Genomic DNA, 72,089 nt, shown 5'->3' with positions numbered 1-72,089 from the left:
CATATGGCCTTGGAGGAGCTCGCCACAGACAATCATGATGGACGACTGGAGCTGATCCTGAAATTCCAGGAGCGGGCTGAGCGACAAGCCCAAGCTGACCGAGAGGCTGCTGAGCGACAAGCCCAAGCTGACCGAGAGGCTGCTGAGCGACAGGCCCAAGCTGACCGACAACACCAGCTGGAGCTAGCCCGGATTCAGAAGGAGTCGCCCTCTACGCAGACCCGTGAGTCCAACAGTGCCAGCTGCTTTAAACCTCGTCCTGAGCACTTCCCTGTGATGGAAAAGGATGGGGACTTGGACACATTTCTGCGAGGCTTTGAAAAGGCCTGCAGGCAGTATCAGCTGCCCATCGACCAATGGGCAAGATATTTGACTCCAGGGCTCAGAGGAAAAGCTTTGGAGGTGTTTGCTTCCCTCCCTCGAGAGCAGGATGGAGACTATGAGGCCGTCAAGCAGGCCCTGATAAAAAAGTACCAGCTGACTCCGGAGGTTTACCGGAAAAAATTCAGAACCCTCCAACGTGGACCACAGGACACCTACCGTGATGTGGTAGACGGGCTCAGAACCAACTTTGAGCAGTGGATCAAAGGACTGTCAGCGACCACCTTTGAGCAGCTAAAGGACCTGATGGTGAAAGACCAGTTCCTGCATCTGTGTCCGACTGAGGTACGGCAGTTCGTGATGGATCGGGAGCCACCTGATGCCAATAAAGCAGCGCAGATCGCAGACACCTACGAGGCCAACCGGAGACCAGAGGTGCGGAAGCCGGTCGTCGCCAGCTGGAAAGGGGGTAAGCCATCAACCACCATCCCTGCCCCTGCCAGCCGACCTTCCGGAGGCCTTTTTCCCGTTGCCAAGGCCCTGCCTGCATCCGATGCCCGCAGGTGTTATTCCTGCAACCAGACTGGTCATCTCAGCGCCACTTGCCCAGAGAAGCAGAGGAAGAACCCCCCATCCAAGGCCCCAGGGCCTAATGCCTCAGTTCTTTTGGTGGGTGGGCCGGTTGGGAGGGCCTGTGAAAACTTTCAGTCTGTCAGGGTGGGGGACACTCTCACTGTAGGCCTCAAGGACACTGGGGCCGAACGAACCCTCATCCGACCCGAACTGGTGTCCCCTGAAGCGCTTATTCCAGGAAAGACCCTGACTGTCACTGGGATTGGGGGCGTCCGATGCCCCTTGCCCATGGCCCGGGTTTTTATTGATTGGGGTGCGGGGAGTGGGGTGAAGGAAGTGGGAGTATCCAAAAACCTACCTGCAAATGTTTTGTTGGGAACTGATTTGGGGAGGATGTTTGCTTATTATGTCCCTGACACCCCTCCCCGATCTGATATGGTTGGTAAGGTTAATGCTGATAATGTGAATGTCAATGCTTTACATGATGATGATGATGATGATGATGATGATGATGATGATGATGATGATGATAATGTTGTAGTATTGGAAGGTGCAGGAGAACTCAGCCATGTCACTCTGCGGGGTGATGTTGCTGAGGATCCCCTAGCAGGAGCAAATGTCAGTGCCAAGGGTAATGGGGAGAGGCACGAGGACCATGAAGCAGGTGGTGCTGTGCCAGTGACCAGTGTCACAACAGAAGGTGACCTGGCTGATGGTAGCTGCCGCATACGTAGCACTGTGCCTGAGGTAATGGAGGATGATGGAGAAGTAGTTCTCATGGCCTCTCAGGCTAATGAGACGGTGTTATTCCCCGGGGAGACGGCCTATATAGCCGCTGTTACCCGCAGTCAGAGTGCCCAGAATGCAAGTAACGCCCTGCCTTCTGGACCCTCCTCGGACAGAGGAATAACAGGATCAGGTATGGACCCAGAGCCGGTCCCAGAGGGTCCTAGTGAGGACGTGGCCTTAACCTCACTTCTGGCTTCCTCCAGCCAGGAGTTTCAGGCAGCTCTGCACTCAGATGCTAGCCTGGAGACGTTAAGGAGCCTCGCTGAGAAGCCCACCTCCGAGTCTGATAAGGAGAGGGTATTCTGGGACCAAGGGAGGTTGTACCGGGAGACAGTTCCCTGTACACCCCAACAGGAGTGGCTGAGGGAAAGACAGCTGGTCGTCCCCTACCAATTCAGGGACGAGTTGTTGCGGATCGCCCATGAAATTCCACTCGCTGGACACTTGGGGGTTAGCAAAACCAAGGCCCGGCTGTCTCATCACTTTTATTGGCCCAAAATGAGGACAGATGTGGTGAACTACTGTCGCTCCTGTACCACGTGTCAAAGAGTGGGAAAGTCAGGGCCGGCCCCCAAAGCCCCCCTGATCTCTTTGCCAGTGATAGAGGAGCCTTTCCAGAGGATTGCTGTGGACATTGTGGGACCACTGGCCACACCCAGCAGTTCTGGAAAACGTTTCATCCTTACCGTGGTAGACTATGCTACCCGGTATCCGGAGGCAGTAGCCCTGTCCTCAATTAGGGCGGATAAGGTGGCGGACGCCCTCTTGGCCATCTTTTCGCGAGTAGGATTTCCCAGGGAGATGCTTACCGACCAGGGGACTCAGTTCATGTCACGCTTAATGGAGGCCCTATGTAAGAAAATGCAGGTGCAGCATCTGGTATCGAGTGCGTATCACCCACAGACCAATGGTTTGTGTGAGCGATTCAACGGTACCCTCAAACAGATGTTAAAAATGCTGGTTGAGACCCAGGGTCGCGACTGGGAGCGTTACCTCCCACACCTGCTATTTGCTTACAGAGAGGTTCCACAGGCCTCGACGGGGTTCTCCCCCTTTGAGCTCCTGTATGGCAGGCGTGTCCGAGGACCCCTTGGGTTGATAAGGGAATTCTGGGAAGAAGAGCCGAGCTCCCCAGGAGTGTCCATCGTGGAGTATGTCATGCGCTTCCGTGACAAGATGCAGACCTTGACGCAGTTGGTGCATGACAACATGGCGCAAGCCCAGGCTGACCAGAAGCATTGGTACGACCAGAACGCCCGAGAACGGACCTACCAGGTGGGTCAGAAGGTGTGGGTGCTGGTCCCCGTACCAAAGGACAAGCTTCAGGCGGCCTGGGAAGGCCCGTACGTCATTCACCAACAGCTCAACCCGGTCACCTACGTGATCACACTTGACCACGAGCGGGGTAGGCGGAAGGCGTTTCACGTTAATATGATGAAGGCTCATCAAGAACGTGGAACCTGCGTCCTACCGGTCTGCAACCTGCCCGAGGATGGGGAGGATGACTCTCTCTTGGACATGCTCGCCCAAGCGAAGGCCAGCGGGTCCCTAGAGGATGTAGAGCTAAGCGACTTGCTATCCGCAGACCAGAGGTCTCAGATGCAAGCAGTGCTGAAACCCTTCCAAGCAGTGTTCACCAACCTGCCTGGCAGGACTGAAGTGGCGGTCCATGAAGTGGACACCGGGAATCATGCCCCACTCCGGCGGACAGCCTATCGAATCTCCGACGAGGTGCAGCATGTCATGCGCCAGGAGGTCGAGGAGATGCTGCAGTTGGGGGTGATTAAGCGGTCCAAGAGCGCGTGGGCCTCACCTGTAGTCCTGGTGCCTAAGAAGGACCGGACCACCCGGTTCTGTGTGGACTACAGGGGGCTCAACGCTATCACCGCCTCTGACGCACAACCCATGCCACGCATTGAGGAGCTGCTGGAGCGGTTAGCCAGCGCGAGCTTTCTCTCCATTATGGATTTGAGTCGGGGATATTGGCAGATTCCCTTGAGCCCCGGGGCCCAGGAGAAGTCCGCCTTTATCACCCCCTTCGGATTGTATGAATCCACGGTCATGCCCTTCGGCATGAAAAATGCCCCTGCCACGTTCCAGCGAATGGTCAACCACCTGCTCCAGGGACTGGAGAGGTACGCAGTGGCGTACCTGGATGACATTGCCATCTTCAGTCCCACCTGGGAGGATCACCTCGAGCATCTGCAGCAGGTGCTCGGGCGCATTCACCAGGCGGGCTTGACCATCAAGCCGGGAAAGTGCCAGATGGGCATGAACGAGGTCCACTACCTGGGGCACCGGGTAGGTGGGGGTACTCTGAAGCCAGAGCCTGGGAAGGTGGACGCTATCGTGTCCTGGCCCACCCCCAGGACCAAGAATCAGGTGCAGTCCTTCTTGGGCACCGCAGGGTACTATAGACGCTTTGTGCAGGACTATAGTAGCCTTGCGAAGCCCTTGACAGATCTCACCAGGAAGAGCCTACCCCATTCTGTCAAATGGACGGATGAATGCGAGGTGGCCTTTAGGGCTTTGAAGACTGCCCTGAGCAGCTCTCCTGTACTAAAGGCGGTCGACGGCACACGGCCACTCTTAGTACAGACCGACGCCAGTGAGTTTGGCCTCGGTGCTGTACTCAGCCAGGTCGACTCGGGGAACCAAGAACACCCCGTGTTGTACCTAAGCCGGAAACTGCTGCCGAGGGAAGTGGCCTATTCCACCATAGAGAAGGAGTGCCTGGCCATTGTATGGGCCCTCAACCGCTTACAGCCTTACTTGTACGGGCGCCCCTTCACTGTCGTGACTGACCACAACCCCCTGAGTTGGCTGCACACCATGTCAGGTGCCAACGGAAGGTTGTTACGCTGGAGCCTCACACTCCAGCAGTACGACTTTACCGTTCAACACCGCAAGGGCAGCGAGCATGGCAATGCCGATGGGTTGTCCCGGCGAGGGGAGCCTCCCGACATACGCTTGGAGGAGTACCAGAAGGTCCTACCTCCATAGCGCAGTCAAAAAGGGGGAGGTGTCAGGCAAAAGGTATTTCTGCCCGAGTTTTTAAAAATGAGAGATGTTTTAAAAAAGAAAAAAAAAAAACCCCACCCCCTATCTGTTTGTAAGTGAAGACATAGAATTCACTTTTGCTTTCCCCCAAACCAGGAATTTTTATGACCCGCCATAAAACCTCAGTCCAGGGCAAGCGCTGGTACAAACCAGAATATCCCTCCAAAAATCCCATTGTTTAATTGTACAAACGTTTTATGCCAATTTTAATCACGCACAGGTCTGACAGAAACATCGGAACCACGTTTTTTGAATGCTCACCTTTTTCCCATTACAATAGTATAACTTGCATAACTGAGGAAGGACCGGGAACTGAGATAATGGATTCTGAGATTCTGAGCGTCATAGAGGTTTCATATTTAATATCTATCTTCATGAATATTGCTGACGGTCAAGATGATGTCTCCCTCTTGGATGTGGGACCCCCCCACACCAAGATATGGAATCTGAAGGATTTTTGGTCTTCTGCAGCTGGGTGGGCTCGCAAAGCCGAGTCCCCCTTGTAAGGTAAATAAGGGGTGTTCCCCAGAGTTTTGGCTGCTTACTAAAAAGCAAATCGGCCATTTTCAGGTCATTCCAACCAGGGACGCCGACGCATGCACTACACGCTGCGTGAAGGAATCAAGTCTAATTTCTGGGGAGCCGTCCCCCCCACAGAATCTGAGACCATCACCTTGTGAAGCAGGTTTTGCTATTACTTATCCCTTTTATTTTAATAACTGTTTATGCATACATGTACATTGTCTCCTTTATAATATCTTGTATATATTTTGTAAACACTGCCCCCCTTTTGGGAGTAAATCATTAATTATTTACCAGTTTTGTTCTTCTTGTCCTATGTCGAGCAAACACGTTCCTCACCCGCTAATTCACGTTACCTACCAGGTACCCGATCCACCTGTTAAGCGATCGGTGGTGGCAGTATACCAGTATTTATGTGATATTGTGGTTTGAGGGTGGCTGGTCGGAGGTATATATACGTTCCTGGAAGGAACTGGTGGTATATATACGTCCTGTCACATCACGTGCCACAATAGTCGACATAAAATAGAGCAGCTGCACCCGTGCTTATCCTCTGTCAATACCGTGTTTGACCAGCAGGATAAGGGGGCGCCCGAGAGCTGCAAGGTCTGACCCAAGAGTGGGTGTTCTTTTCGTGACAATGTGTATCGTCCCACCAAGTTTCAGTGATTCCAATGACATCATATTTCTTTTCCTGAATTAGTAGTTCCAATTCTCCTTGTTTGTTGCCCATGCTTTGTGCATTTGTATAAAAACATTTTAGTTTGTGATTGGTTTCTCTTCCTCCCATATTTTTATTATTTAAATTGTTTTGTTTTTGTTCTTCCTTTCCACTTCCAGTAGCAGAGATCTCAATAGTATTTGTCAGCTGTATGGCTTTTTCTGGCCTTTTGCTTCCCTTCCCACATTGTTCTAGTTTAAAGCTCTTCTGATGAGTGTAGCAAGGCGACTTCCAAATACATGTTTTCCAGTCTTCGTAATGTGCACCCCATCTCTAGCAAGTAGTCCATCGTATAGGTAATTCATTCCGTGATCCAGAAATCCAAATCCTTGTTGACGGCACCATCGACGTAGCCAGTTGTTCACCTGTAGAATCTTATTCCACCTCATTGTTCCATGGCCATCCACTGGGAGGATGGATGAGAAGACCACCTGCGCTCCCAATTCTTTCACTTTCTTGCCTAAGTCTTCAAAGTCACTGCTGATGGTTTCCAGGTCCTTTCTTGCGGTGTCATTTGTCCCCACATGTATTAGCAGGAATGGGTAGTGATCTGTAGGTCTGAAGAGTCTTGATATCCTGTCAGACACATCTTTAATTTTTGCTCCTGGAAGACAGCACATTTCTCTTGAGGTTATGTCTGGTCTGCAGATAGCGGCCTCTGTTCCTCTTAACAGGGAATCCCCCATGACCACCACTCTCCGTTTTTTCTTCACAACATTCTTCTTTTTCCATCCAGGAGGATTCTGAGGGCTTACAAGGTTATTCATTGCTGGCAAAGTCTTATTTTGCTGTATTTCTTCATGGTTCTCCTGCGTGAGAGCCTGGTACTGGTTCCTGAGCAGTATGGGTGCTGACTGCCTCTCGATCATCCTGCTTCTGTGGGTCACATGCTTCCATTCCTCTGTTTCATCAGGTGCAGTTTGAATTTCTTCTCTTTCTGAATCATGAAGAGATAATTCTGCTCTGTCTAAGAACTCTTCACCTTCCTTAATGATTTTCAAGGTAGTTAACCTCTCTTCTAGATTTCGCAACTTTTCCTCCAACAGGGACACAAGCTTGCATTTCTGGCATGTGAAGTTTGGCTTTTCCACTGGCAAGTCTGTGAACATGTAGCAGGATATGCAGCTCACCAAATGGCTCCTGGACTCTTCCATGTTCTTACTGTTAATGTTCTGAAAACAGTGAAAAAAGCTTAAAAATGCGCGCGCCTACTGGCGCGCGGTTTACCGATGTCCTCTTTTCAGCTCCAACAGCCAAAATCCAGTGTTCTTTGAGCTCGCGGAGACTCTTCACTTACCCCAAAATGCAGTGGGAATATGCAAATTATCTCCTCAGGACTCCTCCCCTGGTTTACCGATGTCCTCTTTTCAGCTCCAACAGCCAAAATCCAGTGTTCTTTGAGCTCGCGGAGACTCTTCACTTACCCCAAAATGCAGTGGGAATATGCAAATTATCTCCTCAGGACACCTCCCCTGGTTTACCGATGTCCTCTTTTCAGCTCCAACAGCCAAAATCCAGTGTTCTTTGAGCTCGCGGAGACTCTTCACTTACCCCAAAATGCAGTGGGAATATGCAAATTATCTCCTCAGGACTCCTCCCCTGGTTTACCGATGTCCTCTTTTCAGCTCCAACAGCCAAAATCCAGTGTTCTTTGAGCTCGCGGAGACTCTTCACTTACCCCAAAATGCAGTGGGAATATGCAAATTATCTCCTCAGGACTCCTCCCCTGGTTTCCTCTTGTTTGCCATGTGTATCGAGCCTCTAGAGGCAGCAATAAGAGTTAATCCTGACATATCGGGGGTGGAGGTAAGGGGTAAAGTATTTAAAATTTCCCTATTTGCAGACGATGTGCTACTGACCCTTACGAATCTGCATATCACCCTCCCTAATCTTAAAGTGATATTTCGGGAATATGGCATGATCTCAGGATATAAGATTAATTCTAAAAAAACAGAGGCACTTCCACTAAACCTTCCCCATTGTAGCATCGGCATCTCTGCCCCCCTGCCAGGCAGAGACGCCATCCCACTCACCTCCTCGCACCCCGCTCTGCGTTCACCAGCGCTCCTCTTCCTGCTGCTGGCGCGCGCAGCTCCCCGGGCACTGTGCTTAGGACACACGCGCTCCCTCCCTCTTAAAAGGGCCGCGCACGCCGTCCTAAGGAGTCCCCGGCCAATAGCCGTGGGTCCTCCCATATATAAAGCACCTCCTCCAAAAAGGAGGTGCCCGAGCAAAAGTTGTTGCACAGTGTTTCTGACCTCTGCTTCAGCCCTCAGGTCCCGCTGCTAGCCTGACTACCAGTCTTGCCCGCCAGCCTGTTACCTGCCTGTTACCTGTCGTGCCTGCCAGCCCGCTCACCTGGGAGCACTTGCCTGTTACTTGCCTGTTACTTGCCGTGTCTGCCAGCCCGCTCACCTGGGAGCACTTTCCTGTTACCTGCCTGTTACCTGCCGTGCCTGCCAGTCTGCTCACCTGGGAGCACTTGACTGTTGCCTGCCTGTTACCTGCCGTGCCTGCCAGCCCGCTCACCTGGGAGCACTTGCCGTGACCACCTAGAGACTCCTGCAGTCACTTGCCGTGACCACATCGAGACTCCTGCCGTCACTTGCCGTGACCACCTGCCAGCCCACCTAGAGACTCCTGCCGTTATTTGCCGTGTTTTCCTGATAGCCTACCTGGAGGCTTCCGCTCGCCAGCCTGCCTGCTGTTCCGGTCAGTCCCTGCCATCTGTACCGTGGGAGTCACCTGCTCCCTTACAAGGTGGTCCCCAGAGTAGCACCTGGTCCCTCGGCTCGGTCCCTCCCTGGTCACGGAGTTAGCCGCCGTACGACCAGGGTCGGTCCAGCAGGTTGATACTTAGTTACGCCCCTCTGGGTCCCTCCTTGCACCGCAGCACAGAGGTTCCACCCCCCGGACCCGTAACACGCATGAAGAATTAGATCATCTTAAGCTGAATTAAAAATTCCGGTGGAAGTCAGAGAGTATCAAATATCTGGGGATTAACATAACGTCAGACTATGGGACCCTGTTTGCTCATAATTTTCTGCCCCTTTTTAAAGAATTGAAGGGTCTTATGGTCAAGTGGGCCAATCTTCATATCTCATTTTTGGGGTGGATATCGGCGGTGAAAATGTCCCTTATTCCTAAACTCAACTACTATTTTGAAACTCTACCAGTTGGGGTTCCTATGGGGGAGTTGAGGGCTCTCCAATCCTGCATAATGAAGTTTATATGGAATAATGGGAGGCATAGAATCTCCAAGCAGGTACTGATCTCGGGGAGGGAGCAGGGGGGGTTATCGGTCCCGGATGTGGTAAAATACTATTGAGCGGCTCACTTGAGAAGGATTCCTTCGTGGTCATCCCTTTGGGCATATAATTAGTGGACAGAAATTGAAAAATTATGGATAGCCCCAGTTCATCCGAATTCACTGCTGTGGTCTGAGAAATCTGTTAAACTCCAAACCACTTTACTGGGCCCTATGCAATTCACTAGAGACATATGGGACACCTGTAGGAGGAGATTTCCTCTTTCTTCTAAACACTACCCGATGATATCGTTTGTCTTTCAGCCTTTGCTCCCTCAGAGCCTAGAATCATCGATGGTTCACCCCTGGATCAATGCGGGATTATTTAGATTTGCGGATATAGTGGACAGAAACACCTTAGTAATAATCAGTTTGATTATTTAAAAGAAAGTTTTAACATCACTAATCGGGAATTCTATAAGTACATACAGATTCAGTATTTTGCAAGATCCCTGTTTGGCTAATATAAAGTGTCCATCCCCACGGAGTTTGAGAGGCTGTGCAGGAGAGGTCCCTCTACCAAGGGGTTGATCTCGGATATATATAAAACAATCAATTCACCGGTGGGTGGACCCATCTTCCAGCACCCCTATATGTCTAAGTGGGAGGGATTCTTGGGAAGGAGGCTTTCCCCTCAGACATGGCAGACAATATGGTCTAAAGCAGCTAAGACATCAATTTGCACCCTATACAAGGAGAACCAATATAAAATTTTAATGCACTGGAACCATACGCCGGATATCCTGAATAAAATAAACCCGCAGGTCCCGAGTATATGCTGGAGATGTGGATCATCTGTCGGCACTCTGACACATGTTTTCTGGACCTGCAGCAAAATAGTTCCTTTTTGGGAAACAATAAGAAAACTGGTTCAGGAGGTGCTATTTACAGAGATTTCTCTGGAGCCCTCTGTTTTCCTTCTCAATGTGACCCCTAGGGGAATGGGTAAACATTCTTCCAAATTGCACCTCCACTTGTTGACAGCAGCGAGATGCATGATTGCTCTATGCTGGAAAAGGGACTCACCACCCTCTAGACAAGAGTACTACGCTAGGGTCTGTGATGTGAGGTGGATGGAGTCTTTGAACACAAGTCTTAATGCAAAGATGGACCTGTTCAAGACAGTATGGGCCCCATGGAACTACTATTGGGCGCAGCGTAGTGAATGACCAACTGTTTCATGATCTTTGTCTATATCATTCTTCCTTTCCCTTCTTTCTCTCAGTGTTGTCTTAGTTTTTTTTTTTTTTTTTTTTTTTCTGTGTTTCATGGACTGTTATTTAAAATGGATTTCATATCAGATATTTGAATTTGAAAGCTTTAAAGTGATCTCTAATGGGTCGTCCTGTTGGAGGCCTAAGTGTTTTCTCTGATATGAAAATGTGAATGACTTCTCTGTGTTCTATGTTTCCTAAAAATATGTGAAAAATTTTAATAAAAATTACAGTTATAAAAAAAAGACATCCCAAATGATGACCTGAACGTGGCACACAAAGAGTTTGTGAACAAACTGAAGGATATGGAGAAAAAATTCAAAGACTTCCAAAACCCTCTGAACACACCAATTACATTGGCAGAAATAACAGAAAGGATCACACTGATGAAAGGTAAAAAAAAAAGCCAGCGGCCCAGATTGGATACTCCCAGAAATGATAAAATACAGCCCGCCAGACATCCAGGGTGCGATAGCAAAACTATTCAATATTGTACTGCAGACTGGCTACTTTCCCAAAAACTGAAACTGAGGACTCATAACCCCGATACATAAAAATGGGGATAAGTACGACCCAGCAAACTACAGGGGAATATGTGTCAGCAGCAACCTGGGGAAACTCTTAAACTGCATCCTGAACAAGAGGATCATCATCTTCCTCAACCAATACAATGTCTTCAGCAAAAGCCAAGGAGGTTTTATGCCAAATCTCTGCACCACCGACCACATCTACACCCTGCACAGCCTCATCAAGAACCATTTCCACAATACAAAGCATGAGAGGGTCCATGACTGCTTTATAGACTTCAATTAGGCCTTCAAATCAGTGTGTTACCCAGGGCTAGTCCTAAAACTGCTGGGGAGCAGAATATGATGCAGAACATATGATGTCATCCAAAGCTCCTACACTGAGAACAGCTGCAGCATGAGGGTAAATGCAAGGAGGATGGCCTGTTTCCAACAGAACTGAGGAGTAAGACAGGGCTTCAGCCTCAGTCCAACGCTCTTCAATATTTACATCAACAAGCTGGTGGTGGCTCTGGAGTCCTTCTCAGCACCAGGACTCACCCTGACACAGAGGTGAAATTTCTGCTCTATGCTGATGACCTTGTGCTGTTATCACCAACTAAGAGAGGCCTCCAAGTTAATCTGAAATTCCTAGAGACCTTCAGCACCACAGGGGCACTGCCAATCAACCGGAAGAAAACTAATACCATGGTGTTCCAAAAAAGAAAGCAGATAGCAGCAGGCCGCACCCCCTTCATAATAGACAGCTGTCTACTTACGGAAACCAACAAGTACACCTACCTGGGCCTTGAACTCGGCCAATCAGGGAGCTTTAAGCAAGCCATACAGTTGCTGAAAAACAAGGCATGCAAAGCCTTCTATACCATCAGAAGACATCTTTACCATCTTAAGGCGCCTGTAACCATCTGGCTAAAAATCTTTGATACCATCATTGCCCCAATCCTTCTGAATGGCAGAGAAGTCTGGGGTCCAGTCTCATACCCGAACTGATCCAAGTGGGAACGTTGGACCAACAGAAATATTCCACCTAGAGATCTACAAACTGCTCCTCCAAGTCCATCGGAGCACATCAAACAGCGCCGGCCAAGCAGAGCTGGTCATATTCCCATTACACCTTGTGACCCAGAAGAAGGCAATATCATTCTCATCTATAAAGTAGTAGTCCCAGCTACTACCATCAACAAAGCCTCGCTACATCAGGAAGCCCCAGGAGAACGAACCCCCCAACACAAATCATCCCAAACCAGCCTGACCAAGCCACCAACCTGCATGGCCTGACAAAAGGTTAAATCCGGAAGATGGTACACAACGGCAAAGAGGAATATATCAGTGTCTGGAGGAACGACATAAACAAATCACAGAAACTGATGATATACCAGAACCTACAGAAGGGATACAAACTGGCCCCATAGCTAAAGAAACTAGCAAACTCCAAAGAGCGACAGATTCTGAGCCAGTACAGACTGAGCGCCCACAGTCTATTCATCGAATCCGGGAGGCACTGACAGAACTACATGCGGGAAGAGCGCAGACTCTGCCAGCAGTGCCCCCAGGAGGTCTTGGAGAATGAGGTCCACTTCTTGCTGAGGTGCCCCAAATACTCAGCAGTGAGGGACACTCACTTCAGGACACTGTCTGATCTCCTCCCAGACTTCACCTCCATTGAAGAGGAAGAGGAAAGTGCAGCGGCCACAGCAGTGCAATATGTCAGTGCCTGCCACAAACTTGGGAACCCCCTATAGTTCCAGTGACAGATGACTAACCTGACTGGAGGTTGGCTTTGAGCAGGATAAGTTAGGGTTTTTATTGGTAACATTTTGGGGTACATAACATTTTTGATTGCTTTCAGTATAAGTTCTACGCTGAGCACTTAAGTTGGGGTTTCCGTGTAAATCCCGCAAAAATGCGATATAAACTAAATCCCCCACGGAACCACTCACTGTAATGAGGCAGATGGAGATACTTTGGACTCTGTTTGCTATCTGTTCCATGGTATCCGTCTTCAGACGTGCACAGAACTGTGGTCGACCACACGTGTGCGCTAAAAAGACACTTAAAATGATAAAACGTTGCCGGAACAGAGACCAGACTGAGTCTAAAGTGACTCCATCTGCCTTATCTGAATCACATTTTTTGGGGGGATTTGTGTGTCACCCCAGGCCTGGATGCCACAAATATTAAAGGCTGTGTCTGAGAGCAGGAGGGAGGTTACCTGGTCAGGGACAATTAGCATACAGCACCTGCTGTCCCAGGCCAGTAGGGGGAGCTGGCTGCCCCTATAAAAACTGGAACTGAGGGCAGGGTTAGGGAGAACTGGATGACCTAGCTCAGGACTGAGACTAGTCCGAGAGAAGTAGGGACAGTTCAGCTGTAGCCGAGGAGTCCGTGATACAGAGGAGAAGCTGCGAGCCAGGGACAGAGGGGACGAGAGCCGGTCCAGGCTGAGAGAACTACACTACCGGACATTGGGGTCCGAGGCTGTCAGGGTTGCAAGCCCAGCAGCAGAGAACCAACCCGCGAGGGATTTCAGGTCCCTTGGCCTAAGAAGCCTGGAGGCTCCGCCACACAGAGGGACCAGTACAGCACGGAGAAGCAAAAGGTGCCTAAGGCCCGAGTCGCAAGCCATACAGGCGAAGTACACGGCCAGCTCAGGGACGTGGGCTATTACAACACGAAAAGGGGGATAGTCAGCAAGGGCAGAGAGAGAACGGTAGGCCTTCACACTCACCCTGACCAGTGGGTCTCGCCCGAATGCTCTCAGACACCCAGGCCCATTCCTACCCGGTACTCCTGTTGGGTCATTAGTAATACCTACAATAAAGACCCTGGACTGTTTGAAGCGGATTCTGAACTCTTATTATTGCGGCCTGCACTATCACCTCCAGCATTCACATACGCTGCCCTGAGGCTACACTCTTCCCGTGGGGAGTTATCCTATCCCTGTGCAGCACACCAACATCAGCCTCAGCGGTCTGCCTTGCAGCGGCTGTCATCCCTGACCGCAATCCACGGGTGGCGTAGTCGGACATTCATAACTCTACAAATAGACTGCCACAGCATTTGGTCTGACCACCCTGAGCCACGGGATCGGGTTGCCACTACTACCCCCATCATCGCACTGAAGCCCGGTTCCGGGTGCCCCACGGCCCAGGGGGCGAGTCAGCTTTTGGCGTAGTCGGCAGGATTGTGACCAACCCGCCACAAACGGGTATTGCGTGCCTGAAAAGACTGCAGAGATTTCCTGCCATCCGGAGCCGTTTCCCGCCATCGGACGCCATCTTCAGGACGCCGCGCGGGAAGAAGAGGGGCATGGACGTCAAAAATGCGTGAGACTTGAAGCTCCGCCCTATGCTGAGACGCTGCGCAAGGTCCTGGAAGGGGAGAGAGCGACGCTGACGTTATCACCCCGCGACGCAAGGTCCTCATCCAGAGCATCGCGAGCGGAGCCGCGGCCTACAGAAGAGGATCGTCGGAAGGTAGGCCACGGTTAACTAGGGGGGAGGAAGATTCGGACACGGAGGGACCCTCTACCACCAGCGTAGCCGCTGCAGCTGTGATGTCGTTTTCCATGCCCTATATCCTGGCTACCACAGTATGCTGGCGAGTCGCATACCTTGGGCGACTTTAAAGAAAGACTGTATGGCTTATTCAAGGTTTATCCCCTGACAGAAGAACAGAAAGTAAGCATACTAATAGGGCAGTTAACTGGTGCGGCCCAACGTGAGGTAAACTCTTGGAAAGCTGAGGAGAAAAGGACTGTAAAGGGGGTTCTGACCCGTCTGCGGGACACCTTTGACACCCGTACCTCAGCAGAAATCAAAGTGCGGTTCTATGGCTGTAAGCAGCGAGCCCAAGATAGTATCAGAGACTATGCCTTGAACCTGCAAGAAGCTCTGGGAACAATCAAGCAAGCTGACCCTGGCAGCGTGCAGGACACTGATAAACTGTTGACTGACCAGTTCATAGAAGGTCTGCTGTCCAGCGCCCACAGAACCCAGCTGCGCCTCATGGCCCTACAGAACCCCGATTTGACTTTTGCGCAGTTCAAAGATAGGGCCATCCGGGTGCTCCGAGAACCCGCACCAGGTGGCGCTGTGGTTTCCCGGCGCCCCGCCATCACTTTCCACCAGGGGGTGGCGCCCTACCCCGCAGACCTTGTGGGGGCTGATGCGCAGGCCCTAGATCCATCCCAGCCTGCAAACCTGCACCATCAGGTCCAAGAACTAACAAAGAGTGTGGCTGCACTGACCAGGACCGTACAGTCGTTGCAGATGGAACCGTCAAGACCAATCAAGTTGGCTTCCAGTCTGGAGGATGTCCCGTGGTGTCGACAGAGAAGGATCCCGTCGTTCAGAGGGAGGCCCACCGACCGTTACACTGAGGATGGACAGCCGATTTGCCGCCGTTGCAGCCAGCCAGGACACATAGCCAGGTACTGTACTTTAAATGGGTCCGACCTGGGGCAGAGGGCCAACCCCCAGGCATAAGGTCATCAGGCCCGTCTAATTGGCGCGATAAGTACGTGGGGGGACGCCCGGTCTTACCCGTAGTGCTGGACGGTATCCTCATGAGTGCACTGCTGGACACCGGGTCTCAAGTGACTACCATCCCCTACGTACTTTTCAAGCGGTACTGGAGTGACACTGATATAACCCGTTATCCAGACGATGACTTAAGCATCATTGCCAGCAATGGCCAACCCGTGCCGCAGGTGAGGTTCAGAGAGGTGACCATCAAGATTGGTAAGGTTGAACTGCCGGCACAGGGAGTGATCATTGTGGACATTGACCGTCGTGAAAGTCACCCTAAAATAACCTTGGGTACTAATGTGATCGAAAACTGTCTTTCAGAAGTAATTGTGATTTTGCAGCAGGTGGCGATGAATGCGAGCTCCAGTCAACAGAGGGTCCTCCAGAAAGAGATAAGAGCCCTGATGAGACGGCAACAGATAGAACTGTCTGGTGGTGAGATCGGTAGCGTGAGGATAAGCGACCCGTTCCCCATTGCCATGCCTCCCAAAAGTGAAGGGAGTGGAACACCACATCCCCACGGGGAGCCACCCACCAATAAAAGAGAGACACAGACTTGTACCCCCTGCACATTATCAGAACGCAAAGGGCATGCTGAGAGAAATGAAAGAAGCTGGGGTCATTAGAGATAGCTGTAGCCCCTGGGCAGCTCCCTTAGTTTTGGTAAAAAAAAAAAGACGGTACCATGAGAATATGCGTGGACTATAGGAAGGTCAACCGTATCACCCATAAAGACGCGTACCCGTTACCTAGGGTAGAGGAGTCTTTAGCAGCCCTAAAATCAGCTAACTTCTTCTTTACTTTGGACCTTACTAGCGGGTACTGGCAGGTTCCTGTGGCAGAGGCTGACAAGGAGAAGACCGCCTTCACCACCCCGATGGGATTAAGTGAATTCAACTGTATGCCATTCAGGCTCTGCAATGCACCAGGGCCTTCCAGAGGCTGATGGAATGCTGACTAAGACCCCACCTGATGAAGACGGCTTAGACCGTTGAAACGCGTTGTGGCAGTGGTATTGGAGGAAGAATAAAAGTCGGTTGCCATCTATTAAATTGTCCAGTATTCCTTTGGCGCTCCCTGAGACCGCTGCACCATTGTTTACTTGTGAAATATCTCCATACGGAGCCAAAGCGGCAGGAGCAGCCTGGTCTATTTGGATGTTTGAGGACCTGCGGTTATCCAGCCACCGGGTTAAACTACTGAGGACCTGCGGTGACGTAGTATCTGGTCCAGCAGGATCGTGTGACCACTTGAGGAGCACGGAGTTGCGAGGCAAACACCGACAGGACGGTACTACAAATAGAGGCGACCCGGAGCCTCATTAATCACACGCTTAATCTTGGTTGTGTAGACGTACACAACCATCACAGGTGAGTGTACTGGCACTTTTTAAATTATTTAAATAGCCCTGTGAGTCTACACATGCGCCCTTTCTTTTCTTTTCACATCTAAAGCACCTGGCCGAGGTGTTCGAAGCCCTGGCAGGCTATGGCCTGAAGGTGAAACCCTCAAAGTGTCACTTGTTAAAACCGAAGGTACAGTACCTAGGGTACGTGGTGAGCGCTGAGGGAGTAGCCCCCGACCCCGACAAGGTCACAGTAATCAAGAGCTGGCCAAGCCCCTCTAACATCAAAGAAGTGAGGCAATTCCTCGGGTTGGTAGGCTACTACCGAAGGTTCATCCCCGGGTTCACTAAGATGGCAGCCCCTATGCAAGACCTCCTGATCGGACAGTCCAAGTCCAGGAGTCAAAAGCCACCCTTCAAGTGGGATAAACCAGAAGAGGAGTCCTTCCGCCAGTTGAAGATGGCCCTCACGGGGGATGAGATCCTGGCCTACCCTGATTATGGCCAGCCTTTTATTCTCCACACCGACGCCAGTAATGTGGGGCTGGGAGCCGTACTGTCGCAGAACCAACAGGGCAGAGAAAGGGTGATCGCGTACGCCAGCCGGAAGCTGAGGCTCACTGAAAGAAACCAGGAGAATTACAGCTCCTTCAAGCTAGAATTCTTGGCAGTGGTGTGGGCCGTCACAGAACGGTTTAAGCATTACCTGGCCTCCGCAAAGTTCACTGTGTACACGGACAACAACCCGCTGATACACCTGGACAATGCAAGACTTTGTGCCCTAGAACAGCGGTGGATGGCCCGGCTATCCAATTATGACTTCACAATCAAATACCGGGCCGGCAGAACCAACGCCAACGCGGACGCCCTATCAAGAATGCCCCACCTACCTGAAGGAGAAGACGACTTGGAAGAGCTGGAGGAAGTAGAGCTCCCTGCGTTCCACCGGTATGGGGCCACTCAGTACTCTCACCGGGTAAGAGACAAAGACCTAACCACCGTCATGTTCAACCCCTTACCCCACCACGGCTGGGCCGAAACGCAAGATAGTGACCCTGCAATTCGCCTGGTGAAAGACCTGTTAACCCAGGCAGACGCTAGCCCTGGATCGGATGCTCCAGAGGGAGCCAAGCAGTTGTGGAAGGAGAAAAGCAGGCTATTCCTCTATGAAGGTAAGCTGTGCAGAAGACTTGTCAACCACCGGACGCACGAGCTGACCTGGAAGGTAGTGGTCCCAAGGCGAGATGCGGCAATGGTCCTGGAGGCCTACCATGACAGAGCGGGACACTTCGGGCGGAAGAAACTGGAGTTCTTACTGAGAGAGCGGTTCTACTGTGGATCGGTATGAGAGGGGCCATAGAGAACTGGAGCAGGGACTGCGGCCCATGTCACCTCAGAAGGAAGGACCGTACCAGCCAGAAGACACCCTTGAGGCCCATCGTCACCAGGCAGCCTCTTGAGCTGGTAGCTCATGTGAAGTTGGCTCCAGCCGGTCCGGCTACATCTATGCCCTCACGATTGTGGACCATTACTCCTGGTTCCTGGTGGTGGTTCCTGTTAAAGACCTGACAGCCCAAACAGCGGCCAGAGCCTTCCAGCAACATTTCTGCCGTCCAAACGGGTATCCGGAACAGGTCTTGACAGATCAAGGTCCAGCGTTTGAGGCGGAAGTCTTCCAGGAGTTCTGCAACCTCTACGGCTGTAGGAAGATTCGGACAACGCCTTAGCACCCGCAAACCAACGGGCTGTGTGAGAAAATGAATAATATCATCATTGATCTCCTCAAGACGTTGCCCCTGGAAGAACGCAGCCTGTGGCCGGAGAAGCTGCCAGACCTGATTGACTTGTACAACCATACCGCGGTGAATGCTACAAATTGCACCCCGGCTTACCTGATGCGGGCAAGACCAGGTAAGCTGCCGATAGACCTGGAGATGGGAGTCCTGACACCCGAGGACACCTCCCCAGAAGCGGACTGGGATACGGAACGGCGGCTACAGTACAAGAAGGTACAGGAGAGTGTGGAGAGGAGTCTGGCTCAAGCGAGAGAAAAGCAAGAGAGGCTCTTCAACCAACACGCCCCTGCTGGCCCCCTGGAACCTGGTGAGCAGGTCCTGAAGTGCAAGAGAAGGCTTCACAAGCTGGACGAACAGTGGGAGAGAGACCCGTACACAGTACTGCAGTCCGACCACGACAACCCGAAGGTATGTGTGATTACCAAGGATGGAGGAGAAACCACTAACACCGTCTCCAGAGACCACCTAAAATGGTGCCCCGAGCAACTGCAGAGTCCAAGTGGAGATCAAGCTGACCTTGAACCCGCAGAGGACAAGGAAGAAATGATCAGCACCATTCTCGGAGAGTTCCCCCGGACCTGGACTCGGATAAATGACGCGATAGTGGTACCCGTCCTACACTTCCTTCAACCTACCCAGCAGGAGCCTACAGGAGAGCAGGAAGAACAAGCGGAACAAGCAGCGCCGGAGGCAGAAGGACCCATGCCAGCAGCCCAAGAGAGTCAACGCTCTGCTGACAGTGAGCCTGCCATGCCTGCGGTAAGCCAAAGAACCCGCAGACAGCTGCCTGCCCTGCCTGTGAACCCAGCTAGTAGCTGTACCATAAATGATAGTGGGGAAAGCCAGGGTAGACCACCACCAAACAGTGGGTTACGGAGGTCAATCGGAGCACTACTGGTCAAATACCAGCTCGCTGGAAGATCTAAATGCACAGTGTATATATTTAATGTTTTATGTTTGTACCCTGGGTATTAATACTGTTTTCCAGCTTTCCTAGATACAATGGACTGACAGGTTATGGACAGTAAATAACCGGAACTACCATGTAGATAGTTGCACCTGGTGCCCTCTTTCGACGATGACCATGGAAGAAAAACCTGTCCGGCGTGGCCCCCTTGTGGTCGAAAGTAGTTAGCTTTTACCTTGCTGCCACGCCCAAGGCCAGGAACTTGGGGTTTATAGGGACAGGTCCCCACATTGTGGAAAACTATACCTAGTTGGGTGATATGGACACCCGGTCACGGAAGCGCCGTGACCTTAAGGACAAAATGTACTTGTATATATGTTATGTTATTGTTTCTACCTTGTATTTGTGTTTCCTGTTAGTCCCGGAGTACTAAATTTTACTAGGGGGGAATGTGTCACCCCAGGCCTGGATGCCACAAATATTAAAGGCTGTGTCTGAGAGCAGGAGGGAGGTTCCCTGTTCAGGTACAATTAGCATACAGCACCTCCTGTCCCAGGCCAGTAGGGGGAGCTGGCTGCCCCTATAAAACTGGAACTGAGGGCAGGGTTAGGGAGAAGTGGACGACCTAGCTCAGGACTGAGACTAGTCCCAGAGAAGTAGGGACAGTTCAGCTGTAGCCGATAAGTCCGTGAGGCAGAGGAGAAGCTGCGAGCCAGGGACAGAGGCGACGAGAGCCGGTCCTGGCTGAGAGAACTACACTACCGGACATTGGGGTCCGAGGCTGTCAGGGTTGCAAGCCCAGAAGCAGAGAACCAACCCGCGAGGGATTTCAGGTCCCTTGGCCTAAGAAGCCTGGAGGCTCCGCCACACAGAGGGACCAGTACAGCACGGAGAAGCAAAAGGTACCTAAGGCCCGAGTCGCAAGCCATACAGGCGAAGTACACGGCCAGCTCAGGGACGTGGGCTATTACAACACGAAAAGGGGGATAGTCAGCAAGGGCAGAGAGAGAACGGTAGGCCTTCACACTCACCCTGACCAGTGGGGCTCGCCCGAATGCTCTCAGACACCCAGGCCCATTCCTACCCTGTGCTGCACACCAACATCAGCCTCAGCGGTCTGCCTTGCAGTGGCTGTCATCCCTGACCGAAATCCACGGGTGGCGTAGGTGGACATTCATAACTCTACAAATAGACTGCCACAGCATTTGGTCTGACCACCCTGAGCCACGGGATCGGGTTGCCACTACTACCCCCATCATCGCACTGAAGCCCGGTTCCGGGTGCCCCACGGCCCAGGGGGCGAGTCAATTTGCCCTTCACGACCTTGGACGTATCCATACGTCATGGAAGGGAAGGCTATGTCCTGAAGATTCTGCACGCACAGGAGTTGTGTGCGCGCGATTGCCACCGGGTGTTCATCTGATATAACAGTTGACACCCGGTTCTCACTGCTAAGAGCGGTCTCTGGCACTTTAACCCCATAAATGCTGCGATTAATATTGATCACAGCATTTAGAAGGCAGGGAGAGGGAGGTTGCTCGCTCTCCCCTCCGATCCGCGCTCCTGCAAAGTCATTGCGAGGTCCCGATCGTTGCCATGGTGACCTGAGCTCGTCATGACAACATCCGGATCAACATCCAGGCTACGGCAAGCCCCTTAGACCATGCTCAGATTATGGTCTAAGAGGCTTGTGTCAGTGCACCACTGCACAACTGACAGATAAAGCACTGTAATTAAGGTTGAGCGAGTATGTTCTGTACGAGTATGTTCTGTCTGAGTATGCTCGGGCCGAGCTCCGAGTATTTACAGCTGCTCAGTGATATGTTTGAATCCCTCCCGTGTGCATGATTTGCGACTGCTTGACATCTTTATTACATGTGAGGAATGTGTAAGAAACAGACATTCCTCACATGTAATAAAACTGTCAAACAGTTGCAAATCATGCACACAGGAGCGATTCTAACATATCACCGAGCAGCTGTAAACACTCGGAGCTCGGCCCGAGCATACTCGGCGAAAGGGTTAATAGAACATACTCGCTCAACACTAACTGTAATGCTTGGGCATGCTTTATAACAGCGATCAAAGTGAAAGTCCACTTGATGGACTAAGTCGAAAGATTTTTTAAAAAGTTTAAAAAATTTGTAAAAATGTAAAAAAAAAAAAATAGTGAAATAATAATTAAAAATTACATTAAACCAATAAATATTTTTATGTAAAAAAAAACCAAAAAAGTAAACATATTTGGTATTGCCGCGACCCGACCTATAAAACTGTCAAACTAGTTAACCCCTTTAGTGAACACAATAAAAATAAATATTTTAAAAAAGAGGCAAAAGCTATGCTTTTTTATCATACTGCCGAACAAAAAGTGGAATAAAACAACAATCAAAAAGACGAATGTAAATAAAAATGGTATAGCTGAAAATGCCATTTTGTCCGGCAAAAAGCAGGTTGCCAAACAGCTTCATCAGGAAAAACATAAAAAAGTTATAGCTCTCAGAATAGAGTAATGCAAAAATAATTATTTTTTCTATAAAATAGTGTTTATTGTTTACAAAATAGAGTCACTGATAGGGGTTTTTCACTGTTTAGGCACATCAGGGGCTTTCCAAATGCGACATGGCGTCCACTCTCGATTCCAGCCATTTTTGAGTCCAAAAAGTCAAACTGAGCTCTTTACCTTCCGAACCCTGCCATGTGCCTATAGAGTAGTCTTCTCCCACATATGGGGTATCAGCAGGGCCAGCATCAGCACTTGGGCAAGCGGGGGTGCTCACTCACCGTTAGGGACCCTGGTGCGCTATGGGGCCAGTGAGTCGGGGGAGCATGGTGCCAGCATTCGCGAGTGAGCCCCCATGCTTTGTTCAGGGCCCTGGCATTTATACTTACCTCATCTCAATGCTCTGCAGCTCCGGTGTCTTCCGTGTCTTCTGACACTGTGATGTGTCAGGGCAGAGGGCGCAATGACATCAGTACACTGCGCCCTCAGCTCTGACAGTGCAGAGAGTCAGAAGACGCTGAGGAGTCCTGACCTGCCACCAGCAATGAAACGTGAGTATTTATTTATTTTTTTTAAATGTATGGAGCATTATATGGAGCCCATTCTCTATGGAGCATTATATGGGGCCCATTCTCTATGGAGCGTTATATGGGACCCATTCTCTATGGAGCATTGTATGGGGCCCATTCTCTATGGAGCATTATATGGGGCCCATTCTCTATGGAGTATTATATGAGGCCCATACTGTTTGGAGTTTTATATGGGGCCCATTCTATATGGAACATTATATGGGGCCCATTCTCTATGGAGCATTATATGGGGCCCATTCTCTATGGAGCATTATATGGGGCCCATTCTCTATGGAGCATTATATGGGGCCCATTCTCTAAGGAGCATTATACGGGGACCATTCTCTATGGAACATTATATGGGACCCATTCTCTATGGAGCATTATATGGGGCCCATTCTCTATGGAGCATGTGCCCAGAGGCATAGCTAAGGGTTGGGTTCAGGGGGGGCAAAACTTCTGAGTGGGCCCCTAACCATGTAACCCTGATTACAAATATGGTGGTGCACCCTAATAGTGGAAGTAGGAGAACTTCAGCAGATGACCGTGCTGTTGCTAAAAGAAATCTTTATACAATGATTAACACTGATATTACTGCCATACTGTGTTGACCATATAGTAGTAGATACCAGTATTGCAGAGCATATAAGAGATTACAGTACAGATATATATAGTACCTTACAGGTGACGTCCTTTCTGCTAGAGTCATTCACTTTTCCCGTCTTTTCCACCTGTCCCAGACCGATATAACGACTTCTCCAGCCACAGCTCATCTGCAGAGATCACAACAAAGACACATATGACTTCTCACATTTCAGGCACCAGCCCCATCTATCCCAACCTGCACAAACCCCTCATCCTGCTGATACCCCAATGCTGAGCCGCTGCTGCTGAATGTGTCCCTATTACTGATCCTCTTAGTATCCCAAATAATAAAGCCCACCACTGTGCCCCCTCATAATAATGCTAACACTGTGCCTCTTACAAAGTAAAATCCCCCCTTTGTGCTCTCTAGATGGTAAAACTACCCCTTTAAAATATTACTGCCCTGTGCAAGTGCCCTAGAAAACAGTGCCCACATTTTGCCCCTAAAAGTAATAATGCGTCAGGTGCACCGTTGACGGCCACAATACCGTAAGTGCCCCTATAACAATAATGATTCTTAAGTGCCCACTTAACATTTAATAATGTCCACTGATTCCCCCATGTACAGTAATAATGACCCATGAGTCCCCAGCATTGTTTATGTGGTCGGTTAGTCATGTGACTACATGTATGTTATTTGCATGTGTTGACTAGACTCTCACAGCTTGTCTCAATTCTCTTGTATTGAGAGAAGCTAGTCGACATATGCAAATAGCATACATGTGGTCACATGCCCGCCCGATCCCACTGTTGAAATTGGGGGCTCATGACAGCAGGCGCACCATACCCTGTCATGATTTGCCCGTCTGCAGTCACATAGAGTGACTGCAGACTTTTATCCCAAGCCCGCACAACCCCTTTAATAACTTTATACAAATAATAAGCTGCTTATTATGAAATTATTATTAAAGGGATTGTCTAGTCTGAAGCTACAAGTCTGCTGTGACTATGTGACTGCAGACTTGTGAATCCTCACATTGCATGCACAGCACACTGTCTAGGCTCTCTGGTTCGGGGAGCGGGTTGTCATGAGACCTCAAGTATGCGATTTGCATACACCTGGCCACATTCCGACTAGACTGTTTCCGGTCTTGCTCAATACACTTGTATTGAATGGGGCCGCGAAGTTGGAATGGGGCCAGGAGCATGTAAATCACATACTTAAAGGGGATTTCCCACGAACAAAAGTACATTTTAATCAATAGTTACTGTAATAATAATCATTTCTACAATTGGATGTATTTATAAAAATGTTCCTGTGCTGAGATAATCTTATAAATGTTCCCCTGCTGTGTACTGTGTAATGGTTGTGTCTGACCGTACAGAAACATGGTCTGATTGTACCACACCTCCTGGGCAGGGGAGGAAGCAAAAGAGCGTACAGACATTACAGCCGGGGAGCACAGCTGATTCTTTCTTTTAAGTAAAACATTGTTTAAAATGGACAGGGAAATGTTTTACCTCACAGAAAGAATCATCTGTGATCCCGTGCTATAATGTCTGTATACTCTTTTGTTTCCCACCCTGTTCAGGAGATGTGGTATGATCAGACCATGTTCCTGTATGGTCAGACAAGGCCATTACACAGGGGAACATTTATAAGATTATCTCAGCACAGGAACGTTTTAAACACATCCAATTGTGGAACTTATTATTATTCCAAGATCTATTGATTAAAATCAACTTTGGTTCATGGGAAAAACCCTTTAACCCCTTAAGCCTCGGAGCATTTTCCGTTTTTGCATTTTCGTTTTTGCTCCCCTTGTTCCCAGAGCCATAGCGTTTTTATTTTTTGGTCAATATGGCCATGTGAGGGCTTATTTTTTGCGGGACGAGTTGTACTTTTCAACGCCATTACTAGTTTTACCATATCGTGTATGGGAAAACGGGAAAAAAATTCCAAGTGCGGTAAAATTCAAAAAAAGTGCAATACCACAGTTGTTTTTTTTTTTTTACCACGTTCACTGAATCCTAAAACTGACCTGCCCTTCTTATTTTACAGGTCATTACGAGTTCATAGACACCAAACGTGTATAGGTTCTTTTATATTTAAGTGGTGAAAAAAATTCCAAAATTTGGTAAAAAAAAAAAAAATAGCGCCATTTTCCGACACCCATAGCGTCTCCATTTTTCGTGATCTGGGGCTGGGTGAGGGCTTATTGTTTGTGCGCCGGGCTGACATTTTTATTGATAAAATTGTGGGGTAGATCCGATGTTTTGATCGCCCGTTATTGCATTTTATTGCAATTTTGCGGCGACCAAAAAACGTAATTCTGGCGTTTAGAATTTTTTTCTTGTTACGCCGTTTACCGATCGGATTAATTATTTTTTTATATTGATAGATCGGGCGTTTCTGAATGCGGCGATACCAAATATGTCTATGTAGGTTTTTTTTTTTAATATTTTATTTTGAATGGGGCGAAAGGGGGTGATTTAAACTTTTATATTTTTTTACTTTTTTTTATATTTTTAAAAACTTTTTTTTTTTACTGTTTGCATGCTTCAATAGTCTCCATAGGAGACTAGAAGCAGCAACTGTCCGATCGGCTCTGCTACATACAGGGGACGAGCAGGTCCCCTGCATGCAGCAGAAATGGTCCTGTGCTATGAGCGCCGACCAATAGGTGGCGCTCATAGCGACCAGATCATGACAACCACAGGCGTCTGCTGCAGACCCTGGGTTGTCATGCCCACCCATCGGTGATCCGCGATCACGTGACGGGGTCGCCGATGGGCGGGGCTTATGCCGCGCTACCCGGAAGCGCGCGTTAAATGCCACTGTCGGAGATTGACAGCGGCATTTAACATGTTAACAGCCGCGGGTGGATCGCGATTCCACCCGCGGCTGTTGCGGGCACATGTCAGCTGTAATAATCAGCTGACATGTGCTCCGTTCAGTGCGGGCTCAGCGCCGGAGCCCTCACTGAACGGGGGGTACGCAAATGTGCGTACCAATACGGCAAGCGTTGTTAAGGGGTTAAGGTCACATGACAACCCGCTCCCCGAACCAGAGAGCCCAGACAGTGTGCTGTGTGTGTAATGTGAGGATTCACAAGTCTGCAGCCACATAAAGTAACTACAAAAGACAAAAAATATATCTCATACCCTACCATCATTATACAGTTATATGAAAAAGTTTGGGCACCCCTATTAATCTTAAGCTTAATGTTTTTTAAAAATTGGTGTTTTTGAAACAGCTATTTCAGTTTGATATATGTAATAACTGTTGGACACAGTAATGTTTCTGCCTTGAAATGAGGTTTATTGTACTAACAGAAAATGTGCAATCTGCATTCAAACAAAATTTGACAGGTGCATAAGTATGGGCACCCTTATCATTTTCTTGTTTTAAACACTCCTACCTACTTTTTACTGACTTACTAAAGCACTTTTTTTGGTTTTGTAACCTCATTGAGCTTTGAACTTCATAGCCAGGTGTATGCAATCATGAGAAAAGCTACTTAAAGTGGCCACTTGCAAGTTGTTCTCCTGTTTGAATCTCCTCTGAAGAGTGGCATCATGGGCTCCTCAAAACAACTGTCAAATGATCTGAAAACAAAGATTATTCAACATAGTTATTCAGGGGAAGGATACAAAAAGCTGTCTCAGAGATTTAACCTGTCAGTTTCCACTGTGAGGAACATAGTAAGGAAATGGAAGAACACAGGGACAGTTCTTGTTAAGGCCAGAAGTGGCAGGCCAAGAAAAACATCAGAAAAGCAGAGGAGAAGAATGGTGATATCAGTCAAGGACAATCCTCAGACCACCTCCAGAGAGCTGCAGCATCAAATTGCTGCAGATGGTGTCACTGTGCATCGGTCAACTATACAACGCACTTTGCACAAGGAGAAGCTGTATGGGAGAGTGATGCGAAAGAAGCCGTTTCTACAAGCACGCCACAAACAGAGTCGGCTGAGGTATGCAAAAGCACATTTGGAGAAGCCAATTTCTTTTTGGAAGAAGGTCCTGTGGACTGATGAAACCAAGATTGAGTTGTTTGGTCATACAAAAAGGCGTTATGCATGGCGGCAAAAAACCACAGCATTCCAAGAAAAATACTTGCTACCCACAGTAAAATTTGGTGGAGGTTCCATCATGCTTTGGGGCTGTGTGGCCAATGCCGGCACCGGGAATCTTGTTAAAGTTGAGGGACGCATGGATTCCACTCAGTATCAGCAGATTCTTGACAATAATGTTCAAGAATCAGTGATAAAGTTGAAGTTACGCAGGGGATGGATCTTTCAGCAAGACAATGATCCAAAACACCGCTCCAAATCTACTCAGGCATTCATGCAGAGGAACAATTACAATGTTCTGGAATGGCCATCCCAGTCCCCAGACCTGAATATCATTGAACATCTGTGGGATCATTTGAAGAAGGCTGTCGATGCTCGGCGACCATCAAACTTAACTGAACTGGAATTGTTTTGTAAAGAGGAATGGTCAAAAATACCTTCATCCAGGATCCAGGAACTCATTAAAAGCTACAGGAAGCGACTAGAGGCTGTTATTTTTGCAAAAAGAGGATCTACTAAATATTAATGTCACTTTTCTGGTGAGGTGCCCATACTTATGCACCTGTCAAATTTTGTTTGAATGCAGATTGCACATTTTCTGTTAGTACAATAAACCTCATTTCAAGGCAGAAACATTACTGTGTCCAACAGTTATTACATATATCAAACTGAAATAGCTCTTGCAAAAACACCAATTTTTAAAAAACATTAAGCTTAAGATTAATAGGGGTGCCCAAACTTTTTCATATAACTGTATATAAATGTAAAGCAAAGTTGCATATTAAATATAGGGTACTTAGTGAACTATTTTTGATCAAAAAAAGTATACAAAAATAGTTCACTAAGTACCCTATATTTAATATGCAACTTTGCTTTACATTTATATATAATGATGGTAGGGTATGAGATATATTTTTTGTCTTTTGTAGGTTTTGCTTCTTTTTGCTAGTGTGAACATGCTCCTATTTCTTGCATGTGTACCATCTTAGACCTCAGTTCACATTGCTTGGTTTTTTAGCCACATAAAGTAATTGCAGACTTGTACATTTAGACCAGACAATCCCTTTAAATGTTGTACAGCTCATGCCATGGTTAGTGTATGGGGGTTTGTTATACTATCAGGCAGGGGCTTATAATAAGACCTAAACGGTAAATATAATAAGGCTGGTTTCACATGTCCGTATATTTCCGGTATCGGAAAAACCGGTACTGGAGATATCTGTTTCTTGTATGCCGGTGTGTGTTATACGTGTTGCACCCGTGTGCGGCCCGTGTGCCGCATCAGGATCACACGTACGGGCGGCTGGGAATCAGTGTCCAGGTAGCGCTGCCGAACGCTGCCCTCATCATGGTTCAGTGCCATCACTGCGATCATCACCAGCAGTGGCAATGATGAGGGTAGTAGTAGTGTCTGCTCCTGCAGTGTCCCTTTGTAAAAATAAGAATAAAATAATAAAATCCGTGTGGTATGTTTTGCGGACCGTGCATCTGCAAAAAAACGGACATGTCAGTGTGTGGAGCACACGGACACACGGTCTGTGAAAACACACTGACATGTGATCAGACCCATAGATTTGAATGGGTCTGCGTGTGTCAGTGTCTCTAGTACGTGTGGAAACTGTCACCACTCGTACCGGAGATCCTGACCTGTGAACGAGCCCTAAGTCCCCTACCTCCCTATCTCCACCCTCCCCAGACAGCAACTATGACATGAGATTGCACATAATCTCAGAACACAAGGCCCTCAGCGCCACCCCCACCCCCACTACCCCAATTCAGCTCCCCCTCTTCCCCTCACATTCACCCCACTGTCTCCCACAGTAACATCATATGCTGTCATTTATTTTAAAACTAAAAAAACTGGTTCCAGCAGCACTTACATATGAAGGTGATTGATGACTGGTCCGGGCCAGGCCCTGTCTTGGCACAGGTTGCACAACCTAACTGCAGCAGCTCACTAGGACCCAGGGTCCAGCGTGGACCAATCAGAGCACTGATGGTGTGGAGCTAACCGCAGCGCTGCCAGCCTGTAGAAGAAGATGAGGTTAGCAGCACTTTAGCCCTCACCGTGCACTGCACTGAGACTCTGCAATTGGCTGCTGTGCTGTGCAGCCTGCAGAGTCTCAGCTCAGAAAGAGAACAGCAGCGTCACCTCAGAGAGCCGCGGTCGCCTTCTGCTTAACAGGGTGGGCCCCTCAACGTGACGCCCCCTTTACCCCCCAGTAGGTACGCCACTGATGGGGCCCATTCTCTATGGAGCATTATATGAGGCCCATTCTCCATGGAGCACTATATGGGGCCCATACTGTATGCAGTATTATATGGGGCCCATTATTCTGTATGGAGCATTATATAGGGCCATTATACTGTATGGAGCAATATATGGGGCTCATTATACTGTATGAGGCATTATATGGAAGCCCTTATTCTGTATGGAGCATTATATAGGGCCCATTATTCTGCATGGAGCAATATATAGGGCTCATAATACTGTATGGAGGACTATGTGGTGCCCATAATACTGTAAGGAGGACTATGTGGTGCCCATAATACTGTATGGAGGACTATGTGGTGCCCATAATACTGTATGGATGACTATGTGGTGCCCATAATACTGTATGGAGGACTATGTGGTGCCCATAATACTGTATGGAGGACTATGTGGTGCCCATAATACTGTATGGATGACTATGTGGTGCCCATAATACTGTATGGAGCACTATGTGGTGCCCATAATACTGTATGGATGACTATGTGGTGCCCATAATACTGTATGGAGGAATATGTGGTGCCCAGAATACTGTATGGAAGACTATACTGTTCGGTCTAAAATGAAGACTTTAGAATCCCCCCAGGTCACGCCCTGTGCGCTGCGGGGATTCACCAGTTTCTGAGCTATTTACAATAGATATCACTCATGTAATGTAAGAAATAAGTGAAATCTTGGGCATTGTACTATACCTACAGTATATTTCTCTGCTGTATCTGTGCATCATGTACCATGGTATGTGTAAAAGGGGCCCATGAGACACTTTCGCCCAGGGTCTACGAAAAACTGGAGCCGGCCATGGGTATCGGAGTACTCTGGAAAAATTGCACAACAAATTTTGGGGTGCATTTTATCCTGTTACCCTTGTGAAAATATAAAATTTGGGGCTCAAGCAACATTTTTGTGAAACAAAGTAAAATGCTAATTTTTTTCTTCCACGTTGTTTTAATTCCTGTGAACCAATTGAATGGTTAATAAACTTCTTGAATGTGGTTTTGAGGACTTTCAGGCTATGTGCCCACGATTAGGCTATAGCAGTGCTTTGGGCACAATGTATTTTCGGTGCGTCCAAAAAGCTGGGACCGATCACGCAGGTGTTCATTAAACACATGCGGATTTACTGCATCCAATACATTCTATTGGGGAAATTTCTGTTGCGGAAATGCTGACATGCTGCGGCTCGTAAAAACCGCGCCACGGGTGAGTTTACGCGGCATCAAATAGAAGCACAGTGGGCATGGGATTTCTATAAATCCCACCACTATGCTTCCAATATGGAACAAAGCGTTTTGGACGCAGCACTGCTATTACGGATCGTGGGCACGTACCCTGAAGGGTTCAGTTTTTAGAATGGAGTCACTTTTGGGTATTTTCTGTCATATAGGCCCCCCATAGTCACTTCAAGTGTGATGTGGTCCCTGAAAAATGGTTTTGTAAATTTTGTTGGAAAAATTAGAAATTAATGGTCAACTTTAAACTCTTCTAACTTCCTAAAAAAAAAAAAGTTTAAAAAAATAGTGCAGATGTAAAGTAGACATGTGGGAAATGTTATTGATTAACTATTTTGTGTGACATAACTCTCTGTTATAAGGACATAAAAATTAAAAGTTTGCAATTGCGAAATTTCAGATTTTTTCACAAATAAACGCAAGTCATATTGAACAAATTTTACCACTGGCATGAAGTACAATAAGTTAGCAAAATAAAATTTCAGAATCACCGGGATCCTGTTGAAGCGTTCCAGAGTTATTACCAGATAAACGGACGCTGGTCAGAATTGTAAAATTTGCCTGGTCAGGAAGGTGAAAACAGGCTTTTAGGGTGAAGGGGTTAAAAGGAACCCCCAATGTAAGTGGTCAATGGAGAGCGCAGGATAAACGTGACCTGAGTTTTATTCTGATTTTTGGTAGGTAGAATGAACAAAAAAATAGCAGTACAATAGTCCTTATTTTTATTTTTGTGCGGTTCCTCGTGCGGTATAAGAGATAAGGTGGATTTATTCTTGGGTCGGTACAATTACAGCGAAACCAGCGTTATATATATTTTTTATGTTTTGCTGCCATCACAGTGTAAAATGCTTTTTTATAAAAAATATTTTTTTCATCGCCATATTCTGAGAGCTGTATTTTTTTTATTGTTTGGCGAACAGAGCTGCACGAGGGCTTATTTTTTGCGCGAAGCCCCATTTTGGGGAACATAACATTTTTTTGATCACTTTTTATTCAAATTCTTTAGATGCAGAATGAAGAAAAAACAGCAATTAAATGATTGATTGTTTCAATTTATTTTTGTGTGGTTGATGTTATATAATTTTTATGCTTTGCTACTTTTATACACTAAAAACAATATTTTACAAAAATGGATTTGTTTTTGCTCCGCCATGTTATGAGAGCTATAAGTTTTATTTTTTTCTAGAGTAAGTCATATTAGGGCTTGTTTTTTGCGGGACAATTTTGAGTTTTCTTTTATACCATTTTTCTTTATATATGTATTTTTGATAACTTTTTATTCCATTTTTTGTGTGTTAGTATGATGAAAAAGCGACATTTTTGGTGTTATTTTTTTTTTTACTGTGTTCACCATACGGATTAAATAATGTGACAATTTTATAGATCTGGTCGTTTCAGACGCGAAAATTCCAATTATGTGTACGAGTTTTTATCTTTGTTATAACGCAAATGCTGCTTTTTGTGATTTGTGTGTGCTTCTTTTTGGATTTTTACAGACATTTTATTTTTTTTTTGTTTTACTTTTTCACTTAGTCTCACTGCGGGACATATATAATTTTTACTTTGATCGTCGTTGGTCTCTAACAAGCCACTGTACCCTGTGGTCATCACATGGGGTCATTTAACCCTTTAGATACAGCTGTTGCAAGTAACAGCGTTATTTAACGGGTTAATCGGACCCCATCGGTTCCAAATCCGTCCGGGCCGATGCCACAGAATGCCAGCTGTCATTTAAGGGGATAATAAATATTTTTAATCTTGATTCAGGCGTCGCTCCCTAAACACTGGACCCCCGTGCCTAGTGGCGAATACGGACCTGTGGACTGTGCATATAGTGTACATGGATGTACACATGTGGGTGACTGTGCTGTGTGTCAGCGCAAGGATTTCCATATGTGTGGCTATATACACATTACTCCAGGATAAAGGCCTGGGAGAATAGCACTGGGGACTCTCTCAGCAGCCTGCTCTGTAGGCAGACTAGAATCCCCTCCATTCCAGCAGCCATGTCACTGATAAACTGTCTACAGCTGGTGCCTGCTGTGATAGCCTCCCCTTCAGAGGCTCCAGTCTGGTCACCTCTATTCAGAATGGAGACCTGTTGGAAGCCATATTCCACACACAGCAAAAGCAGCTTCCCTTCCTGGAGACAACAGCAATGAGAGCCGTGTGACGTGGAGGCTCCGCCCCTCCCGATGACGTCACCGCAGAGTCTAGCATCTCTAGCTAACGCCCGCAGAGGCAGTCGCTGGTATACTGCGTGCAGTACACAACGTATCTGGCGGGAGCGGGTGAGAGAGAGCGACCGTTACTACAGATACAGCGACATCCACTGCGAACAAGAAGACATCTTCTCATCTCCAGGAGACTGTGGCAGCTGGCAGGAGATGGCCATTCTATCAACACCTAAAATGGCGAGGCTGGTAAGTTACAAGATGGAGGCGCTGTGTGCTGATGGGCTGTGAGAAGAGCAGGCAATAGAACTTCCCTGCCTAATCAGCCCTGATGTTACTGAGTGGAAAAAAGCTTTAGAAATCATTTCTACTGTCCCTGTTTCCTGTGCTAATGAGGGCTTTGCCTAGTGGGTGTTAGGTCCCTCCTTCCCATGTTGTCAGGCCCCTGTTGGTGTGATAACATCATTTGCGCGAGCGACATCATCGCCGCTCATGCAAATCTCGCGCATGCGCCGCTCATTCCGGCAGCGTCACTGCATCTCTGAAGCCAGGTGTACAATTCCCCGCATCAGAGGCGCACTGCGCATGTTCGGAGGTTTAGAAGATGGTTTGCGCCTCTGATGCGGGGAAGCGTACACCCGGCCTCGGAGAAGCAGTGACGCTGCCGGAATGAGCGTCGCATGCGCAAGATTAGCATCAGCTGGCGATGACGCCGCTCGTGCAAATTATGTCATCACGCCAACAGGGGCGTGACAACATGGAAAGAGGGCTGACTAGTCTGGGGAACGAACGCCCTATCGACTAGTCAAACCTTCGTTAGCATAGGTAATGGGGAACTTGTGAATGTTTTTTAAACCTTATTTTCACTCAGTAACGTTATACGGGGCTGGTTAGGCAGGGAATTTGCTGATACATAGGTGAATGCTTCTGGGTTGGAGGGCATGGGGGACCTGACAGGTTCCCTTTAAGCATATTCACATAAGGGCAGCACGCTGCATTGTATTTTATTAATGTCATTTTTTTTGTGGTAAAACCTGTAAAAAAACAGAAAAAAATAAATTGCAGAATAAGAAACCTACTTCAGCATCGTGCTTGGGCTTCTGATCTTTTCTGACCTTAAAGCGCACCTGTCAGCAGGATTGTGCTCAGTAATCTACATACACTGTCAGGTGGGCGCCATTACCATGAATAATATGACACCTTGGCTGATGAAATCCATCCAGTGGTTCTTGTTTAACCCCTTCATGACCAGACCAGTTTCCATTTTTGTGTTTTCGTTTTTTGCTCCCCTTCTTCCCAGAGCCATAACTTTCTTATTTTTTGGTCACTATGGCCATGTGATGGCTTATTTTTTGCGGGACAAGTTGTGCTTTTGAACAGCACCACTGGTTTTACTACATCGTGTACTGGAAAACAGGAAAATTCCAAGTGCGGTGAAATTGCAAAAAAGTGCAGTTCCACAGTTGTTTTCTTGGGGTTTTGTTTCACCATGTCTGCTGAATGCTAAAACTGACCTACCATTATTATTCTCCTGGTCATTATGAGTTCGTAGACACCAAACAGGTATAGTTTTTTTACTTAAGTGGTGAAAAAAAATCCAAAGTTTGCTTAAAAAAAAAAAAAAAATGGCTCCATTTTCCGGGACCCATACCATCTCCATTTTTTACGATCTGGAGCTAGATGAGGGCTTATTTTTTGCGCGCCAAGCTGACGTTTTTATTGATACCATTTTGGGGTAGATCCAATGTTTTAATCGCGGTTATTGCAATGTTGCGGCGACCAAAAAAAAGTAATTATAGCATTTTGAATTTTTTTCACGTCACACCGTTTATCGATCGGATTAAATATTTTTTCATATTGATAGATCAAGTGATTCTGAATGTGGATATGTGTATGAGTGATTTTTTTTGTTTTATTGTGAATGGGGCGAAAGGGGGTGATTTAAACTTTAATATAATTTTTTTAATATTTTTAAACTTTTTTTACTTTACACTAGCTTCAATAGTCACAATGGGAGACTAGAAGCTGCAATTCTCTGATCGCCTTTGCTACACACAGGGGATGATCAGATCTCCTGTGTGTAGCAGAAATGCTCACCTGCTATGAGCGCCGACCACAATCTGGCAATGACAATGGCTAGGGTCTCCTGCAGACCTGGGTTGTCATGCCAACCTATCGGCGACCCACGATCATGTAACACGGTCGCCGATGTGCGGAGCCAACGACACGCTTCCGGGAAGCGCGAGTTAAATGCCGCTGTCAGAGATTGAGAGCAGAATTTAACTACACTGTGTTCCAAATTATTATGCAAATAATATTTTCTCAGATTTTCCCAAATTACCTATATGAATTGCAGTCATTGTAATTTTCCAGTCAAATAACTATTAGAGTACAATTGAAAGGTTTTTGTACAAACTGCCTATGATAACAGTATAGTTTTAAAAAATAAAAAACTCAACTGCACTCAAAATGCATGTTCCAAATTATTATGCACAGCAGAGTTTTCAACCTTTTCATTTTAATAAAGAACAAAAAATTGTCATTTTTGAAATTATAAGCATTAGCAGGTTATTACAAACTGAAATCAAACAGTTTTCAACTCAAAACTTTATTCTAGGTGATGTTACATTTGCACATAGGACCGCTTGTTCGAAAGGAGCTTCTGAACTTTTTCATCCATTGAATTTGTCAGGTTTTGGATGGTTTCTGCTTCCAATTGTTTTGCCTGAGGACAGAATACCCTCCCAGAGCTGTTGCTTAGATGTGAACTGCCTCCCGCCATCATAGACACTCCTTTTGATGATGCCCCAGAGGTTCTCAATGGGGTTGAGGTCAGGGGAGCATGGGTGCCACACCATTAGTTTGTCCCCTTTTATGCCCATAGCAGCCAGAGATGCAGATGTGTTATGTGCAGCATGAGACGGGGCATTATCATGCATGAAATGATCTCGATGGTCCAGATGGATGGATTGGAGGATGGCTGGTTGATGGACACCCCATGCAAACACGGCTACGGCGCTAACAAGGAGGAGGTGGAGTAATGTTTTGGGCTGGAATCATGGGGAGAGAGATTGACGGCCCTTTTAGGATCCCTGAAGGGGTAAAGATGAACTCCATAATGTATGTTGAGTTTCTCAAACAGCACTTCCTTCCATGGTTCAAGAAGAAGAACCGTGCATTCCGCAGCAAGATCATTTTCATGCATGATAATGCCCTTTCTCATGCTGCACATAACACATCTGCATCTCTGGCTGATATGGGCATAACAGTGGACAAACTTATGGTGTGGCACCCATGCTCCCCTGACCTCAACCCCATTGAGAACCTCTGGAGCATCATCAAAAGGAGTGTCTATGATGGTGGGAGGCAGTTCACATCTAAGCAACAGCTCTGGGAGTCTATTCTGTCCTCAGGCAAAACAATTGGAAGCAGAAACCATCCAAAACCTGACAAATTCAATGGACGAGAGAGTTCAGAAGCTCCTTTCGAACAAGCGGTCCTATGTGCAAATGTAACATCCCCTAGAATAAAGTTTTGAGTTGAAAACTGTTTCAATTGTACTCTAATAGTTATTTGACTGGAAAATTACAATGACTGCAATTCATATAGGTAATTTGGGAAAATCTGAGAAAATATTATTTGCATAATAATTTGGAACACTGTGTAGTTAACAGCCACGGGGGGGGGGGTGGATCGCTATTCCACCCGCAGCTGTTGCGGGCACATGTCAGCTGTATATATCAGCTGTCGTGTACCTGGAAAGCTGCGGGCTCAGTGCTGGAGCTCGCACCAAACAGGGGGTTCTCACGTTTGTCATACTATTATGGCACACGTCAAAAAGGGGTTAATTTTTACTTATAGTTTGGAGATGATGATATGCTCGTGCTCTGGGACAGCCTGTAGGGTGGGCTCTATCTGGTGCTCTGCTTATACAGTCAGCTATATGCTCTTATGACAGGTCACTGATCGTTCAGTTACCTGCCTCCTATTTTACATGTTATATACATAATGTGGGGTTAGAAAAAACAAACAAATCAAGCAAAATGGCGCCCGCACAGGCACAATAGCATCTATCGCTTGGCCATAGATGCTACTGTGCACGTGCCGTGGCCATTTTGTTGGAGCAAAAGAAAAATTTGTCTCCAGAAAAATGGCCACGTCACGTGCGCAGTGGCATCTATCAGCAATCGAGGCTCTTAATCTGCGCAAGCCCCGCCCACTGGTGGCTGGCTCTTGCGCATATTGAGAGCATCACTTGGCGATAGATACTATTGCAATTGCTCCGCTGTCATTTTGTTGGAGCAAAAAATCTGGCTCCAGCAAAATGGCCACAGCACGTGAGCAGTTGAATCTATCGGCAAGCGATGCTCTTACTTTGCGCAGGCCTTGCCTACTGGTGGGCGCCGCTTGCGCAGAATAAGAGGATCACTTGCCAATAGATGCTACTGCACTTGCGCCGCAGACATTCTGCTGGAGAATAATTTTTTTACTCCAACAAAATGGCCGTGGCATGAGATAGATGCGCCTGCGCGAGCGCCATTTTGATTGATGTCATTTTTTTCCCCCCATAATGTATACACTATGTAAATTAAAAATTGGAGGCATGTCAGTGATCGATCAGTGAGCTGTCATAAGAGCATACAGATGTAAGCAGAGCACCAGATAGAGCCCACCTCACAGACTGCCCCGGAGCACGAGCATATCATTATCTCCAAACTGAAAGTAAAAATTACACAAGAACCACGGGACGGATTTCATTAACCAAGGTATCATTTTAATGTGTGTAACAGCGCCAACCTGACAGTGTATGTAGTTTACTTAGCACAATCCTGCTGACAGGTTAATTTTCAAGGAGTTGTCTGCTCTAAATCATTAAGTCTGCAGTCACTCTGTGTGCCTGCAGACTTCTGAATCCCCACAGAGCACAAGGTTTAAAAAACATTTATATGGTCCTCATTTCCTATGCTAATCAGGGATTCGACTAGTGGGTGTTAGTTGCTCCCAGAAGAGTCAGCCTCCTTTCCATGTTATCACGCCCGTGTTGGCGTGATAATTTGCCGCTCATTCTGGCAGCGTCACTGCATCTCTGAAGCCAGGTGTATGCTTCTCCGCATCAGAGGCGCACTGTGCATGTTCGGAAGTTTAGAAGATGACTTCCGTACATGTGCAGTGTGCCTCTGTAGCCAAGAAGCGTACACCCGGCCTCAGAAAAGCAGTGACGGTGCCGGAATGAGCGGCGCATGTGCAAGATTTCCATGAGCGACAATGACGCCGCTCATGCCCCATCAACTAGTCAAAGCCCTCATAAGCATAGGCAATGGGGAGCATGTGAATGTTTTGTAAACTTTGTTTTCACTCAGTAATGTTATACGGGGCTGGTTAGGCAGGGAAGTTGCTGATACATAGGTGAATGCTGCTGGGTTGGAGGGTATAGGGGATGTGACAGGTTGCCTTTAAGCTTACTCACATAAGAGCAGCGCACTGTTTTGTATTTTATTAATGTAATTTTCTTTGTCGTAAAACCCGTAAAAAACCCCAGAAAAAATAAATTGCCGAAAAAGAAATCTACTTCAGCATCGTGCTTATGCCTCTGATCTTTTCTGACTTTAAAGCGCACCTGTCAGCAGGATTGTGATTGTGTGCCCACACTGTCAGGTGGGCGCCATTACACTGATTAAAATGATACCTTGTTTGACGCTTGGCGATAGATAATACTGCTCATGGTCTGCGGCCATTTTGTTGGAGCAAAAAAAATTAGTCTTCAGCAAAATTGCTGCATCGTGTGGGCAGTTGCATCTATCAACAAGCGATGCTTTTAATCTGCGCAAGGTGGGCGGCGCTTGCCCAGTTTGAGAGCATCTCTTGGTGATAGATACTACTGCACACGCACCACTGCCAATCTGGCTCCAGCAAAACGGCCACGGCGCATGCTCAGTTGCACATATCAGCAAGCAATGCTCTTAATTTTATCATTTTAATCAGCGTAACGCTGCCAACCTGACAGTGTATGTAGTTTACTTAGTACAATCCTACTGACAGGTGCACTTTAAAGGGGTTGACAACTCTAAATCTATAAGTCTGCAGTCCCTCTATGTAACTGCAGACTTATGAATCCCTCAGAGCACACACTGTGAGCTGCGGGGATTCGCCTGTGTCTGAGCCATATGCGTTATACATACTCCTGGCCAGATTCCGACTAGTGGGTGTGGCTTCGCTTCATGCACTTGCATAAAGTGAGGCTGCGCCCCAACTAGTGACTCGACTGTTCAGTGAGCGTGGCTTATATGTAAAGATGGTCTGAGATCAGTGGCCCAAAGTCATTTAACCCTTGAAAAACACCAGTTACTGGCTATTTGCCCCCTTTGATGGCAGTTCTCATGCCCAGAGCATATTTAAACGGGCTAGAATGACCTGAACTTGATGCGCCCATCACTATGTATGTAATGGTGGTCAGAGATCAGTGACCCAAAGTCATTTAACCCTTGAAAAACACCAATTATTTATTCAAATATGTGAAAATTGGTTATATCTCCACTTTGATGTCAGTTTTGATACCCAAAACTTATTTTGGCCAGGCTGGAGTGACTTGTATTTGATGCGGGCAATCACTATGTAATGGTGGTGTGAGATCAGGGGCCCAAAAACACTTAACCCCACTGCCCACTTTGATGCCCATTTTTGTGCCATTGTTATAACTTTTGTAGCTGCTCTTAATTGTATTCTAATCAGGGCACCTCGCTGCATTGTATTATATTAATGCATTTTTTTTTGTCAAAGCGCACCTGTCAGAAAGATTGTGCTCAGTAAACCACATACACGGTCAGGTGAGCGACATTAAACTGATTAAAATGATGAAATCCATTCTGTGGTTCTTGTGTAATGTTTACTTTCAGTTTGGAGATAATAATATGCTCGTGATCAGGGACGGCCTGAGGAGCCTCCTATTTTACATAATGCATCCATTAGTGCGGGGTAAAATAAGAGTCAGGTCAGTGAAGGCACAGTGACCTGTAATAAGAGCATACAGATGAATATGTAAGCAGAGCACCAGATAGAGCGCCCCCCCCCCCACAGGCCGCCCCGAAGCACGAGCATATCATTATCTCCAAACTGAAAGTAAAGACTACACAAGAACCACAGGACGGATTTCATCAACCAAGGTATAATTTTAATCAGTTTAATGTCGCCCACCTGACAGTGTATGTGGTTAAGGCTGTGTGCCCACGATGCCTCCCAGCCTATGGCCCCGATGCTGCGGAGGGGCCGCATGCGGATATTCAAATGAGCGGCACCTTTTTTTTTTACCTACGGACTTTCCCCATAGAGGTTAGGTCTATGGGGAAAGCCTGCAAGCGGACCTGCAACTGAAATTGACATGCTACGGTCTGGAAAGACGCGCCACATGTCAGTTTCCGTGAGTGAGCCACAGACGCATAGTAGACATAGAATTTCTAGAAATGCCATCCACTGTACTGTAACATTTGTCTCCTGCTTATTTGACGCTGCATAAGTCCGCAGCGTCAAACCTGCAGCGGCTCCGGATCGTGGGCACACAGCCTACTGAGGACAGTCCTGTTGACAGGTGCGCTTTAAATCTGTAAAAAACAGAAAAAAATAAATTACCTAATAAGAAACTGCCTAATAAGAAACCAACTGCAGCATCGTGCTTCACACAGCTTCATACTACTACAGTGGTGGCCAAAAGTATTGTCACCCCTAAAATTCTGTCAGATAATACTCAGTTTCTTCCTGAAAATGATTGCAATCACAAATTCTTTGGTATTATTCTCTTCATTTAATTTGCTTGCAAGGAAAAAACACAAAAGAGAACGAAGCAAAAATCAAATCATTGATCATTTCACACAAAACTCCACGGTATGCGTGGCCCCCTCAACCCCCAATCCTAGGATGCGTGGCTCCCTCATCCCCCAATCCTGAGATGAGTGTCCCTGTCATCCCCCAATCCTGGGATGCGTGGCCCCGTCATCCCCCAATCCTGGGATGCGTGGCCCCCTCATCTCCCAATCCTGAGATGAGTGGCCCCCTCATCCCCCAATCCTGTTATACGTGGCCCCCTCATCCCCCAATCCTGGTATGTGTGGTCCCCTCATCCCTTTCACGCTGCACACATACAAAAAAATAAACATTTATACTCACCTTTCTTCTCTGTGCTCCAGCGCTGCGGTGTCCTGTTCTTCTGAGGAGTGCGGCGCCGGAGTACGCACGTGCCCATACTTCGCTGTCCTGTGCCATTTTGCTGAAGACACACTGAAAATGTGTCTTCAGTAAAATGGCACCGGATAGCGCTATACGCATACGCCGACTACGACACCTTCACTCCTGCCCTGGTCTCTGGCGAGAAGAGAGGTGCTGTGGCAACGCTCCTCCCGGTCAGGTAAGTATGTAAGTATGGCGCCGGAGATCGTGGTATGCGTTCAGTGTCTTTTCATACTGCGAACTTTGGCGCCATATACTCCTCTTACCTGTAACAGCTCCATGCATTTATCTGTCTGGAGCCAGACTGCGCAGGCGTGTCTAGCTTGTGCAGTCTATAGAGGCTTCAGACAGAGGGACGCTTGTAGTGTTATATTATAGATACACATGCACAGCTTCACACTATAAGGTATGATAGTAGTGTGACGCTGTGCCTGTGTATATAACATCTAGTGGGGAGTTCACACTATAAACTATAAAGTGTTTACATAGCTCTATACTATATACTATTATATATTATATACCTCGTCGTGTAAAGCTGTGCATGTGTATATAATATATAATGAAGCGTTCACACTACATACCATAAAATGTATACATATCACTATACTATATACAAGAGCATCTCACTAAATTAAAATGTCATCAAAATGTTAATTTCAGTTCTTCAATACAAGAAGTGAAACTTATAGAGTCATTAAAAACAGAGTGATCTATTTCAAGTGTTTATTTCTGTTAATGTTGATGATTATGGCTTACAGCCAATGAAAACACAAAAGTTATTATTTCAGTAAATTAGAATAATTAACAAAAAACAAGCTTTTAAAAATGTCCCTTAGTCTGTTTCAGTAGGCTCCACAATCATGGGGAAGACTGCTGACTTGACAGTTGTCGAAAAGACAGTCATTGACAAACTCCACAAGGAGGGTAAGCCACAAAAGGTCATTGCTAAAGAAGCTGTCTTTTTACACACTGCTGTATCCAAGCATATTAATGAAAAGTTGCGTGGAAGGAAAACGTGTGGTAGATAAAGGTGCACTAGCAACCGGGATAACCGCAGCCTTGAAAGGATTTTTAAGAAAAGGCTATTCAAAAATTTGGGGGAGATTCACAAGGAGTGGACTGCTTCAAGAGCCACCACACACCGACGTATCCAGGACATGGGCTACAAGTGTCGCATTCCTTGTGTCAAGCCACTCATGACCAATAGACAACGCCAAAAGCGTCTTACCTGGGCCAAGGAGAAAAAGACCTGGACTGTTGTCAGTGGTCTAAGGTGTTGATTTCAGATGATAGTAAATTTTGCATTTCATTTGGAAATCAAGGTCTCAGGAGTCTGGAGGAAGAGTGGGGAGGCCACAATCCAAGCTGCTGGAGGTCTAGTGTGAAGTTTCCACAATCAGTGCTGGTTTGGGGAGCAATGTCATCTGCTGGTGCAGGTACACTGTGTTTTATCAAGACCAAAGTCAGCGCAGCCGTCTGCCAGGATATTTTATAGCACTTCATGCTTCCCTCTGCCGACAAGCTTTTAAGAGTTGAAAATTTCTCCAGCAGGACTTGGCACCTGTCCACACTGCCAAAAGTATCAATACCTGGTTTAAAAACAACAGTATGGCTGCGTGCACACGATGCTTTTTTCATGCGTTTATGCTGCGGATTTTCCGCTGCTTAAACGCATCAAAAACGCATGGTAATCCGCACCCCATGGTCCCCAATGGCATTCCGCAATGTCAATGCACATGCTGCGGATTTTTCCGCAGCGTTTCTGCAGCGCAAATAAATCCGCAGCATGTTCATTAATTTTGCGGAAGCGCCGCCATTGACTTGCATTGAGACGCATATAATGCGCGTCTGTACATTTATACAAGCGGATTATATGCGTCTCTATGTGCGGATGGTACCCAGTTCTGGAGGAGAGGAGACTCTCATCCAGACCTGGGTACCATTGTACCTGTAAAAAAAAGAATAAAATAATAAATAAAGTTTATATTCACCTGTCCGGCGGCCCCTGCAGCGCTTCTCCTTCCAGGACCTGAGATGACGTCGCGGTCATGTGACCGCAGGCTGTCTCGCGAGATGCCGGCAACCCGGAAGAAGCCAGGACGAGCGCGACAGCACACGCGGCGGGGGATCGGGGGTGAGTATAGCTTTATTTTTTTATTTTTACGGTCACACTATGTAAATCCATGCCTTTTGCATGGATTTAAATTGTGTGACCTAGTTGTCAAGCACTTTCCAAGTGATGCTATCGCTTGGAAAGTGCTCGTCAGTCCGCATGCAGAAACACATGCGTTAACGCATGTGGGTACGCATGTGAATCCGCATGTATTCTGCAGGAAAAACGCATGCACAATCTGCATGCGTTTTTTCTGCCAGGGAGATGCAGAAATGCTGCAGAAATTTTCTGCTTAATTTCTGCATCGTGGGCACATAGCCTATCACTGTGATTGATTGGCCAGCAAACTCGCCTGACCTTAACCCCATAGGCAATCTATCGGGTATTATCAAGAGGAGGATGAGATACACCAGACCCAACAATGCAGACGAGCTGAAGGCTGCTATCAAAGCAACCTGGGCTTCCATAACACCTCAGCAGTGCCACAGGCTGATCGCCTCCATGCCACATTGCCGCATTGATGCAATAATTGAGCCCGACCAAGTACTGAGTGCATTCACTGAACATACATTTCAGTAGGCCAGCATTTTGGATTTTAAATTAATTTTTCAAGACGGCGTTATGAAGTATTCTAATTTACTGAGATAATGACTTTTGTATAATGATTGTCTGTAAGCCATAATCATCAACATTAACAGAAATAAACACTTGAAATAGATCACTCTGTTTGTAATGACGCTATATAATATATGAGTTTCACTTTTTGTATTGAAGAACTGAAATAAATTAACTTTTTGATGATATTCTAATTTAGTGAGAAGCACTTGTATACAGTGCTGAGCATAAGTGAGTACACCCCCTGTATTATCAGTACATTATTTTTACAATGCTCAGCATAAGGGCGGTTTCATGCGTCTGGATATTTCCGGGACTGGAAAAACCCATATCGGAGATATACATATCCGGTGTGTCTGTGTGTGTCACACTTGTGGCGCATCAGGATCACCCGTACCGGCGCCTGGGAATCAGTGTACAGTTCCCAAGCCCTGGGTGCTATATTCTGCCCTCATCATTGTTCTTTGCTCGCGCTGTGATCAGCACGAGCAAGAGACAAAGTTGGGTGTAGTAGTGTCTGCTCCTACAGTGTCTCAGTGTAAAATAAGATTAAAATAATAAAATACATTTACTCGCCTGTCACCACACGTACTGGACACACTGACATGTGAAAGAGCCCTAAGTAGGTACTCCCCCTTATTATTGGTACATTATATATACAGCACTCAGCTTAAGTAAGTACACTCCTCTATTATCAGAACATTATATACAAAGTGCTCAGTGTGTGTACACCCGTTTATTATTAGTACTTTATATAGCACTCAGCATAATTGAGTACACCCCCATATTATCAGTGCATTATATATACAGCAATCAGCATAAGTGAGTACAAACCCTGTATTATCAGTATATTATATAGAGTGCTTAGAGTAAGTGAGTGCACCCCCTGTATTTTCACAAAATTATATATAAAGCTCTCAGAATAAGTGAGCACACTCCTGTATTATCAATACATTATACATAAAGTACAGACCAAAAGTTTGGACACACCTTCTCATTTAAAGATTTTTCTGTATTTTCATGACTTTGAAAATTGTACATTCACACTGAAGGCATCAAAACTATGAATTAACACATGTGGAATTATATACTTAACAAAAAAGTGTGAAACAACTGAAAATATATCTTATATTCTAGGTTCTTCAAAGTAGCCACCTTTTGCTTTGATCACTGCTTTGCACACTCTTGGCATTCTCTTGATGAGCTTCAAGAGGTAGTCACCGGAAATGGTTTTCACTTCACAGGTGTGCCCTGTCAGGTTTAATAAGTGGGATTTCTTCTTGCCTTATAAATGGGGTTGGGACCATCAGTTGTGTTGTGCAGAAGTCAGGTGGATACACAGCTGATAGTCCTACTGAATAGACTGTTAGAATTTGTATTATGGCAAGAAAAAAGCAGCTAAGTAAAGAAAAACGAGTGGCCATCATTACTTTAAGAAATGAAGGTCAGTCAGTCCGAAAAATTGGGCAAACTTTGAAAGTGTCCCCAGGTGCAGTTGCAAAAGCCATCAAGCGCTACAAAGAAACTGGCTCACATGAGGACCGCCACAGGAAAGGAAGACCAAGAGTCACCTCTACTTCTGAGGATAAGTTTATCCGAGTCACCAGCCTTAGAAATCGCAGGTTAACAGCAGCTCAGATTAGAGACCAGGTCAATGTCACACAGAGTTCTAGCAGCAGACACATCTTTTCAACAACTGTTAAAAGGAGACTTTGTGCAGCAGGCCTTCATGGTAAAATAGCTGCTAGGAAACCACTGCTAAGGACAGGCAACAAGCAGAAGAGACAAGTTTGGGCTAAAGAACACAAGGAATGGACATTAGACCAGTGGAAATCTGTGCTTTGGTCTGATGAGTCCAAATTTGAGATCTTTGGTTCCAACCACCGTGTCTTTGTGCGACGCAGAAAAGGTGATCGGATGGACTCTACTTGCCTGGTTCCCACCGTGAAGCATTGAGGAGGAGGTGTGATGGTGTGGGGGTGCTTTGCTGGTGACACTGTTGGGGATTTATTCAAAATTGAAGGCATACTGAACCAGCATGGCTACCACAGCATCTTGCAGCGGCATGCTATTCCATCCGGTTTGCGTTTAGTTGGACCATCATTTATTTTTCAACAGGACAATGACCCCAAACACACCTCCAGGCTGTGTAAGGGCTATTTGACCAAGAAGGAGAGTGATGGGGTGCTACGCCAGATGACCTGGCCTCCACAGTCACCAGACCTGAACCCAATCGAGATGGTTTGGGGTGAGCTGGACCGCAGAGTGAAGGCAAAAGGGCCAACAAGTGCTAAGCATCTCTGGGAACTCCTTCAAGATTGTTGGAAGACCATTTCCGGTGACTACCTCTTGAAGCTCATCAAGAGAATGCCAAGAGTGTGCAAAGCAGTCATCAAAGCAAAAGGTGGCTACTTTGAAGAACCTAGAATATAAGACATATTTTCAGTTGTTTCACACTTTTTTGTTAAGTATATAATTCCACATCTGTTAATTCATAGTTTTTATGCCTTCAGTGTGAATGTACAATTTTCATAGTCATGAAAATACAGAAAAATCTTTAAGTGAGAAAGTGTGTCCAAACTTTTGGTCTGTACTGTATATACAGTATATATATATATATATATATATATATACACACACACACATACAGCGCTTAGCATAAGTGAGTACACCCCTGTATTATCAGTACATCCTATGTAATGCTGGACTCGTCTTTCTTTCCAAAGCCGGGATGGGCGGAGACTGCTCAGTGTGGCGCCGGAGTCAGCACGTGCGCATACCGCACTACGGCGCCATTTTATTGAAGACACTGTGCTTGCGAATTCGCAGATACAGTGTCTTCAACAAAATGGAGCTGGATATCGCAGGATGCGCACGTGTCTACTCCTGCACCATTTTATTGAAGAATTCTACTACAACATCAGTATAGCAGTGCTCACAAGCCGGCCATCACCATTATCCTTATAGTCAGCTTGTGCGCACTGCTATGTTGACGTTGGAGTACATTACTTCAATAAAATAGGCGCTGTTTTATTGAAGACACTGTGTATGCAAATTTGCAGACCCAGTTTCTTTAAAAAAAATGGTGCAGGATAGCGCTGTATGTGCACATGCTGACTCCAGCGCCATTAAAGGGGTTGTCCAGTACTTTATATTACCCCCCCCCCCCCCCAATGTATCCCCCCGGGTCCCCTAAGGATTTTTGTAATTACCTTATGTTGCAGATACTGCCTGTGAGCAGCACGATCACTGGCCGCTCACAGGCATGACGTGAACCCCGACTACAGCCGGCTCTGACATCCGCTGATGTCACGACAAGTGCTGGCAGCAGCCAGGGGTCTCTGTCTTCTGCGTTCCGCGGTGGATGCCAGGCTGTGAGCGGGGTTACCCTCTACCCGCGTCACACCCAGCATCTACTGTGTGCTCTGCCTCTCCCCATTCATTGGGAAAGCGCGCGGTGGATGCTGGGTGTGACACGGGGTAGCCCCGCCCACAACCCAGCAGCCACCGCGGGGACCGCATCACTGATGTCACTCCTCACTTGTTGTGATGTCAGCGCGGGGTCACGTGATGCCTGTGAGCGGCCAAGGATAGCACCGCTCACAGGTAGAAACAGCAACCTAAGGTATTTACAAAAATCCTTAGGGGCCCCGGGGGGGGGATCCATTGTGGGGTAATAAAAAGTACTGGACAACTTCTTTAATAAAATTAAAAATGTACCAGTAAAAATGCTTGCCACGTGGGCGTAGAACGTGTTTAATAGCTAGTGCAATATATAGTGAGGCATTCACACTATAAGCTATACAGTTTATACATAGCTCTATACTGTCATATAGTAGATGCCTCGTTGTGTGAAACTGTGCCTGTGTATATAATATATAGTGGGTAGTTCACACTTTATATTGTATACATAGTAATACGCTATACTATCATATAGTATATACCTTGTATATAGTATAGAGCTCCGTAGATCACTACTAGCTTCACGATCACCCAATTAAGATTATTAGCTGCCACCACCAATCAGTTCCGGTCGATTGGATGCCTTATAGGTAGCGTGTGGCTTTGGGGGAGGAACGATTACAGAGCAAAAGAAACAGAACTATTACATTTTATATTTAATCCAAAGGGAGACAGTGTTTATGAAAAAATATACAAAAGATTTTACAAAGGGAGACAAAACAATACAGCATATACAGTTACAGAAATAAAAGGGATTAACAGAAAAGCTTACTATACCGATCGCAGAGACGATTCAGTTTAGATGAAGGAAAGCGCTTCGATTTGACTGTTAAGGAACGTGGCCCTTGCTTACACGAAAATATGTATCTTCCAGCATGAGCGAAGATCAATATTCGGCTTGATCTTTTATGCCTGATTGGGCCCTGCCCACACACTCCCCTGTGATGATGTCACGTGGGCTGGTCTGCGCCCTTCATGTTTTTTTTTAAATCTCTTAATTTCTGTGATATCTCCTCGCTCGATGATCGCAGAAGTTAGCAAGTGAATCCATATTTTTTATTGTGATTTTACTTTTCCTTAGAGATCAAACATGACATGGCTGCTTTCAGTTATCTTTGCCCTGTTGCGTTACAGCTCAACGGCAGGGCTCGCAGATATGGAAAAATATGCATACTGTTCCCCACATAGCCCCGCTGCTAAAAATATAGGTCCCATCACAATCAGAATTATAGAAATTCCCCTATTCCACACTTACTTTCGGTACCTAAAAGTCTGGAGATTAAACGCATTTGCAACTGGAAATGACCCGGCTATTCTCAGGAGTGTGATAGATTCCCTTTGAAGCCTAAGGAGATGTTTCCTATCTCTCTCAGGTGTCATAATGGTTACCTTTACACAACTCATTCAGTCTCTAGTCCAGGGGTCCTCAAACTTTTTAAACACGGGGCCAGTTCACTGTCCCTCAGACTATTGGAGGGCTGGAATATAGTTTTTTTTAAAAAAAACTATGAACAAATTCCTATGCACACTGCACATATCTTATTTTGATGTAAAAAAACAATACAGGAACAAATACAATATTTAAAATGAAGAACAAGTAAAGTTAGATAAACCGGTATTTCAATAGGCAAGTAAATGTCCCCAATAGACACCATAGGCCCCAATAGGCAGGTAAATATCCCCAATAGGCAGCATAGGTCCCCAATAGGCAGGTAAATATCCCCAATAGGCAGCATAGGTCCCCAATAGGCAGGTAAATGTCCCCAATAGGCAGGTAAATGTCCCCAATAGGCAGCATAGGTCCTCAATGGGGAGGTAAAAGTCCCCAATAGGCAGCATAGGTCCTCAATGGGCAGGTAAATGACCCCAATAGGCAGCATAGGTCCTCAATAGGCAGGCTATTTCCCCCTTATAATGCCCCATGCAGGCTGTTCCCCCCTTATAATGCCCCATGCAGGATGTCACCCCCCATATAATGCCCCATGCATGATGTCCCTTTCTCCCACCATATAATGCCCCATGCAAGATATCACTCCCCTGTCTTTATAATGTCCCATGCAGGATGTCACCCCCCCATATAATGCCCCATGCAGGATGTCACTCCCCTGTCGTTATAATGCCCCATTCCGGGTGTCACCCCCATATAATGCCCCATGCAGGATGTCCCTTTCTCCCACCATATAATGCCCCATGCAAGATATCACTCCCCTGTCTTTATAATGCCCCATGCAGGATGTCACCCCCCCCATATAATGCCCCATGCAGGATGTCACTCCCCTGTCGTTATAATGCCCCATGCAGGATGTCACCCCCCCATATAATGCGCCACGCAGGATATCACTCCCCTGTCGTTATAATGCCCCTTTCAGGATGTCACCCCCCATATAATACCCCATGCAGCATGTCACTCCCCCATATAATACCCCATGCAGGATGTCACCCCCCCATATAATGCCCCATGCAGCATGTCACCCCCCCATATAATGCCCCATGCAGGATATCACTCCCTTGTTGTTATAATGCCCCATTCAGGATGTCACCCCCCCCATATAATGCCCCATGCAGGATGTCACTCCCCTGTTGTTATAATGCCCCATTCAGGATATCATCCCCCCATATAATGCCCCATGCAGGATGTCACTCCCCTGTCGTTATAATGCCCCATGCAGGATGTCACCCCCCCCCCATATAATGCCCCATGCAGGATGTCACTCCCCTGTCGTTATAATGCCCCATTCAGGATGTCACCCCCCCATATAATGCGCCACGCAGGATATCACTCCCCTGTCGTTATAATGCCCCTTTCAGGATGTCACCCCCCCCATATAATACCCCATGCAGCATGTCACTCCCCCATATAATGCCCCATGCAGCATGTCACCCCCCCATATAATGCCCCATGCAGCATGTCACTCCCCCATATAATGCCCCATGCAGCATGTCACCCCCCCATATAATGCCCCATGCAGGATATCACTCCCCTGTCGTTATAATGCCCCATTCAGGATGTCACCCCCCCCATATAATGCCTCATGCAGCATGTCACCCCTCCCCCATATAATGCCCCATGCAGGATGTCACCCTTAATATTATGTCCCATGCCTCCATACATTAAAAAAAAAATGCAATTCTCACCTCCCTCCTCCTCACCTGCTGCAGCTGCTCAATTCCGGACTCCAGCGTTGCCGGCCTCATCCTGCTCTGCGCTGCCTGTGATGGCTCAGGGGAGGGCACGGTGTAAAGACGTCACCGCACCCTCTGACCTGACACGTCACAGGGAGCATGCTCCAGGAAGACAGTGGATCTGCGGAGGCACGAGAGGTAAGTATCCGGCTGCCGGGGCCATGAGCAAGCGGGGGGAAGGGCGGGCGCTGGCACCGCTCTCCTCTGCCCCCAGCTCGGCGGGCCGGATAAAAATCCTCCGTGGGCCGTAGTTTGAGGACCCCTGCTCTAGTCCATATGTTTCAAGGTGTCTATTCATCGCATGTGTCTTTTACTAAGGGCTCCATTTCTTATGGTAATTAGCCTGAATAATTAAGTTTGGCACTTCTTGTGTGCACTGCCACTTTACATTGAAGCAGCTTTTTAGATTGTCAGCTTTACTCCTTACTATGGTATAGGGTTTGTGGGGATGAGGGGCTTGGAGAGAGAGATATTTTTTATATTTCCTGACAAATAGTATACAGTATGGAGCTATGTATACAATATGTAGTATATAGTGTGAACTCCCCACTATATATTATATGCACAGGCACAGCTTTACACAATGAGGTATATACTATGTGATAGTATGTGGTATAGCACTTTGTATACAAGATATAGTGTGAATGCCCCACTAAATATGATGTACACATGCAAAGCTTCACTCTGAGCTATATACTATACAATAATATATAGTATAGAGTATGTATACATTAGTATATAGTGTGAACTCCCCACTGCATATTATATACACAGGTACAGTTTTACACTACGAGGTGTCTACTAGATGATGGTATATAGCAATGTTTCCCAAACTCCAGTCCTCATGGCCCCCACAGGTCATGTTTTCAGGATCTTCTTAGTATTGCACAGGTGATGGAATTACTATCAAGGCATCATGAATTCTCTAACCTGTGCAATACTAAGGAGATCCTGAAAACATGACCTGTGGGGGCCATGAGGACTGGAGTTTGGGAAACACTGGTATATAGTATAGTGCTATGTATACATTATATGGTATGTAGTGTGAACTCCCCACAATAGTGATGGTCCGAGTCAAAATCAGGTCACTTTAACTTGTCTCAAGCATTAGAACTGGTATTTTTAGGGGTTAAATTACTTTGGTTCACTGATCTCACACCACTGTTACACATATAGGGATGCCCTTCATCAAACATAAATTCTCTAGCCCAGCTTAAACGGGTTCTGTGCATCAGGACTGACATCAAAGTCGGCAATTAGCTTATTTTTACAGATTTGCATAAGTTACTTTTTTTAATTGGTTAAAGGGGTACTCCGGGGAGATAAAAAAAAAAAAAGTTGTACTGTTCCTGCACTCATACACTATAAAGATGATATGCCCAGCGCGCTATAATAATCTTTATAACTCCTGCTCCCTGCTAGTAGCCCTGTGAATGAGACATTATCAAGGGGCTGCTATTAGAAGCTGTGAGCAGGCGATGCCCTCGACATGTCCCCTCACCTGGGACTGCAGACAGGGAGACATTATGGGGCTGGTGTGACAGGCGCTGCTTTTCACTGCACTGCTCACCCCTCTGTCTGGGACATTACAGCAGTGTGCAGCTCCTCGCTGTTATTACCCAGTCTAATAGTTGTTTCCCTGCCGACAACGGGAGTTGCCTCGCCTCCTCTCCTCAGGCTACCTGTTCCCTACATGCGGGAGCAGCACTTAGTGTATGATGTAATGACCCAGGCGGGAGGGGGTAGCAGTGAAAGAGCAGATCCTGTCACGGAATTAAAAGGGTTAAAAAGATTATGTATCTGCACTGGGCATCTCCTCTTTATAATTTGAGTGCAGGAACAGTCCAAAATAAATGTCTATCTCCCTGGGGTACCCCTTTTAAATAACTGTGGGCCAGTGATCTCACATCACTGTTATACAATAGTGATGCCCTGCATGAGATTCAGGTCACTCCAGCATGGCCCAAATGGGTTCTGGGCATGTGAACTGGCATCAAAGTGGGCAAATGGTTGTATGACTTAGTACTACTGGTTTTACTGCACCACCACACAGAAGAGGAAGACCCACATCACAGTTTCCTTCTGGATGGCCAAAGTGGTTATTAATCAGAAAAGCTGGCATCAAGGTGGGCAAATTTCAACTTTGTCGTGGGTTGAATAAGTTACTGATTTAGTTTTTTTTAGAGTTTAAGGGGTTGTCCGGCCTTAGGCTACTGTATGTACCTGCAGACTTGTGAATCCTCACATCGCAAATATTGCTCACTGTAAGATTTCTCCGATGGCGGCACAAGGAGTTGGCGGTCATGTGTAATTTGCATACTTCAGCCATATCCTGACTATATGAGCGTGACCTCCCTCAATGCAAGTGTATTAAGTGAGGCTGGATACAATCTAGTCAGAAAGTGGCTGGAAGTATGCAATTTGCATACTTGTGGTCACATGACTGCCCACTAATGGCGCTGGCACCGGAGGATCCTCACAGTGAGCAGTGTGTGCATTGTGAGGATTCACAAGTCTGCAATCACATGCAGTGACTTCAGACTTGTAACCTAAGGCCGGACAACCCCTCTAACTCTAAAAATAAACCAGTAACTTCTTCAAATCAGTACAAAGTTACAATTTTTGTCCACTTTGATGCCAGCTTTTCAGATCAGTAACCACTTTGACCATCCTGAAGGAAATTGATTATAATATGGGTGTTCCTCTTCTGTGTGCTGGTGATGTAAGACCAATATTCATTCAACCATTTAGCAACACCAGATACTTATTCAAATCTGTGAAAACTGGCTAATTGCCTACTTTGATGCCATTTTTGATACCCAGAACCCATTTGGACTAGGCTGGAATTACCTGAATTTGATGCAGGGCATCACTTTTTCTGTAATTATGGTGTGAGATCAGTGGCTCAGGGTTATATAACCCTTCAAAAACACAAGTTATTCGGCTGTGTGCCCACGATGCTTTTTTGGTGCGTTTTTTGTTGCGTATTTGCAGCGCATAAACGCTCCAGAAACGCATTGCATACCTTTTCCCATGACTTCCTATGACATTCTGCAAGTTCTGTGCACATGGTCAGGATTTTTTCTGCGCAGAAAATTTTCTAATAACTCAATTTGGTGACAGTTCTATTGCCCAGAACCTGTTTGGGCCAGGTTGGAGGAACGTGTTTGATGCGTAGTATCACTCTCTGTGTAAATCCTAAATACTTGACATTTTTTTTTCTTCAGCAGACAAAGCTTAAACGGCACAGAAGAGGGTAAGTCTGATTTCATTCTCTTATGTCCATTACTAGGACAATATCTTTATAAATACTGTGTTTTCCTGGATATAAAACCTACACCTAAAATAAGCCTTTGCATGATTTTACAGAGTTTTTGGCGTATGCTTGAAATATAATCCCCAAAAATAAGCCCTAGTTACAGTTAAGGCCAGCATTAAAGTGGGTGGAGAGCAAACTGGGCAATTGACCAAGACCCCAACTCTCGTCGGTTGTGTGCCCACGATGCGTTTTTTAAGTGTTTCCGCAGCGGCAAAAACGCTGCAGAAATGCTTAAAAAACGCATGGTAGAAGGCCTGCCATGTTCCCCAATGATAATCCGCACGTGCTGTGCACATGCTGCAGAAATTTCCGCTGTGGATTATCATTGCGGAAAAAAACGCAGCACTACCAATTATTTTGCGGAAGTGCTACGTTTTCGCCGCCATTGACTTGCATTAGAACAAATGGATTACGCATCACTGTATACAGTTATATGAAAAAGTTTGGGCACCCCTATTAATCTTAAGCTTAATGTTTTATAAAAATTGGTGTTTTTGCAACAGCTATTTCAGTTTGATATATGTAATAACTGTTGGACACAGTAATGTTTCTGCCTTGAAATGAGGTTTATTGTACTAACAGAAAATGTGCAATCTGCATTCAAACAAAATTTGACAGGTGCATAAGTATGGGCACCCTTATCATTTTCTTGTTTTAAATACTCCTACCTACTTTTTACTGACTTACTAAAGCACTTTTTTTGGTTTTGTAACCTCATTGAGCTTTGAACTTCATAGCCAGGTGTATGCAATCATGAGAAAAGCTACTTAAAGTCGCCACTTGCAAGTTGTTCTCCTGTTTGAATCTCCTCTGAAGAGTGGCATCATGGGCTCCTCAAAACAACTGCCAAATGATCTGAAAACAAAGATTATTCAACATAGTTGTTCAGGGGAAGGATACAAAAAGCTGTCTCAGAGATTTAACCTGTCAGTTTCCACTGTGAGGAACATAGTAAGGAAATGGAAGAACACAGGGACAGTTCTTGTTAAGGCCAGAAGTGGCAGGCCAAGAAAAACATCAGAAAGGCAGAGAAGAAGAATGGTGAGATCAGTCAAGGACAATCCTCAGACCACCTCCAGAGAGCTGCAGCATCAACTTGCTGCAGATGGTGTTACTGTGCATCGGTCAACTATACAACGCACTTTGCACAAGGAGAAGCTGTATGGGAGAGTGATGCGAAAGAAGCCGTTTCTGCAAGCACGCCACAAACAGAGTCGGCTGAGGTATGCAAAAGCACATTTGGAGAAGCCAATTTCTTTTTGGAAGAAGGTCCTGTGGACTGATGAAACCAAGATTGAGTTGTTTGGTCATACAAAAAGGCGTTATGCATGGCGGCAAAAAAACACAGCATTCCAAGAAAAACACTTGCTACCCACAGTAAAATTTGGTGGAGGTTCCATCATGCTTTGGGGCTGTGTGGCCAATGCCATCACCGGGAATCTTGTTAAAGTTGAGGGACGCATGGATTCCACTCAGTATCAGCAGATTCTTGACAATAATGTTCAAGAATCAGTGACAAAGTTGAAGTTACGCAGGGGATGGATCTTTCAGCAAGACAATGATCCAAAACACCGCTCCAAATCTACTCAGGCATTCATGCAGAGGAACAATTACAATGTTCTGGAATGGCCATCCCAGTCACCAGACCTGAATATCATTGAACATCTGTGGGATCATTTGAAGAGGGCTGTCCATGCTCGGCGACCATCAAACTTAACTGAACTGGAATTGTTTTGTAAAGAGGAATGGTCAAAAATACCTTCATCCAGGATCCAGGAAATCATTAAAAGCTACAGGAAGCGACTAGAGGCTGTTATTTTTGCAAAAGGAGGATTTACTAAATATTAATGTCACTTTTCTGGTGAGGTGCCCATACTTATGCACCTGTCAAATTTTGTTTGAATGCAGATTGCACATTTTCTGTAAGTACAATAAACCTCATTTCAAGGCAGAAACATTACTGTGTCCAACAGTTATTACATATATCAAACTGAAATAGCTGTTGCAAAAACACCAATTTTTATAAAACATTAAGCTTAAGATTAATAGGGGTGCCCAAACTTTTTCATATAACTGTATGTAGATGCACATTCCATGCGTTCTAATGTACGGCTGGTACCCAGGTCTAGAGAAGAGGAGACTCTCCTCCGGACCCGGGTACCATAGAAACTGTGAAAAAAAGAATAAAATAAAAAATAAATATGATACTTACCTTCTGGCGGCCCGCGGCGCGCTCCTCCTTGCTTGGTGGCAGTTCGCGATGGAATGAAGGACCTGCGCTGACGTCACAGTCATGTGACGGGTCACGCGACGATGACGTCGGCAAGTCCTTCAGTTTACCACTGCCAGCAGTCGGGACGGTGAAGCAAGCCAGCATGGGCCATCGGAGGGTAAGTATATATTTATTTGTTTATTTTTTGACATTCTCTCGGGTCACACTATATGCCGGTTGCATGGATTCATATAGTGTGACCAAGTTGACAAGCACTTTCCAAGTGATGCTAAAATCGCTTGGAAAGCGCTTGACAACCCGCATGTGGAAATGCCAGTGAAGAACGCTTCACTTCCGCATGTACCTGGCAGGAAAACCGCATGTACAATCCGCATGTACAATCCGCATGTACAATCTGCATGTACAATCCGCATGTACAATCCGCATGTACAATCCGCATGTACATTCCGCATGTACAATCCGCATGTACAATCCGCATGTACAATCCGCATGTACAATCCACATGTACAATCCGCATGTACATTCCGCATGTACAATCCGCATGTACAATCCGCATGTACAATCCGCATGTACAATCCGCATGTACAATCCGCATGTACATTCCGCATGTACAATCCGCATGTACAATCCGCATGTACAATCCGCATGTACAATCCACATGTACAATCCGCATGTGTTTTTTTCTGCCAGGGAGATGCAGAAACGCTCGGGAAAAATCCTGAGCATTTCTGCATCGTGGGCACATAGCCTTAGAGGTCACCAGCGTTTTTATTCCGAGGTTAAGACTTCCTAAGGACGTTTGGTGACATCAAGGTCATTTGACCATGATCTCACCAAATTTTATTTAACCCCTTCACCCCCCAAGCTTGTTTTCATCTTTCTGCCAGCCCAATTTTTACAATTCTGACCACTTTATGAGGTAATTACTCTGGAACGCTTCAACGGATCCCACTGATTCTGAGATTGTTTTTTCATGACGTATTGTACTTCACGTTAGTGGTAAAATTTGTTCAATATGACTTGCGTTTATTTGTGAAAAAAATGGAAATTTGGTGAAAATGTCGCAATTTTCAAACCTTTAATTTTTATACCCTTAACCCCTTTACAACCTTGGACGTATGAGTATGAATCCTGAACAATTTACCTCCCCCACTATTATGCCAAAACCAGAATGAGATTTTTTTTTTCACTGTACTTAATTTACATGCATAAAAGAGACAAAGCATGAACAAGAGATAATTCTGCAAAAAAAAAATCCAAAAACGCACCAAAACAACATAAATAATGCAGCAAAACCTCTGTTTTTGACCCAGCTGATTTCCTTCCAGAGATCAGTTTTGCTGCAGATTTTTGACATAAAAAAACAACATGTGTGAACAGGGCCTAAAAATTACACGCCTCAAAGTCCTCAAAACCACATTCAAGAAGTTTATCCCTTCGCAGGAATTAATGCATCACAAGAATTAATGTGGAAGGAAAAAAATTAACATTTTATTTTTTTTCTAAAATTTGTAACTTTAGCCCCAAATTTTTTATTTTCACAAATGGACTCCAAAATATTTTGTGCTATTTCTCCTGAGTGCGCCAATAACACATATGTGGGGGAAAGCTACTGTTTTGTCGCACAGCGGCTCGGAAGGGAAGGAGCACTGTTTGACTTTTTGAATGCAAAAAATGGATGGAATCGACTGCGGACGCCATGTCACTTTTGGAGACCCCCTGATGTGATTTAAAAATGGAAACCTCCATAAACTAGACCATTCAAGGCGGGGGCGAACACTGACATCTTGGGGACCCTGTGCAAGAAATGTGCCTAGAACCCCTCCTTTTATGGCATTTTATATATGTAATAAAAGAGGGCACTGTGACTAACAGAAATAACAAGAATACACTTGTTATACAGTACAGACCAAAAGTTTGGACACACCTCATTTATAGATTTTTCTGTATTTTCATGACTATGAAAATTGTACATTCACACTGAAGGCATCAAAACTATGAATTAACACATGTGGAATTATATACTTAGCAAAAAAGTGTGAAACACCTGAAAATATGTCTTATATTCTAGGTTCTTCAAAGTAGCCACCTTTTGCTTTGATGACTGCTTTACACACTCTTGGCATTCTCTTGATGAGCTTCAAGAGGTAGTCACCGGAAATGGTCTTTCAACAATCTTGAAGGAGTTCCCAGAGATACTTAGCACTTGTTGGCCCTTTTACCTTCACTCTGCGGTCCAGCTCACCCCAAACCATCTTGATTGGGATTAGGTCTGGTGACTGTGGAGGCCAGGTCATCTGGCGTAGCGCCCCATCACTCTCCTTCTTGGTCAAATAGCCCTTACACAGCCTGGAGGTATGTTTGGGGTCATTGTCCTGTTGAAAAATAAATGATGGTCCAGCTAAACGTAAATCGGATGGAATAACTTGCCGCTGCAAGATGCTGTGGTAGCCATGCTGGTTCAGTATGCCTTCAATTTTGAATAAATCCCCAACAGTGTCACCAGCAAAGCACCCCCACACCATCACACCTTCTCCTCCATGCTTCACGGTGGGAACCAGGCATGTAGAGTCCATCCGTTCACCTTTTCTGCGTCGCACAAAGACACGGTGGTTGGAACCAAAGATTTCAAATTTGGACTCATCAGACCAAAGCACAGATTTCCACTGGTCTAATGTCCATTCCTTGTGTTCTTTAGCCCAAACAAGTCTCTTCTGCTCGTTGCCTGTCCTTAGCAGTGGTTTCCTAGCAGCTATTTTACCATGAAGGCCTGCTGCAAAAAGTCTCCTCTTAACAGTTGTTGTAGAGATGTTGCTGCTAGAACTCTGTGTGGCATTGACCTGGTCTCTAATCTGAGCTGCTGTTAACCTGCGATTTTTGAGGCTGGTGACTCGGATAAACTTCTCCTCAGAAGCAGAGGTGACTCTTGGTCTTCCTTTCCTGTGGTGGTCCTCATGTGAGCCATTTTCTTTGTAGCGCTTGATGGTTTTTGCAACTGCACTTGGGGACACTTTCAAAGTTTGCCCAATTTTTCGGACTGACTGACCTTCATTTCTTAAAGTAATGATGGCCACTCCTTTTTCTTTACTTAGCTGCTTTTTTCTTGCCATAATACAAATTCTAACAGTCCATTCAGTAGGACTATCAGCTGTATATCCACCTGACTTCTGCACAACACAACTGATGGTCCCAACCCCATTTATAAGGCAAGAAATCCCACTTATTAAACCTGACAGGGCACATCTGTGAAGTGAAAACCATTTTGGGCGACTACCTCTTGAAGCTCATCAAGAGAATGCCAAGAGTGTGCAAAGCAGCCATCAAAGCAAAAGGTTACTTTGAAGAACCTAGAATATAAGACATATTTTCAGTTGTTTCACACTATTTTGTTAGTATATAATTCCAGGTGTGTTAATTCATAGTTTTGATGCCTTCAGTGTGAATATACAATTTTCAAAGTCATGAAAATGTGGAAAAATCTTTAAATGAGAAGGTGTGTCCAAACTTTTGGTCTGTACTGTATATATATATTCAGTCAGTCTGAAAAATTGGGAAAACTTTGAAAGTGTCCTCAAGTACAGTTGAGGCCTCTCCTCACTCCATTCATTGTTCTCTCCCCACCCCCATCATTGACCTCTCTGCACCCCCCCATTATAATCTCCCCCACTCCTCATTGTCCTCTCCCCACTCCATTCATTGTCCTCTACCACAGGCGCGCACTACATGCTGATGTCATCAAGCCGTGCGCGCCTGTATGAGAGAGAAAGCACTGGGCAGGAAGCAGAGGATGGATTCGTGCAGCTCCACAGCCATTATCTTATCTCCTGTTGGCAACGGAGATGCATCAATCGCTCCCTGCCCGCTGCTCATAATGAGGGCAATTGCCCTCATTATTAGCCACCCTGCAAGGGCCCCCCTGCACCTCCGAGCCCACGTGCAGCTGCACCGACGGTATGTCCGCCCCTGTTTCATGGAATGTATATAGATGTGTGTTGAACACGTTGAACTTCCAGATGCTTCACAGAAGTTTATAATGTAGAGCCGTGAAAATAAAAAGTCACATTTTTCCCACAAAAATGTTCATTAAGCCCCAAATGTAGATTTGATGAAAGCCGGCCGGTGGGTGCAGCTCTCTGGCTCCCCCTTACCTCTCAGGTGAGTCAAGGTACTGCACCTAGAGTAAGTGGTGCCAGGAAGCTGCTACCAGGGGGGGAAAGCACGGTGGTGTGTTGTCCCTTACACGTCACCAATCCGTGACGCCACGATACAGGCACAACTCTCTGGCGCCCCCTTGCCTCTCAGGTCAGTCAAGGTACTGCACCTAGAGTGAGTGGTCGCCGGAGAGGCCGTCCTGTAGCCCTCTGGGTATTTGAGGCCCTCTTCAGTGAGGGCGGTATATATATTCCCCTGGCTGCGCCAGTAATATATATCCACACCTCTGACCGTCACTGCTAGCCTTCCTCAAATCCCCCAGATGGTATGCTGCCACCAGTTCTCGTTTGATACAAGCCCGGTCCGTTAATAGACTTGTATCGGGTCAGGAACCAACCCAGTAGCGTTTCAGCCAAGCGTTTCCGGACCAATGGATTCGTATATGCAGAGTAAAGGATACAGCCCACGATTAATTTATGATTTAATCGATTATAAGAATACACTAGATTACAAGGCTATACCATTAACTATACAATGGTATTTTGGCCAGAATAAGAAATATAGCAATTAGAAGTACAAAACACAGGAATAACAACGATAAATCAGTTACCGTTCTTGTGGTGCAAGGGAGGATTGCGATCCCACAGGTTCAAGCTTAGTTGCAGTCGTCCAGGCCTCAGTAGCACATGGCAAAGGTGCTCCTCCCACTCAGATACCTGGACCCGACGGTAGGAGTTGTTCACATCATCTCCTGGGTCAAACTGAGGGGGTTTCTGACTGTCGGCTATACTAAAGTCCTGTCACGCCCACTCTTGGTGATGTCAGTTTACTAAAACCCGCCCCCCAACCAATGCTCATTTTAGCTTCATTTTAGAAAAGTACCCATAACTTTCCCTGGGGTGACCTCATCGTATCACCAGAGGTCTCATCGTGATCCTCCTCTTGTGGGGAAGCCATTGACTCTAAACATGCCTCCCCTGAGACCTTGTATATGGTTCTTCTAAATATCCAGCTTTCCAGGCCACTCAGGGATTTATGAGTCCCATGATTGTGTCCGCGGGCACCTTCCTCACATGATACATTTTATTTGGGTTCCCTAACTTGTATCGTGTGGTTAGAAATTGATACTGTATCTTGTAGCTTTTGGGTGGCCATTTTCCACAAAGAAAGCACATGGTTCCTGGACAATGGAAAGGTTTGCAGGCATGCACAAATGGTTTGCTTTTGGTTTCCAGTGACATCAAGGTGTTAATTACCCCCCTGGGGCCTAGCTGACTCTGTCCTTCTTGGACACAGAAAAAATGGCCCATCTATTTACCATATCAAAAACGTTTCTGGAGACTGATCTCCAGAGGTGGGGGCGAATTGCTCTGTTTACCAGGGGCTGCAGAAATCTGACATGGTAGAAGCTGTGTGACAATAGGGAATATCTTCAGGTATGACGTATCATACCTAAGATGGCGGCTAACTTTCATGACACAGTAGAATTTTCACAAGGGTAAGAAAATGCACAATACAATTTGCTGTGCAGTTTCTTCTGAGTACGCCAATACCCCATATGTGGAGGAAAAGTACTGTTGGTGCGAATATCAGGTCTCGGAACAGACGTGCCATTTGAGTTTTTGAATGCAATATTGGCTGGCATCATTAGCGGATGCCATGTGGTGTTTGGGGAGTTCCTGGTGTGTCTGAATAGTGGAAAGCCATCCCCCACAAGTCAACCCATTTGGGAAACTAAACCCCTGAAGGAATGTATCTAGATGTGTGTCGAGCACCTAGAATTCCCCAATACTTCGCAGAAGTTTATAACATAACTTATGAAAAAAAAAAAATCACATTTTTCCCTACAAAATTTTTAGCCCCAAATTTTGCATTTTCACAAGGGTAACAGGAGGAAGTGCACTTTACAATTTGTTATGCAGTTTTTCCTGAGTACACCGATGACCAATATGTGATGGAAAACTACTGTTTGGGCGCATGGCAGGGTTCGGAAGGGAAATAACTATTTGACTTCTTGAATGCAAAATTTGCTGGGATCACTAGCGGACGCCATATCGCATTTGGAGAGTCCCTGATGTGCTTAAACAATATAAACTAGACCCCTCAAGGAATGTATCCAGATGTGTGGTGAGCAACTTGAACCCCCGGGTTCTTCATAGAAGTTTATAAAGTTGAGCTGTGAAAATAAAAAAAATCAAATTTTTACAAAAAAAATGTTCTTTTAACCCCAATTTTTTTTTTTTCACAAGGGCAACAGGAGAAATTGCACCATACAGTTTGATGTGCAATTTCTCCTAAGTTTGCCGATACCCCATATGTTGTGGAAATCTACTGTTCGGGTGCAAGGCTCAAATGGGAAGGAACGCCATTCAACTTTTTGAATGCAAAATTGTCTGGAATCGGTAGCGCATACCATGTTTTTTTTTTCATTATTTTGTGATTCTTTAACCCTTTCCTGACTAGCAGTATATGTACGGCGCCACGGGAGCTGCTATCCCGCAAACCGCCTACATATACTTCCTCGCATCGGGCGGGCTCACAGAGACCGCCACCGCGATCAAGTGCGAGTGTTAGCTCTATATGAGGACTGACACCCTGTAGCAGTGCCCATGATCAGTGCTAGCACTGATCGCGGGCTTTTAACCCCTATGATGCTACTATCAATAGTGACAGCGACATCGAGGAGTTTCACAGAGGGAGGGAGCTCCCTCTCTGCGCCCATCGGCGTTGTGCCGATGGTCTCCATGGTGACCCTGGGCCGAAAGATGGCCGCGGGGTCACCCAGGGGCGATGACCTGTAAGCTCCTGAATTTTATTTAAGAAAAATGTCCCGAAAAGCTAATTTATGAATCATAATAGGACCAGTTAAAACATAAATTTTTATTGACGAGGGTTTTTAAAATGTCAAAAATATGACCACGAACACACAGACACCATAAAGTGTTAGGGTGCATGCACACGGTCAGTGTTTGCTGCGGATTGGACGCAGCACACTTGGTCTGCTTCCAATCTGCAGCGGCCAGATGTTACAGCATAGTGGGTGGGATTTATATAAATCCCATGCCCACTATCCGTCTGTCTGCTCCTGCGGCTCACCCGCGGAGAAGGACATGCGACACGTCTTCACAGACCGCAGCATGTCAATTTCTCTTGCTGAAATGCTAGTCTCCGCAAGAGAAATTGACATGCTGCTGTCTGTGAAGACTATACATTACACTAGTAGAATTTCTCTTCCATACTGCAAAAGAAATTCTACTAGTGTAATGTATAGGCTGCGGTGACGCCGCATGTGTTCAATAAACACATGCGGATTTACCTGTGTGCAGCGCTTTGGACGCAGCATCAGTATGCTGCTTTCAAAGCGCTGCCATTCCTGACAGTGTGCACATACCCTTACCCAAAAGAAACTTTTCAAATACCTCAAAATTCTGTATATTGACTATCTAAATGACCCTAATTTAACACCTATCAATTTCCCTGCCTAACAGCGGAGGTTGGCACCCTATCGGGAAAGCGTTACGGCGCCCCCGCTCCACGGCGGCTAGCCCTCAGATGCCCTGGATGACCCGAGTCAAATGTCTATATCCAACAGGAGAATGGAAAAAATCTTCAGGCACCACTGTGTGATATTTATATAGCTGAACACCAGCAGTGATAAAGGACAATAATAGTGGTGCAAAGGCTAAAGGATGGCATCTATGCAACAAGTAGAAAAATGAATAGCAGTACTCACCTTAGTCCTTTGGCTAAAAAGTCCTTTATTTCGATGCAGCGGTCTATCGGAGGTGCAGCGCAGACAGCGGGGAGACGAGAGGACGACGGCCGTTTTGCGTCTTACAAGCGCTTCTACACATAGGAGGAGTTTAGTATACATAATTAAAAGTTAATTGATTAACATAAAAACATTCATTAAAAAAAACATACAGATGCTATACAATATTTTAGAAAGAGACTGCCATATCTAGGTTTTCATTTAGCCCTAGCGGGCCCTGGGCTTCTGCTTTTAATATCCATTTCCCTTCTCTTGCTAACAGGAACTGATTGTGATTTCCCCTTTGTATGGGGTATTTTAACTGTTCAATGCCTGGAAATTGCAGTACACGAGGGTTTGCATTGTGACACTCCCGAATGTGTTGAATCAATCTAGGTGAGCCTTTACCAGAGGAAATGGAATCATAGTGTTCTCTAAATCTGACAAATGGTTTTTCCAATATAATAGAATTTACATGGACAGTATAATATTATAATATAATATTTATTCCTTCTATATGAAAATAATGGTTTGTTCAAAGCTATATCACAGAGATCCGGATCACTTTCAAGTAAATGCCAATTGTTCCTTACTGCATTCTGTATTAGATCTGTGTTGGCACTTTGTTTAAAATTAAAAATACATTTTCTCTTTTGGTTAGAATCTACTTTTGCATTTTTATGTTGTTGTTTGATTAATTCATGTTGTTTTTTCTTGTGTGCTCTATCTTGTGCTTCTCTCGGTAGTGTAATTGGGTATCTATCCTCTCCTAGAGAACCTGTTAGTTCCTCTGCCTGTTTCAAAAAACCTTGATCAGTATTGTTAATTTTTCTTATGCTCAAGTATTGACTATATGGTACAGTTCTTTTAGTATGAGAAAGATGTGCACTGTCATAATGAAGTAGCATATTGGTAGCTGTTACTTTTTTTCATATAAAAGGAATAAAAATTTGGGAGATTTATTGATACATAATAGATTTAGACGCACTACCGAAAAAAAGACATAGTTAGAAGAAAATTCGTTGACTGGAAATTACAGGTGTGGTAATTGTTCTTTTTGCCAGGCACACATTACAGGGAAAAATCTAAAAATAGGAGCTATATGGCACGAAGTAAAATAATTTCTCATGCAGGACCAAACATGTGGTATATACACTGCTCAAAAAAATAAAGGGAACACTCAACACATGATCTGAATGAATGAAATCTTCTCATTGAATACTTTGTTCTGTACAAAGCTGAATGTGCTGACAACAAAATCACACATAAATCACCAATGGAAATCAAATTTATTAACCAATGGAGGCCTGGATTTGGAGTCACCCCCAAAATTAAAGTGGAAAAACACACTACAGGCTGATCCAACTTTGATGTAATGTCCTTAAAACAAGTCAAAATGAGGCTCAGTATTGTGTGTGGCCTGCACGTGCCTATATGACCTCCCTACAACACCTGGACATGCTCCTGATGAGGTTGCGGATGGTCTCCTGTGGGATCTCCTCCCAGACCTGGACTAAAGCATCCGCCAACTCCTGGACAGTCTGTGGTGCAAAGTCACGTTCGTGGATGGAGCGAGACATGATGTCCCAGATGTGCTCAATCAGATTCAAGTCTGGGGAACGGACGGGTCAGTCCATAGCTTAAATGCCTTCATCTTGCAGGAACTGCTGACACACTCCAGCCACATGAGGTCTGGCATTGTCCTGCATTAGGAGGAACCCAGGGCCAACTGCACCAACATATGGTCTCACAAGGGGTCTGAGGATCTCATCTCATTACCTAATGGCAGTCAGGCTACCTCTGGCGAGCACATGGAGGGCTGTGCTGCCCTCCAAAGAAATACCACCCCACACCATTACTGACCCACTGCCAAATCGGTCATGCTGAAGGATGTTGCAGGCAGCAGATCGCTCTCCACGGCTTCTCCAGACTCTGTCACATGTGCTCAATGTGAACCTGCTTACATCTGTGAAGAGCATAGGGTGCCAGTGGTGACTTTGCCAATCCTGGTGTTCTGTGGCAAATGCCAAGTGTCCTGCACGGTGTTGGGCTGTGAGCACAACCCTCATCTGTGGACTTCGGGCCCTCATACCATCCTCATGGAGTCGGTTTCTAACCGTTTGTGCAGACACATGCACATTTGTGACCTGCTGGAGGTCATTTTGCAGGGCTCTGGCAGTTCTCCTCCAGTTCCTCCTTGACCAAAGGCGGAGGTAGCGGTCCTGCTGCTGGGTTGTTGCCCTCCTAAGGCCCCCTCCACGTCTCCTGGTGTACTGGCCTGTCTCCTGGTAGCACCTCCAGACTCTGGACACTACGCTGACAGACACAGCAAACCTTCTTGCCACAGCTCGCATTGATATGTCATCCTGGATGAGCTGCACTACCTGAGCAACTTCTGTGGGTTGTAGAGTCCGTCTCATGCTACCACGAGTGTGAAAGCACAACTAACATTCAAAAGTGACCAAAACATCAGCCAGAAAGCATTGGTACTGAGATGTGGTCTGTGGTCCCCACCTGCAGAACCACTCCTTTATTGAGGGTGTCTTGATAATTGCCAATAATTTCCATCTATTGTCTATTCCATTTGCACAACAGCATGTGAAATTGATTGTTAATCAGTGTTGCTTCCTAAGTGGACAGTTTGATTTCACAGAAGCTTGATTTACTTGGAGTTACATTCTGTTGTTTAAGTGTTCCCTCTATTTTTTTGAGCAGTGTATATTATACTGTCCATGTAAATTCTATTATATCGGAAAAACCATCCGCCCTTTATTTGTCAGATTTAGAGAACACTATGATTCCATTTCCTCTGGTAAAGGCTCACCTAGATTGATTCAACTCATTCGGGAATGTCACAATGCAAACCCTCGTGTACTGCAATTTCCAGGCATTGAACAGTTAAAATACCCCATACAAGGGGGAAATCACAATCATTTCCTGTTAGCAAGAGAAGGGAAATGGATATTAAAAGCAGAAGCCCAGGGCCCGCTAGGGCTAAATGAAAAGCTAGATATGGCAGTCTTTTTATAGAATATTGTATAGCATCTGTATGTTTTTTTAATGAATGTTTTTATGTTAATTAGCTTTTAATTATGTATACTAAACTCCTCCTATAAAGGAAGAATCTTTTGCACTTCCTTTAAAGTTTGGACCCGTAGAAGCGTTTGTAAGTCGCGAAACGGCCGTCGTCCTCTCGTCTCCCCGCTGTCTCCGCTGCACCTCCGATAGACCGCTGCATATGATTGTCCAGAATGCTATGACAAAAAGGACTTTTTAGCCAAAGGACTAAGGTGAGTGCTGCTATTCATTTTTCTATTTGTTGCATAAATGTCTATATCTCCTAACAGGAAGCTCTGTTTCTATACATAGATCACTCCTAGTGTGCTAAGGGTAAGTCATAATGCAACAAATGATAATCAATCAAATTATATGAAATTAAAGTAGTGTCATTATCACACACCTCTGTTTGAAATCACTATCTTACTGATAATAATGGAAAGAGAAGTGATTCAAAGTTCATAGTGCTATAACAATCAGGTCCATAGCAGATCAATATTTAGTTGATCAGACCTATACATTTTAAAAGATTATACCATAGTTTAAGTGCACTGTGCATGAGACAAAATTGACCATATAAATGTGATTTAACCAATTGCACCAGCAGCCCATATGGATCACACTTATATCGATTTATGAATACATATAAGGAGACTTTAATAATATCTTCCTTAGCAATGTGAGCAATTATACTTCAAGGATAATAAACCATGATAGAAACAAAGTACTTATCAATGTGTGATAAAGATCCTCTACATCGCCTCTACACGTTTCGCCCTGTTAGCTCTTCAGGAGGCCTGATGGCAGGTAAATGTGGTGGATATTTGCATGTCTGTCTGATTCAACACATGTCCTTTTATACATAAATAGGAGAACTATTGAGTATAATGGCATAAGAAGCTTTATTTCATAAATAATTCATTTAAAATTAGTACATCACATCAAAAATATGAAATATTATAAAGACAGAGACATGCAGACAAATAGTCCCAATTTTTATTGCTGACCTCTACGAAGGGTCCATCCAAGGGGTCATAAAGCATACTAGTGCAGGGATAGAGAGAGAAGCAAGTGATCAAACGGCTTACATGCAATTATACTAAGTTCATGGAGCCCACTCTACCACAAGAGCTAAATTGCACCTCACTCACCGAGTAAAGGAGAGCCCAAGTCTGAGAGGAACGGCACAGGGACTGGTCAATGGCAAAAGAGAGCCTCGACGCGCGTTTCGCCAGTGATTATCCTTGGCTTTCTCAAGAGACGTGTGTGGTTGCGCTTTCAGGACCTTTAAATATGCCCCCAAGAGATCATGTGTATTGTCACGTGACTCTCCAATATGGCCGCCGAACATCAGATGAAAGGCTGCGCATGTGCTGCTGCTACCACCGCCTCCATGTGCGCGCCCCAGCCGTCATGACTTCGGCACGTGACTGGAAGTGCGGGTAAGCGCTATTCCCGGCGACGCGCTGAAGGCTTATTGACAGCTGAGCGCTACCATAGGGCGGGAGAGACCGGGCGCATGAGCACAACATCTGCTCACAGACAGGCATAGGGGGAAATATGTATGTAATGGACAAATCTACTGCCAAGAATCAATGTGGTAGCAAATTAAAGTGCCATCCGATCATAATAATATTCATGCATTGAACCTAATATCACAAAGTATGAGGGATTATAGCACTCAATGATAATCATAAGTATGCTAGCAAACATCAAAATGCAAAGGGGAAACATACATTATACAAAATATATGTGCATATATTCTTCGCCATCTATCCAATCTATTACAGATATCAGGATGAGAGGGGTCCACAGACAAAGTTCGTCTCTACAAATGGTATAGAGTAGACGGTTTCTAAAGCGCAATCACTATATAAAAGAAGTGAGTACAAATAATAAGAACAAATAAAAACATAGAACCATGGTCCCTAAATTAGGGACCATGGTTCTATGTTTTTATTCTTAATTTTTTAAAATTTTATTTGTTCTTATTCTTTGTACTCACTTCTTTTATATAGTGATTGCACTTTAGGAACCGTCTACTCTATACCATCTGTAGAGACGTATTCTGTCTGTGGACCCCTTCCATCCTGACATCTGCAATATATTGGATAGATGGTGAAGAATTTGTGCATATATATTTTCGTATAATTGATGGCGCCTTAAGAACCGTCTATCCCATACCATTTGTAGAGACGAACTTTGTCTGTGGACCCCTCTCATCCTGATATCTGTAATAGATTGGATAGATGGCGAAGAATATATGCACATATATTTTTGTATAATGTATGTTTCCCCTTTGTATTTTGATGTTTGCTAGCATCCTTATGATTATCATTGAGTGCTATAATCCCTCATACTTTATGTGATATTAGGTTCAATGCATGAATATTATTATTTCCCCCTATGCCTGTCTGTGCACAGATGTTGTGCGCATGCGCCCGGTCTCCCCCGCCCTATGGCTGCGCTCAGCTGTCAATAAGCCTTCGGCGCGTCGCCGGGAATATCGCTTACCCGCACTTCCGGTCACGTGCTGACGTCATGACGGCTGGGACGCGCACATGGAGGCGGTGGTAGCCGCAGCACATACGCCGCCTTTCATCTGATGTTCGGCAGCCATATTGGAGAGTCACGTGACTATACACGTGATCTCTTGGGGGCATATTTAAAGGTCCTGAAAGCGCAACCACACATGCCTCTTGTGAAAGCCAAGGTTAATCACTGGCGAAACGTGCGTCGAGGCTCTCTTTTGCCATTGACCAGTCCCTGTGCCGTTCCTCTCAGACTTGGGCTCTCCTTTACTCGGTGAGTGAGGTGCAATTTAGCTCTTGTGGTAGAGTGGGCTCCATGAACTTAGTATAATTGCATGTAAGCCGTTTGATCACTTGCTTCTCTCTCTATCCCTGCACTAGTATGCTTTATGACCCCTTGGATGGACCCTTCGTAGAGGTCAGCAATAAAAATTGGGACTATTTGTCTGTATGTCTCTGTCTTTATAATATTTCATATTTTTGATGTGATGTACTAATTTTAAATGAATTATTTATGAAATAAAGCTTCTTATGCCATTATACTCAATAGTTCTCCTATTTATATATATATGGTTTTGAGTAGGCACTTGTGTGTGAAGATGGGGGTTGGCCCTCCTCTTTAGACCCCCTACCCACACTATCTATTATGTGGGCCGCAGTTTGTTTACATGTCCTTTTATATAGAGCTCCCTCTCAAACAGTCTCCTCCCCAATCATTTTGATAACTTCCTGTGTAACCGCCCCTTTGACCCTCTCTAGATATAACCCCCATTACTCAATAATCGCCGCTCAGTGTGCCCTGATATAAACCACATATGAAGCAGTCAGGCTAAGATCATTTAAAGCTCAGAAAGCGCAACCCATCCACCACCATACATTATCACGGAGTACGCGCCTATCAGCCACCGCAGGAAGTGACGCGTCCCACTGATGCGATGCGTTCCGACTCAGGATGCTCACCTTAATGCTATGGAACACACAGTACTGCACATGACCGGAAACTTTACACCGGAAATAACGTGTGCAGATGAAGCAGTGCGATCCAGCCTCAGACATTCTCCTTGCTACTGTGGAGCGCACGGTACTGTGCATGACCAGAAACTCCGCTGGATAACAGCAACAACCAATTTAGGTGTGCCCAACCCTCTGATTCGCTCCAAACGGGAGCGCAACCACTGACCACCAATATACATAGCCAAAGATAAAACTGTGGATACCATATTTATCACAACTACTCTATTGGTTGATAAACGGGGAAATTGAGAGACAGATAAAATTGCAATTACTCTCTAAACCTCACCTTCAATACTTATACATATGATAGAGTATTTTATAATCACATATATTTACAGAGCGGCAAGGCAAAAAATTATACTAAAAATAAGGGGATGATGAAGACTGATGATACAATAACTTTTTTTAGGGAGGGGTAGAGGACAAGACAAGAAGAGGGGAGAGCAAGGAGGAGCTCCATTGACCATATAGGACAATCAAATGTGTATGTGTGTATATCTGTAAATATATATACACTACAGACCAAAAGTTTGGACACACCTTCTCATTTACATATTTTTCTGTATTTTCATGACTATGAAAATTGTACATTCACACTGAAGGCATCAAAACTATGAATTAACACATGTGGAATTATATACTTACCAAAAAAAGATTGAAACACCTGAAAATATGTCTTATATTCTAGGTTCTTCAAAGTAGCCACCTTTTGCTTTGATGGCTGCTTTGCACACTCTTGACGAGCTTCAAGAGGTAGTCAACGGAAATGGTTTTCACTTCACAGGTGTGCCCTGTCAGGTTTAATAAGTGGGATTTCTTGCCTTATAAATGGGGTTGGGACCATCGTTGTGTTGTGCAGAAGTCAGGTGAATACACAGCTGATAGTCCTACTGAATAGACTGCTAGAATTTGTATTATGGCAAGAAAAAAGCAGCTAAGTAAAGAAAAACGAGTGGCCATCATTACTTTAAGAAATGAAGGTCAGTCAGTGCGAAAAATTGGGAAAACTTTGAAAGTGTCCCCAAGTACAGTTGCAAAAACCAGCAAGCGCTACAAAGAAACTGGCTCATATGAGGACCGCCCCAGAAAAGGAAGACCGAGAGTCACCTCTGCTTCTGAGGAGAAGTTTATCCGAGTCATCAGCCTCAGAAATCGCAGGTTAACAGCAGCTCAGATTAGAGACCAGGTCAATGCCACACAGAGTTCTAGCAGCAGACACATCTCTTCAACAACTGTTAAGAGGAGACTTTGTGCAGCAGGCCATCATGGTAAAATAGCTGCTAGGAAACCACTGCTAAAGACAGGCAACAAGCAGAAGAGACTTGTTTGGGCTAAAGAACACAAGGAATGGACATTAGACCAGTAGAAATCTGTGCTTTGGTCTGATGAGTCCAAATTTGAGATCTTTGTGCGACGCAGAAAAGGT

The sequence above is a fragment of the Phyllobates terribilis genome, unplaced genomic scaffold (assembly GCF_046119375.1).
Source record: "Phyllobates terribilis strain yellow unplaced genomic scaffold, ASM4611937v1 Scaffold_212__1_contigs__length_3418457, whole genome shotgun sequence".
Classification (NCBI taxonomy): domain Eukaryota; kingdom Metazoa; phylum Chordata; class Amphibia; order Anura; family Dendrobatidae; genus Phyllobates; species Phyllobates terribilis.
This window is presented reverse-complemented; position numbering follows the sequence as displayed.